The sequence below is a fragment of the Nesoenas mayeri genome (genome assembly GCF_963082525.1).
Source record: "Nesoenas mayeri genome assembly, chromosome: 22".
NCBI classification, from domain to species: domain Eukaryota; kingdom Metazoa; phylum Chordata; class Aves; order Columbiformes; family Columbidae; genus Nesoenas; species Nesoenas mayeri.
Window position 1 is genome coordinate 5,036,176 of NC_137572.1, and position 63,268 is coordinate 5,099,443.

At 48.5% G+C, this 63,268-nt stretch overlaps 1 protein-coding gene across 1 annotated transcript; it reads left to right on the top strand.

Annotated features, from left to right (window-relative positions):
• Window positions 1-25,023: 25,023 nt before the first annotated feature.
• Window positions 25,024-60,134, top strand: ETS1 (ETS proto-oncogene 1, transcription factor). Its single transcript, XM_080357922.1, has 8 exons — window positions 25,024-25,234; window positions 43,222-43,341; window positions 43,914-44,114; window positions 47,242-47,319; window positions 47,811-48,059; window positions 51,009-51,269; window positions 58,581-58,699; window positions 59,481-60,134. The coding sequence occupies exons 1-8, from the start codon at window positions 25,165-25,167 to the stop codon at window positions 59,694-59,696; spliced, it is 1,314 nt and encodes a 437-aa protein (XP_080214048.1). The 5' UTR covers window positions 25,024-25,164; the 3' UTR covers window positions 59,697-60,134.
• The last annotated feature ends 3,134 nt before the right edge of the window (window positions 60,135-63,268 follow it).

Here is a 63,268-nt window from a genome sequence, read left to right on the forward strand (position 1 = left end):
CGTAAGGGGACGTGGCTTTAGTGGCTTGCAGCTATTGTGGCTGGTTTTTTGGCACCAGAGGCACATGATAAGGGGTTTTAGGGTATGATACCAGGCTGGATCCTGCCCAGGCACCAGAAAGCCCAGCACACCGTGGGATATTCATGGAAGCAGGAAAGGCAGAGGTGCCCAGGGGACCTTTTAGGGATGAAACAGCGATTTCTGCCTTCAGGCACCTCCAGGCAGAGGCAGCAGCTGAGCTGATGTTGGGGGATCAGGGCTGGGAAAAAACCTCACCCTGCCTTTGCTCTGCCTGCCTGGTTTTCAGTCTCCGTGCAAGAATAAAGCTCCACTTCACAGGCAATTTTGGGGGCCCGAGTAACACTTGCAAAGCACGTTGGAGCACTCAGATCGCTTTACAGGATGCAAAAGCAGCACCCAAAGGCACCGGCGGGGGGAAAGGCTGGCAGGAGGCTGCCCCCATGCCCACCTCCAGCCAATATTATGATTATTTTTGTTTCCCAACGGTGTGACAGCTGCCAGAGGTGTTTTTTTCCTGGCTGGCGAGTGTGGAACTGGCCTTTCCTACCGCCCTGGATGCGGGGCTGACCACTCCCCCTCCCTTTGAATAGGCAGCCCTGCAGCAAACACTATGGTATTTCCATCCTCTCTGACTCCGGCGCGGAGGATAACACCAGGTAGTTGGAAAAGAGATCGGAGACAAGTGTGGGAAGCCGTGGAGGACATAAGCTTTGCCCCTGGTCTTGCAGCTAAGTAGTAAGTGGTGATGGGGAGAGAGTTGCTTTAAACTCTTCTTGGTGGGTTGTAGGTACCTGTGTTCATTTGCAGGACATCTACGATTTGTTTTGTTGGCGATTTACTTTTGCTCTCTCCATTTCCAGTTTCAGTAAGAAACTGATTTGTATGTTTGCTAACAATACTGCAGGATCTTATAAATGTCTGAGCTGATGCTTCCCTTTAAAAGTCCTATTCCTTTTTTAATATAGAGTATATAAAGTTTATATGTATGTTCAGGAAAACATTATTGCTACCCTTATCTAGGTAGAAGGCTGCACCTTGGCATTATTACAGTGGATTAAATTCGCAGCTCCTTTTACGTTTTCAATTGTATTTTTGTTTGAATGGGGGTTGGTTTGTTCGGGGATAAGCTGACCAGAGCTGATTCCTGTCTTTTTTGGGGGTGCTTATAAGGGGTTTGCTGCTTCACCTCTGCAGGTTTTTAAGAGCAATGCCATCCCACAAAGGGCAGAAAGTGCCACAGGTGCCAGCATTTGTTTTCAGGAGGAACTGGAACCCGAATGTGACAGCTGCAGAGATGTGCTGCCTTGGGAAGAGCACAATCCTGCACCCCTCAGCCAGCCCAAAAAGCGCCAGTGGGGTTTACGAGCCCCCGAGGAGCAGAGCCAAGGCCTTTCCCCTTCCCATTAGTCTTGAAATCATCGCTTTGCATGTGGCCACTCATTTGGTATTACAGTTACCATCGACTTCCCATCCTGGGCTGTCAACTGACACCTTTGGGGGCTGTGGGCTGGATCCAGAGCTGTTTCCTGCTCACAGGCTGTTCCTGCTGCCTCTAATTCAGCCGTTTTTTTAACCTCACCCCTGCCTGTCACATAAACAATTTTCTGGCAAGCCAGATTTTTTGGGTTGCCCTGATATTTTCACCCCAGGCAGCAGGGAATGGTACCACGCACCCAGTGGCTGGGATTTTTGGGGGTCATACAGGGAATCTGGAGCAAAACACAAATTTATAGCTGAGTTGTCAATCCCTGACTAAAATCCCTTTGCCATGTGGCAGATCAGGTTCTCTGAGACGGGGAACACACGCTCCTTGCAGGGCCAGATCCTTCCCTGGTGCACGGGACCCCCCGCTGAACTCAACAGGTTCTTTTCCCCTTTTGCTTTGCCCCAGCTGAGGATCTGGCCGGTGACGTTGTGCTCTAAGTCTGTTCTTTCATGGAGGGAAATTTGAGAGTGAAATAACAGATTAACTAATTAACCCCCCATCCACACATTCACATCTTCCTGCAATTGCAAGTAGGTGGCAGGATCCAAAAGAGATTTAATGGCAACATCCTACCTAAACCCTCTCCTTGTGCTGTCAGCTGGCTATTGATTTGGTGCTGCTGTTGATGGTGACATTATTTTAGTTTAATTACTAAATAGCTGACTAATAGAGGAATGAGCCAGGTAAAGGAGAAATCTAAAGCACAAAGCAGCTTACTGCCAAGCACAGAGAACAAAGCGCGTGTGTATATGAGACTGGTCCAAACCTGAAGTGTCCCGGCGCTATCTGGTGACCACTGGTGACACTGTTGTCCGTCCCAGCTCGAGTCTGTCCAGCCAAATGGGGTGGCTCTTGAGGTACCATCAGATCTCCTGCAGATCTGACACCCGCTGAGAAAAGACAAAGCACAGCGTTAAAGCAGAAAGTGATGTGCTGACAGGCATCTCCCCCCTCCATCCTGTTATCCTCATCGTTCCCAAAAACGCTGCGGACAGCCTCATTACAGCGTCACTAATCCGGCTGCAATCAGCACCGGGGAGTTAAGATAGTGGCTCAGGGGCTCCCATCCTTGGCCTCTCACCCTCACTTTCTGCCTGTAACCTCAGCCAAATCATTTAATCTCTTAGAGTATTTATTAAAGGTGCAGAAAGGCGATTGTGCTATTGTTCTATTTACTGTAGCATCAGTATTTACTGCCTTGCCTGGCTTTCCTTTGGTAAATCAGGTATTATCTTCGAGAGCATTTTAAAATCATAACAAATGTTGGATTCTCTGATATGAAACAGACCAGGAGGTGGCCGATCTGTTAAAACCCAGAGCTTGCGAATAGGCAGCAAGGGAAACATGCTCATTTTTATTGCTTGCATCCCTACATTAGGGATGCTCCTTTTATTTTAAGCTGGTGCCAAGGTTTGACAAATCGCATGAGGTTTTCAACATGCCAACAGATCAACAAACGCTCTTTCCCCTGAGAACGGAATTGGCAGGCGGCCTGGAAAGTGCCAGGATTTCAAGGGTTAAAGCCTTGCGGAAGAATGTCATTTCCACGAGCTATTTTCCCTGCCCCCTCAAAGATGATAAATTATTACTTGATGCAAAAATAAAATGGCCATCGCTGAGCGGCTTTGGGTCAGCGAGCTGCCAGTGCAGCAGCCCATGGAGCACGGTCATGTGGAAGGTGCTGCTTCTCATCTTCAAAGTCTTCATTCACATTCTTTAAATCAGAAATATCTTGGTATTTCCTCATCCTCTAAATAACATAATACTAAAACACTATATAAAAATATTGTCAAGGGTCCTCGTATATCAATAGACAATTACTTCATTTTAATACACATTTTTAACTCTTTCCCAACTTCAGCACGGGTGTGTGTATTCATGGTGAGGACAAATAGCTTTTCACTTTTTAAACTAAGCTTGGTAATTCATAAAAACCAAATCTCTCGTAAAAGAGGAGGGATGGATGTTGAAATGAAATTAAAATTGTAATTTAGTTGAGCAATGGCCCAAGAGTCCAACAGCTTTGGCTGGTACTTGATCAAGTCCCAAAATAAATGCTGTTTCTCCCACACATGTTTTCGCAATAAGACAGAAATAATAAGAGCAAACAATAAGTCTGAAGTCAAGCTGTTAAGTCATTAAGGATTTTACCAAATGGCTCCGATTCCCCTCTATTTATTAACAGCTCTCAGCAAGCCATGGATCTTGATTATCTTGGGGTAAATCTACAGTGATTTCCTTAATATCAGCCAAGTTACCTGCCACGCAGAGTGCGATCATTGAATTTAGCTCCTGAGCGGTCATTAAAGCTGTCTACCGGCGTCCGAGGGGAGGAGAGGAGCTCGTTAGGCTCTTATTAGAGGAAGCTAAAGAGAAGAAAAATATCGCTCAGACATCAGGGAAACTTGCTGACAGTGAGAGATGTTTTGGGCTGTGAAGTAGTTTCCTCTGGGAAGTGGTGGAAGTTCTGTTAAAATTAGCCTGGACGAAACACATCAGAGCTCCCTTTCTGCTGTCATCTTGCCTTTGCTTGCCTTTTAATTTTTATTTTTTTTCCAAAGCACAATAATTTTATGCACAGAAGCTGCTCATCTGCCCTTTTCTAGCAGAGCTTGTCTCCCAGGTCCCTTTTGCAGCCTAAAACCTGCGTCTCTCTGTCGTTTAACCGTTGTCACCCACAAAATCTGCATCAGGCAGATTTAATTTGCATTGAATGTGGACTTGCCCCGAACCGACAGCGATGGGGGTGCAAACAGTTGCTGAGGTTGCGCTGTATTTTTGACACCCACTTATGCTTTTTAATAGTACAGCTTGCAGGGGAAAAGCAACCAAAAAGCAAACTGTCCTTGCTATAAATCTTGCTGTCTAGAGATGATAATTCCTCGTTTCCAGTCTGGGGCTCAGGATGGGGTGGGGGTGGTGCTGCTTTCCAGCTCTGACAGTCTTCTTAATATTCCTTCATTTGCATGAAGCCTTGTCCTGGGTGTCAGGATGGGTTTAGTTGTTCTCCTCTGACTGAAGCACATGCCGCTTTGAGCATCAACGGGTGGTACTTTGCTGGAAGGTTCAGTTGGCAGCAGCATCCTGAGAAAGATGCAAACAACATTCAGCGAGGCACGAAAGCCGCTCTCGAGAGCCGGTGTTGGCTTAGGTGTCTCGATCAAAGGGAAAAAACCAAACAAAACAAAACCCAAACCCCAACTGCCTGTCACACAAGCTGCAAAGCAGGAAAAAAAAAGAGCTGCTGTTTCAACTGCTGGTTTAACGCTGTAACTCCTCACTCTCGGACACGTGTGTGTCATTGAAACAGGTGAATCAGCCTGGAGGTTTCTCTGTCTCTGTTTTGCAGCATCTGTCTTCCTTTGGTGCAGTTTGGCAGCTTTAGTCCTTACTCTAGAGCGAGGGGGAAGTCAGTTCATGTTTAGGAGAGACATTTTAAGTCAGGATCAGGGAACTGGGACTGAACGCTTTGCCCTTCATGAGCTGAGTTGCAGAAACAGGCTCCATGCAGCTTCTTTGTCTGCAAAGAGATTTAAGCCGAAGTGTGTTTTAACACTCAGTTAGAGCAGGCTGGGAGGGTATGCACAGGTGCTGAGATTAGTTTAGTCTTCTCAGCTGCAGCAACTTGCAATATGTGTGTTTTTGGGTTGCTCTAAGCACAAAGAGAATCTGGCTCATTGTACTTCCACCACATAGGTCGTTTTCAGTTTTGTGAATTAAAAAGAGAAGTTTAAAAGAAAAAAAAAATAGTACTGGTGTTAGAGCAAGAGTTAGTAATAACAAGCAGGAAATGATGATGATAATTTAATACATATACACATACACACGCAGGTGTTTCACGTTTGGCCATTAGTCACAGCGCTGGGAGATGGTATCTGGAGGCCTTTTTTTTTGCTGAAGTGCTGAGTGAGGTGCAGCTGAAGCAGGATCTGCCCTTTGTTTGGATGGTTTGCGGCTGGACCTTGGCTCTGGGAGCAGGGAAGGAGCTGGGGGGAGGCTGGGACTAGGTTCTGGTTCCTCTGGCAGCTATTCTTGGGTGCAGAGCAGAAAGAGGAGGCTGAAGATAACGTGATGACTTGGACAAGTGTTTGCATCTGCAGTGGGTGGCACAGGAGCTCTGCAGAAATCAAAAGCGGGGGTTTGCAGAGGAACTGGAGCTGTTGTGTTCTCAGAGAGGTTAAAGCAGCGGCAGCTTGTGCATCTCTCAGGCTGTGCCATGGATCAGTGAGATTAAAACAGCCATTCCCCTTTGGCTCTGAGTTGTAACCATCCCCATCCCAGGCTACTCCCTCTTTACTCTTTCCTCCCAGCACCTCGAAGTCACATTCCCCAAAACACAGAAAGCGCATTGGCCCTGCATTTTTCCACTGGGCATTTAAGGAGAGAGGGAGAAACATCTCCAGATTTGAAAATGGATTGCAGCTCCTTCACCTCGGCTACGCAAATGGGCTGATCTGTGATTGAAAACCAAATAGTCAGAACTATAAGTCTCAGCAATGCAAGGAGAGCTTTAGCAAAGGGGCATGAATACAGAAGATGTCTCTTGAAATGAACGAAGTTCTTTGTGAAAGAGTTTGTTTTTGACGAAGCTTTTACAGGAAAGGTGTTGATCTCAACAAACTGGCTTCCTTTATTTTCTTCTTTTTTTTTAAAAAAAGAAAAAAGTTGGCAACAATTTCCCACTGGTTCTACAGCAAAGGAAATATGATCTCATCTTTCCCCAGAGTAGCTCCATCAGCTTCCAGGTGATAATTCATTCACCATTGTCAGGCTCTCAGCAGTTTACACTAATGGCTCTGCATGTCCGCGTTGTTGATACAACACATCTAATCACAATATCTGCTATTAATACAGATATTTTTCCTCTTAACTTTTCCAGCTTAAACTCATTAAGATGACAGCCTGGTCCTAGCTTTCTATGCTAGTGAGAAAGCACACGCTTAGCTGATAATGTCATTTTTTATGCCTTCTGCAGCTGGGCATCTCATGTCCATCTCCATTTCCACAGGCACCTCTGAGATGATGAGTTACTATGTGGACGCAACCATCAGCAGCGCAGCCCCTTATCCTTTAGCTCGCCCCGGAGTGATGGTAAGAAAGGAGTTTGGGTTATTTTTCTCTCTCTTTGGTTGCTGTGACTTTCCAGCCCATTCATTGACACAGCTGAGTGTCAACCGCTAAATTATTCCAAAGCTTCATGTAGTTCAGAGCAACATCCGAACGCTGTGTGTTTACCCGAAGCTTTTCTGAACCTCTTGAGCTCGTAAACCTCGACTGGAAATAAGATCGTGGCATCGGATTTCCTGCCCTTGTGTTGGGAGGAGGATTGTCGGAGTCGCCATTGTCCCAGTGGCTCCACTATCCGACCTTCACCTGCTGGGGGTGGACGCCGTGGGACCAGCACAAACTTAGACCAGGCTTTGGAAAAGCTTCACTCAGTTAGGCTGGAGTTTTTGGAGAACTTCGCCCAAAGACATGCTGGCCAGTGTCAAAGATCCTAAGTGAGGGCAGGTGAAAGCTGTAACTCCGAGCTGAGACACCAGGCTGCACAGAAGACCTGCTAGAAAGCAAAATTTGCACCAAATTAGGAAGAAAAGGCCACCCTGACACGTGAAATATTTCTAACACAGCTTGAGATTTTACTTTTAAATGGCTCCACGTGTGCATTTGTCCTCTAAATACGGATTGGAAATGAAGCAAAACTAGTTTGCTGCAGGGAAATAATAATAGTAATTTATTTGTATGTATATGTTGTAATCCTCTTATATATACATATATATGCACTATATATCTTATACGGTATGTATGTATACACACACATGAATATAAGGAAAATATGTATATAAGCTATATACACATATATCCACTATACTTACATATTAATAAATATATATGTATAAAAGAAAATGAAAATCATATCCTAGATTTAGTTCCATATATCTATATAAGCTTGTATATATAATACATATATTTTCTATGTGAAGTATAAATAGAACTTTATACACAATAAAACCAAATATTTGTATTACATAAAGACAGTGATAAACTAGTATTGCATATGTGTGGCTATATACATGCATGTATATATATATTATGTGCAAGCATGTAATAATGCAGTATATTACATAATATATATGTGATAATACTTAAGTTTATATAAATATTGAGACGTGCATATACTTAGTGTGTGTATGCTACATGTGTATACATGTGTATGTGTACACACACATATGTCTGTGGAGACACAAATGAAACTAACAAATCTAAACACAAATAACACAAAGATAAATATAAACGTAGTATTTCCAAATAATACCAATCTAAGTAGCAATATTTACATGAATACGCAGATTGGCCTCAGCACGGGGCTGGGGGCCCACATAGTGCCAGGGTGCCCCTCAGCTCCTCACATTTTTGGTGGGAACGTGGGGCCTCCTGCCTCACGCTGCCAAAAACCAACTATTTTGGCTGAAATGGGTCCCATTTCATGGTGGGTTTTCCCCCCACACCAGCCCTGAGGAGACCCCCCTCCTACCCATTATCTTGCGCCCCACAAACCTTCATTTTTTCCCCTCACCTTTTGTTTAAAAAAGGGCTTTTAAAGCCTGATTGTGACACCCCTCAGCCGGCTGAGTTTGGGCGGCATAATTTCTCCTGAGCAAATCCCGCTGTTTTGGAGACTTGTGTCTGAATTTGGGTGTGGAAAGCTGTGCCGCCCCCTTGTGTGGGGCAGCCATTTTGGGTCCCACTCCCCTGACGCTTCTCCCTCTCCCAGAAACAAGGTGCCGCCGGCCCCTGCGAGGATCCCTGGGTGACCTGCGGCTTTCAGGCCACCTGCTGCCAGCCGAGGACCTGCTGTCCGCTCTGGGATGAACCCGCCACGCAAGAGGTGCCCACGGGGCTGGAGCACTACGGCACGGGTAGGGCGCCATTTTGAGGTGGGGGGATGCGAACTGGGATGGTGCCTTTCCCGCCTCCTCCCACTCAGGTGAAAAGATGAGCCACAAAGCCTCGCCACAGAGTGAGAAAGCAGATAAAAAACCTTAAAGCTGCTTTGTTTAACTATTCTCGTCCTTAGTGTGATGCTGAAGGATGCAAGATACCTTCTTCCCCAGCTTAGAGAACCCCTTTCCTCTTTCAGGGGGTCATTTTGACATCCTGCATGTACCCCCTTTTCATTTAGTGTCTGTAGCCCCGGTTACTGCTCCCTGGGGTCTGGACAGTTATGGAGATCTATGGAAGATGCCACGGGTGAGGTGGATCTACTAAAGTGCTGGTTGCATCTTCAGCATTTCTCATAGTGTTTGCAGGATTGATGCCCTTGCTGGTGGCTTTGGAAAGGCCACGGAGTTTTAACTCCTCTGTGGTAGTAATTTTGGGTCTCTTGCTCTTGTATATTTGCTGCTTGGGAGGGTGACGCACATTTTTCAGATAACCACAGCTGGAGATGTGCGGCCACGGTTGCAATGAGCTGCACAGCTCAAGCGACCCGCCAGCTTGGACTGAACGACTGTCTCCTCTGACACATTCATAATTTGAAGAGTCATTTACAAAATCATCGGTGACTAATTCTTGCCCCGCGCGTTGTTCAAGCCGCAAATCTTCAAGCTGAGCTCACGGTTTGGACTGCTCCTTGTAGAAGCAACTGGCAGATGTCAGACGGGCAGTCAGTCCTTCTGCAAAAAAGCTGTCGTGGAGGATTCAGGTATAAGCGAAAGATCTCAAGTTGCATGAATGTGACCTTTGCAAAGGGCCAATATGAAGTTTATGTTTCAGTTAAGTCCCATATAAGCCTATCGTGAAGCACTTAAATCCCATGTAAGCTTTTGCATGGCATGTGCTGGTCTTCTGTGACTTGTTCCCGGCTCGTTAGTTATGCACATTGGCCCCTTGGGAGGGGAAAAGCCCTGATGTTTAGAGACTTTTTGCAGCTAAAGAGTTCAGCAGAACTAGAGACTGTTGCAGTAAAATGTACAGTTCGAAATCTCTCCTTGGCAAATATTCAGGCATTTCTTTTCTTTTTTTTCTCCTTTGGTGAGCACTTGTGAGGATGCAGAGCGCTGGAGCAAAACCCCGCTGCCTATTCCCAGCCGTTCCTATTTCAGCTATTTGCTCAACTCCTGTGGGTGACCTCTCTCAGTGTGATGTCAACTCTGCTCTGATGAAATCTGCCCTTGCAGCATTTGGATTTACTCAAACATTTTGCAAATCTGTGCCTGGAAAGTTTGCTTTGTGTGGCTTTTGGGTTTTTTCCCCCCCTACCCTCTCCCCTTTTCTATGAAAGTGCTCTCTCCAGGGACCAACATATCTTCAGTGCAGATCTCCATTACCCCATGTGAAATTTCTTGCTGCAGAGGCTGGAGCTTGGTTCAAACCTCAGTGAAAACAGGTTTCCACAGGTTTTGATCAAACTTTTGGTGCATTGGGTCGGTAGGACAGGCCTCTCATTCTTTTGCAACACCCCGAAGTTACTTTTCAGTTCTTCCTGTTGCAATGCAAAGTACTCTTTCTCTGATTTTTTATTGTTTTTTTTTTTTAATGCTGTTGTTTCTTCAGTCTAGAGCGGTTTCTAATTTTAAATGAGAGGAAACTCTCATTTGTATATACCCCTAGGAACAGTCTTTCATTTCTCCTTTGTGTTTCGGCTGCACACTAAAACCATTTGTCATCTGCTCTTCTGGTGTACTAGAGGCTATTTTGGTTTTCATGGTCTTGATGTTGGCAAAAGAAACAAGTCAGCAAGGAAAATGCAAGTGTGAATATATCCTCTTGCAATAGAAAGCCACAACATTTCTAAAAGTTTTAGAGCTGCTTGCGTTTGGAGAAGATATTTTGCCTTTGAAGCGTGGGCGAGTTTATTTGCACTGTGCTCGAAGTATGATAAGATTATTCAGCAACATGGATAAAGCAAAGCCTGATGTGGATTTAGGGTGTTGATAAAGACAAGAAGGGCCGGTGCTTTTCTGTTTAAAAAGCAAAAATTTGGACATGGTGTAGAGCCAGTTTTACTTGTTAACTTGCTCCTACAATCTGCAGCGCATATGTTGGATGCTGAAAGCCACACTTAGCTCTGTGTATCTAATTCCTAAGGTAATAATATCCTAATATTACCTCCTTGTAATACTTTTTGGCTGAGACAAGCTTAGGCACAAAACTGGAGGGGAGGAAAAGATTTGGTACTGGTATTATCATTTTAGCACGGACTCAGTCCTGACCGCGCTGCCTTTTTGGGCCAAGGCCACTTTGACAACCCCTTCCACTCCAAAGTGGTTTGTTTCCCTTTGCGATAGGGGAGATAACGCTGTTGTGAGTGTAAGGTGAGGGATGATGAAGTTCTTCTGAAGAAGTTTCTACCACTGAATTAGCACTTTTGGACTGAAGATGCTCTCAGGAGTGTTTTGGGGGAGTGATCCTGCTTTCGCAGAGAAATTGGGATTGGGTTTGGGATTTGCAAGGCAGGAAATTAAATGAGAGGAGAAATGAGAGCTGCAGGTCTGGCTCTTCTTTCCTAAAGCAGTTCTACTGATTTCGATCAGGTTTCTTGCACCCAGACCCTGTCACAAATAAAAGGCATCACCTTAGGCTCATCCGGAGCACCCATGGGGCAGAGCCCAGCCTTTCCCTGATGCTGTCTGACCACGTTACCTTGGTGCCACCTCTCAGCCCAGAATATTTTGGGTTCATTCACTTTGAGGGTGGAATATCCCTAATGCAGCAAACCTGCATCCAACCCCCCCAGTGCTTCGGGTCCCTGCAGCCTGTGCCATAGCAGTGTTTTACTTGTTTTGGCAACAAAATAAAGCCCTTGTAGCTGGAACAACACATTGCAGGGTGCAGCCAAAACAGGGATGCTCTGCCTTTGCTACGTCTGGCTGTGATCCTCCTCCAAGCCCAGCTCTCAGCTCAGCCTGGACCGATCCCCTGGGGACCACCTGCATCCCTGGCCAACTCTCCCTTTTTCCCCACGTTGTCCCCCCCATCGCCGGTGGAGATTCCTGGAGGAAAGCGCTTTCTGTGAGCAGTTCTTGGGCTGTCTTCCAGCCTCATGCTCGGAGGAAAGGGGCTTGGGGAGGAGTAGAAAAGGGGAGAAGGTGAACGCTGACCAGGCTCAGCCTGATGGCTTCTCCAGCTGCAGCATATTTTCTGAGCGAAGCTTTTTTTTTTTTTTATGTCCTTTTATCCTATTTTTAACCGCGGCCTCTTTCCTTTTCTCAGCCTCCTCCAACACTTCCCCCCTCCCCTGCGCTGCTGCTGCCTCCCCCGCACGCTCTGCTCTCCGCAGAGATGAATGGGTGTCTTTGCGCAGGGCACACACATCTGCTTGTGGCTGCCAGACCTCGCGGGACTGCTCAGGCTGCTCTCCTTGCCCGGCCACTCGGTCCTTTCCCTCCTCCAAAAATGGGTGATGGGCAAGGGAGGACATGGAGGAAGGTGAAGGGGGAGAAAAAAAGGGCTGAACCACCACAGAGTGGGATGAACAAGAGCCAAAGCAATGGCTGTGGATTTATTTCAATGCTCAGCAAAAGCTGTGCACAAAATCCTGCCTCTGCCCAACTTGCTGCTGCTGTTCCCCCCAGATTTGCAGCTCTCCCCGGCCATTCGGGGGGTGAATGAGCCCTTTCTGCTGGGCTCTGGTGTCATTCTCTGGCATTCTTTGGGTGTTCTGTTGGCTCTATCTGGACTCACTCTCTGATTTGTGAGGGTCCTGGTTGTTTTGCAGGTAAGGAAAAGGCGCAGGTGACGCTTCTGATGCTCCCTCTGCATCCCCGCTGTGACCTGCTGCAAGGCAGCACTCAGTGAGGTTTATTTGCACTGAAGCAAGAGAATGACAAAAATCCAGGCTTTTGCTTTTCCATTTTTTTCCTGCCTAACTGTGGAAAAATCCCCGTCTCGCCTCTCAAAGGCAAAACCCAAGGGAGCTCCCTGCACGTTGGGCCATCACCAGAGAAGGAGTGCGGAGCTCTTTTCCCACTTGAGCTGCAAGCCGGTGTCAGCTGGGGACCAGCAGCCGTTCAGCGAGGAATTGTGCTCTCAACAGGCTGTTGGTGCCCTGGGTGAAAGCTGGAAGGTTGTTGCTTGTTTTTTGGGTGATGCCCGCAAATTCGCTGAGGCCCTCAAGTGTAACAGGGCGATGGAAGCTCAGCAAGATGCAAAACTCAAGTTAGCAAAGTGCATGAGAACCACAGCAAAAAAGAGCAGCTTCGGTGTTCCATGGGCAGGGAATAACTTGGTGTAGAGTTAAGGAGGAAAGGGACCAAACAACAAGTTCTCTCGGGTTTCTCTAATGCCTTGAGGAAAATATTTTGGGATGGTCTTGGCGTATTTTCTCTCTGGAAGGACAGGGCTGGCGGGGTGATGCCAGCAGAGCCACGTGCAGGGCAGGCAGACGGGGACATGAGGAGCTCAGGGGGGCTGGGACCCCCAAAACAGCCTGTTTCCTTCAGCTCCTGGCAGCACGAAGCACCTCTCTCTCCCTCCAGATGTTCTCTGTGTTTATAGCTGCTGAAGCAACTCTCTCATTAATACGTTTCTCTCTCCCTTTCTCTCTCTCTCTCACATTGAAGCCAGAAGTCTCAGCTCAGAGGTTGCAGCTGGGAAGGAGCTGGGGGTGAGGGGTGGGAGAGAGAAGGGAGGTGTATGCAAACCTCCCATCCCATTCAACTCCCCCTCTCCGCTTTCCTCCCCCCGAATCCTCCCAAAATACACATGCCCTGAAAAAAGAAAAACACTAGCAGATTTTTTATTTCAGAAAGTAAACACTTAGGCCATGGGGGTCTGGAGGTTATGGGAAAAGAGGAAACCATTGGGCTAATCAGGCCGGGACACACTTCCCCTGCTGAAATAAAACAGAAATCATTGCATTACAGGGCGCCGGCGCGATTAACCCTGGTACTGCCAACGCGGCTGAGGCAGCGCGGAGCTGCCCACGCGTTCTCCCCATCCCTGGTGCTCAGCCAGGGCGAAGCGGCGCTGCCCGAGGGGAGCCAGCACTCTGCCGCAGCCCTTTGGGAACCAGCCCTTGGGAATGTTTTACTAGGAAATGAAATCTCTCTTTTTTTCCTTTTTATTTTCCTTTGGTTTATGAGCCATCCTATATAATTTAATAGTTATTCTTGCCTTAGAACACTGCCTGATGCTTGCAAACCTCCACAGAGGAAATCTCGCTTTGCTTGAATCGGTGAGATCAGGGGAATGGTTTTCAGAAAGCTCTTTTTTAATCCTTGCTCGATTTTCATTAAGTGTACACATTATTAGAATACTGATTATTTTGTTGCAAACCCTTTGGGGAAGCATCCCACTGTTTTTACTCTTTTGTTTGTAGAGTACCCACCATATGGGTAAGATGGGGGACCTGTGATACTCCTGCAGTACAAAGAATAACTCTAGTCTGGGTTTAAGTGACCTAACGGGCCCCTTGTACCATCTTTACCCTCTCTAAGCCTGGCCTAGGAATTCCCCTGACTCCTTTCACAGTCTGAGTCGCATACCACCAGGTCTCACACATTTTGAGGCCGCCGTGTTTCAGAAAGGCTGGATCTCTAAGCATGAATGTTTTACACCTTAAATTAATATTAAAGATTGTCTGCAAGCCTAGGTCTGTTTGACCAGAGCTCCTCGCCGTGATTGCTGATTCCCTTTACGTCCTGTCAGGTTGAGATTTGCAGAGAAGCCCAAATGGGTTTTGCACCTGGGTCCTTGCTGCATCCAAGCTGCCTTGGAAACCCCAAATTTTAGCATGATGGACAGTCTGTGATGGAGCTCACGGCACCCTAAGCCAATGCCCTCCCGCAAGCCAGGTCAGAGGGAACAGAGCTGAAAGGAAAAGCCTTCGAAAAGCACTTTGTCACCAAGGGAAAGTGATCTTCCCATTGACAGTTTTACCTCATCTGTTACCTTGTAAGTGCCAGCGGTGAAAGGTGCCGTCACCGGTTCCTTGAGCCATCAGCCTGGCTCTTGCAACATCCCCAGATAGCGCAGGCCAGCGGAGCTGCAGACCTGCCCGTGTCCCACGCTGCTATCTCAAGAATGCATTTGAACAGGAGCTGTTACTGCAGCCGCTGGAGGTCGAGGCTTCAGATGGAAATCGAGCTCTCTGGAGATAGTCCCACAGGGCAAATTTCAGTATTTTTGGAGTCGGTGTTCAGCTCAGATAAGCCCTTGAGAGCTCAGATACTTTATCTGAACCTTATCTGAGCTATTTGCATCACTTCAGTCTGCAAAACCAGTGCTGTCAGATATTTGGGGAGGGGGGCAAGTTGTATTAGGATGGTCTGTTTCTTCTGGGGTTTTTTAATTGTTATTTCTAACGCAGACACCTCCAGGAGGATTGCACTGACGGGAGATACAGATCTGTGCTCTCACTCTGCTCTCTTACCATCTCTCCATTCCTGCTTTGCAAAAATCAATTGTTTGACTGAAAGGACCCTGTAGTGCTTGGTCTATATAACACAACATCCTTTTTCCCAGCCCATGGGGTGGTTTAATTCATCCGAGCTCTAGACCCTGGTTGTTCTTCTTCAGCATCCGTGGTCTTTTTATGGAGAAAGGGTTCTCAGGGATAGGAACAGCAGATTTAGGAGATCTGGCTGGGATTATGGGGTTTTACAGCTGGGATTTGGAAGACCTTGGCTACATCATTTGACCGAAAGTCCTTAGGCATCTAAACCCCACCGATTACCATTGGAGTGAGCTGCCTAAACCTTTCAAAATGCTGCCTGTGAGCCACTGCGTAGCAGTTTCTCACGTTGGAGATGCAGATTATTAATTCTTTGCACATTTCACTGCAATGCTTAATTCATTGAGGTCAGGCGAGTGGCTGGAAGTCCCTGGAGAACAAACGGTACTGTACAAGTGTTTGATACTGTACAAAATAAATAGAATAGACATCTTAAATGACACCGAGCCCTTGAAGCTGCTGAACACGTGCTGAAGTTTACACAGCCCACCGGATGGCCCTTCCCCTATGTGGTTTTGTATCAATAGGCTTTGGAAAAGAGTTTTGCAGCAGGTCAATTGTTGGCTGTTTCACAAGAGCTGAAATTGGGTTTTTCTCTCTCTGCAGATCTTTTGGTGTTTTTTTCTCCCCCCACAATGCTGCAAGGGCAGGTTAGGACTGAAAACCAGGATCTAGCCTACAGGAAAACAGGGTTGGCTTCAACCGGCTCAGTGGGAATGCTGCCATAGATTTTAGCGGTGGAGAGGGTGGGCACGCACACCAAAAAGCAATATAATAAAGTTCATGACAGGGCTTCCCTTCCTGGAAAGGGAAACAAGGCTGCTGACATGGCATATGCCGCACGGGGCGGCAAAAACACGCTCAGATATTTGCGCTTCCCATGGCGCAAATAGGATGGAGCCAAAGAAGCTGCTCCACCAAAGCAGGGATTTGATTTTGAAGAAGAGCCGGCCCAAACTGCTTCTCCCTAACTCATCAAAAACTGCTTCTCAGGAGTCAGAAATGCCTTTCTTCCCTGGTTTGTGTGATTCACTCTCCACATCCTAAGTTTTGGGGCAGACTGATGTCAGCATTGAGGTAGAATAGGAATAAAAAAAAAGGAGGAGATGCCCCAGGGGAGCCTGTTCATGGAAAATTTCTAATTTGGGCAGTTCCAGGCATCTCTCAGAAGAGCCTGTGCTTGGGAGACTTCAACCCAGTTTTTCAGGCTCAAGAGGCATGAATAATTCTGGAAGGTAGTGATGGAAATAAAACTGGCATCTCAGTCCCGCCCTGGACCACCTTGGGGTATCTGTGAATTGTCTCCAGAGATGATCAGACCTCTTTCTTCCCTTGCTTTGCATCCAGTTACTGCCTAAACCCAGGAGACCAGATGCTTCCTTTGTCTGGCAGCTTCGGTTGTGTTTCTATCCAGGCAAACAGCTACTACATGAAAGTAATAGTGGTTTCCCTTGCGTTACAGTAATCAAAATGACAGGATAACGAGGCAACCCAGTAGCATGTTTTGCCTTCCACTTGTGCTGACTTCCAGGCTGGGTGTCAGCTCAGTCCCCTATCTAGATGAAATACAGCTTTTTGACTTTTCCTCGCTGCCAAAAGTGACAGATTGCTCTGCAGAAATCATCAATATTTTGTCAAAACGAAATCCAAACACTTCCGGCCAAAACTCAGCGTTTTCTGCTGTTGACGCAAAAACAAATCTCCGTGGGAAATGCCAACATGGAAAGAAAGTGGAGAATTAGGTTGGATTGTTCTGTGCAATGCTTCTCCTGGCTCTCTGTGTGAGATACATGTCTGAGGGGCTGCAAGGCAGGGGTGTTTGAACCCAGAAGCTTCATCTGGACCAGGCATGTGTTTATTTAGACCAGATTAGTGTAAACAGACGCGCTTTGTTGACACGCACAAGGAGCTCGTTCTGTGCAGTTTGTGCCACTAAATCTGCGTGCACAGTGAGTACCAACACTCACTTGGACGTGATGCTTCATCCAAGCTACATCTTCAAGCCAAGATAACTTATTTTTAAGGTTTCATCCATCTGCTTTTGCATGTCACCCTGTCTTCCTTCCCTTTGCATTCGGCAATGTTTGGCGTAGCAGATACTTCCATAACCATCCATCTTCCAAAATTCCTCCCCAGGGACCTGGCAGTGTTGTAGCAGAAGCCAACAGTGGCACTGGACCACGGTGGGAGGACTTTTTTCCTCCACACCCACCTGAAACGAGATGGTTTTATCAGGGCTCTCCCACGCCTGCCAAGTGCATCTCGACGCTCCCCTCCCCGTCGCTGCCGCTCCTCACTTCATTAGCGCCAGAGATGTTTATAAATGGAAGAGATAATATTTTTCGTTTCCAGTTTGGGTTTCCAGGGCAGCCACTTTCTAAAGCACTTAGGAAGTTTAGAGAAGATGAGGTTATATAAACGGTTTTTTCCCCCCTGGGCTCTTATTAATCAAGTGGCTTGTGGAGCCATTCCCATAGCTTTGGGACCCAGGGCACTAGCTGGGCGAGGGGAGGCAGGCAGTCGCTACAAAACATCCTTTTCTTGGCTTTTGCCCTTTTATTTGTAGGTTAGCGATGAATGAAGCAGTCAGACGCCTGTTGGGGTTTGGAAGCAGATGGAGGGCTGAGCAGCATGTTCCTAGATTACACTAAAACTATGATTTGGGCTTATATTTTGTTCCAACCCTTTGTAGGCCTTCAAATGAGTCACCTAGCATCTTTTCATACTGATTTACTGTTAATATGTCGCTGTAAAATTTGTTTATTTGATGCAAAACATTTGCATTGCCTGAGCATGGGCTTTGTATGATTTCGATGGCAACAGGCAATGAGTTGGTCGTTGTGCTTTTGCAGTAAAACCCTGTGGCCATGCATAAACACATACTAATTAATATATTTACTGGCAAGCCCTGCTGCATTTCCAAAGCTTTTTCCCAGCCAGGCTCCAAGAGCAGCTGCTCCCCAGGATGGTTGTGAGCAGCTCAGGGGTTTGGAAAACACAAGAAAGCTTCATGTCAGCATCCCCATCTTCCCACCAGAATGAAACGCAGCTCTGTCTCCTCCTCCATGTCCTTTCTCCCACTGTTTTCCCACCACAAGAGCTGAAGGAACAGGGGCTATTCTCCTTTTCTTAGGTGGCTGGAGCTCCATCTGTAGCAGCAGGTCCAGATGTTTCAAGCCCAAAGCTGAAGGTCCAGAGGAAATCAGCTCATTAGTCTCTTGACCCACCTTCTCAGCTTTCCAGCCACACTCTCTCGGTGTGAAAATCATGATTTAAATAGACAAGGGTGGAAAATAATGATTTAAAGGGGATACTCGCAACTATTGCTGACTGTAGGCTTGGCAGAAGGAAACTGTATTTCTTCCGGGTCTTGGGAGTGTGTGAGAAAAGGTGTTGAACATCTGGAGCGATTTAGCAGCTTTGTGGGGGTGCAAACGTAGCTCAGCCCAAAGATCTGGGATGGGTCGATGGAGGGAAAAGCCGCTCGTGGCGTTTGGCTCAAGCAGATGCAGGTTGGGCATTGCAGAAGAGCCGTGTTGACCCTCTCAAGGGACAGATGATGGGTTGTGGTGGCCCCTGAAGCACAGGAGCCTCCTCAAAGAGATAAACTAGTGGGACAAAAAGGGAGTTTCTTAACACATTGCTTCTAGTCGACTTGTTTTGTTTTCCGTTTTGAAATTTATTCCCATTGTCAGAGTGTGAAAATAGAAAGTTTCAGCTCAGGTTGAATGACACACCAGTTTTCTTGTTTATTCTCTTTTCGCTGTTTTAGCCCAATGAGAAGTGTGTGAAAAAAAGCAAACAAACAAACCCAAACCGGTTTGTATCAACACAGAACACATTTAGAAAAAAATATTTACGTCTGCTTTTTTCCTCCAACCACCAGCAAAGCACACCAAAAAAATCGTCAATAAATCCGCTGTTTTCACAGCTTTTGCTGCAGGCAGCAGGGCAGTGCATAGCGAAACAAAGCACTTTGTGTGCTGAACCCCCCAAAACCTCCATTCGACAGCTTTCCGAAGGTAATTAAAAACCCGAAATAAGTGGTGACGCTGATGATAGCTGTCCGTGGGTGACCACCCTTCCACTGGAGTCCAGACAACCAGCTGTCTCTTCCCCATTGACACCAGCAAGGATTTAGGACCGAAGTGACCTAATCAGGAGACCCTCATGGGGAGAGAGGCGTGTTATTTAATTAGCTTTACAATGGACCGACTGGGAGGCACGTGGTGGCTCTAATGGAAGGAGATAGATGTCCTTTTAGCTGGGCTAATTGTTGGGAAATAGCAGAGGCTTTGTTCAGCCCCAGCATGTGGCCTGTGATCTCTCAGAGCCCAGGGGCTGCCCGGGTTTATAATTTTAGACAGATCTATTCAAGCCCGCTCCGGAGCGAAGGGCCGAACAAGACGGGTATTGTTGCTGAGCCAGGAGCACCGTCCAAGAAAACCACCCCGAGAAACCCAAACACGTGTAGAGCGGGATATTTCCCCGCCGCTTATTCACTACAGGGCCAGGTTGCCAAGCCAAGACAATTGCGAGCGAGGAGGTTTCCAGGGATTTTCCTCTTTGAAACACAGACGCGAGTGAATCCTTCATCCCAGGAGCAATACGAGGTGTCTTCATCAGCACTATCTGGACCAGGCAGCTTTTTGGGTTTTAATTGCTACTGGTGGGGGTCTCATCTTGCAATTCCCTTGCTCTGGGCATGGTGTACGTGGGGTAGTTGTGCCCGTTGCTGAATTATCTCCATCAACTGGCTGGTTGCATCATCATCTCGTGATCGTTGGGTTGTGGATTTGTATACTAGAGATGAGTCCTTGCTCTTTCTTGAAGCTGTGGGTCTTTTTTTTTTGCTGATGGTGGGTTTTTTTGAAAGAACAGATAGTTTTAGTAAATAGTTTAGCTGTCCAGAAGATATGCTTTATTAGTAACAATCCTATTTGCTAAGGGGATCTCAAGGAGCATCAGAAATCGGTTCAATGAACTCTGTCACCAGAGATCAGTGAATGCCAAGGGTGAAGTTGCGAGCAGAGATGTGTTGCTTAAATCCGAGCTGGCTGTATTTGCTTCTGCTATGAAGGAGGCTGCCCAAGGGATCTGCCCAAAGATGAGAGGTCCTACAGGTGAGGTTCAATGTGTATCACCTGCGCATGCTTGGAGTCATTGCAAATATCAAGAATTTAAGAGAAAAAAATCCCCATGGTATGTTTACGAAGAACTTGAGGAGGAGAGGGACAATGTGCTCAGAGCAAACAGTGCTGCAGAACAGCTTACGAGCATTTTCCACCCAGCTAGTTCTTCCAGCAGGGTAACGAGTGAGTGACAGCACCCCCTGTCAACGAAATTCAAGGCACAATTACATCGCTTGAGCCCAGATTAGCTAATCAAGTTATGAATCAGCATGGGACCTCTGGGAAACCAATAGCAGAAGGCACTCGAAGATGCTCAAGCAGCTTGCGAGGCTGTTGATGGAGGTACCCGCGGCGTGCGGCCGGAGCCGTCGCTCCCTCGCAGCTCTGCAGAGATGTGTGTGCGCCGGGGTCCTGATGCTGGCCACAAAGATGCTTTTGTGAGCCATGTCTGCTGGGAAGTTAATGAGAGCAGGAGTCAGGGAGGCTCGGAGGCGGCTTCCTCTGCTGGTGCCTGGAGGGCAATCAGAGGCTGGTATTGTGGCAGCGATGTCTCAGGGCTAAGATGGGTCTGAACTCTGGATCTCCACAGCATGAACAGAAACTCGCTTTTAATACGGAGGATGGGGACTTTCCGTGACTCCAGCAGCGGGGGGACCCCGCAGCCATCTGGGTCATGGAGGAGTTGACACTTTCATGACGGTCATCACCTCCTGGCCACAAATTTTGGATCTGAGGGTGTCCTGCATTCCCCAGGAACAGCCCGGGGGGCACACGCCATTGGTGCTGACTAACCAGCTCTTTTTCCACGCCCGCTGCTTAGCCAAAAAGGGGAGGCTGTAGCCACCAGGACTAATCCAGCCCCCTTTTACCAGCGTGAAACAACTTGCTCCAATCCTTCCCAGCTACTACAGCACTTGAAAGAATTTCTTGTATCATTTTAAATTCCAGGAAAGGTATCTCCCTGGGGAAGGGTCAGGGGAGCTGCTTGCTCTTTCCTCTCATTGCAGCGGCCACCTCCACACCCGGAGCCACCTCCCTGCTCTTTCCTTTCTTAGAGCGGTGGCTGCTGCTCTTTCCAACAATGTTCTCCTTACGATAAATCCTTTCATGTCTCCGTTTCTCCTTGGAATTGCACAACACTTTGTTTTTCCTTTTTCTTTTCCCTTCCCCTTTACTCCTGATTTTTGTCTCATGCCCTCTGGGTATTGTTTACTCGACAAAACATCAAACCAAAGCCCTGACCACTCGCGGTCATTAAAAATCCCATGGCAGTTTTGGGGAAGGCTCCAATTTGGCTAATTATGTTCTGCCATAAATATCCCCCTGCAGTTTTAATTGGATATAGTGTTCTTCATTTCCTGTCCCAAACAGTTGGGTGGTGTTGCTCCGTGTTATTACGTAGCCATTGCATTTCACTCCAGAGGTGGCTGCGCTTTGGTAGCAGCGGTGCAAGGAAAAGCTCCTTTTCCAGACTACTGGTAACACCTAATCCTGAGAATGGGTAAATCCGAGGGACAGAAGCTGTCCCAGTTCCGTAACATAAATGACGGCAAAGGTTTTGGTCTTGTCATAACCTTTCCCCGATGCTAAATGAATAACTGTTATTCTTCTTTCAAACCATGGTTAGGCAGCGTCACTGGGAACAATGTGGTATTACTGCCTGTCCTTTCTTTGTTCCAAACTGTTGAAAAACAGTCGGGCTGCATTGTGGAGAGAGGGCAGATGGCTATCGCACATCAGCGGCAAAATCTTTTGGCTATATTAATGGCAGGAGGGCTGTTCTCCGCAATTCAGCATCCCTCCCTAAACAGGAGAGAGCCTGAATAGATATTAACATTGAATAACGACAGAATGGAAAAGGAAAGTGAGACTTGGATGTGGAAAAGATTTTTCTAAAGCCTATAAGCATCAAATAGGAACCAGTTGCTGAGGCGAAGTCATGTTTGGCAGGTCTTGGACTCCAAATGGTCACATCCCAGCTGAAGCAACTAATCAATGGATTCCTTCCATGTCGTCTGCGAACACTGAGCCATTGAGCGGCTCAGCTGGAGCTCTGAGCCAGGGCTTTCATGTTGCAGGCTCTGAAGTGAACACAAATTAAGGCAGCCGCTAGGATGGAGTCGAGTTCGAAGGAGAGATGCAGCTGCCCGGGGAGGAAATCTCTACTTCTTCCCTGTTCTTTTCCCCCTCATTGGGGTTTTCCCACCCCAGTGCTGCTTTTGAAAGTGCTTCTAGTTTCCCCGCACGTCGAGGCCGCTGTACATCGCATGAGCAAAACGAAGCAGGGCATGGAGCGGAGGAGCTCAAAGGTTTGCCGCAGCTGTGCCGCACCAAGCTGCGGCTCAGTGTCACCAGCTTTGCAGGATTGGGGCTGAGCTGGATGCCAAGAGCGTGTGTATCTTTCCTAATAAAAACCACACAAGCTGTGAGAAAGATTTTTATTAGAGCCTCTGGGCTGGTCCAGAAGAGAAGGAGCCCCATTACAGGTGCTCTGGAGTTTGGCCAGTCCTTAAAACCGTAACACTCGCAGGAGAGGCCAAGCCAAATGCATCGCCCATGGGAGCAAGGCTAAAGCACAGACCCCTCGTGCCACTTTTTAATCCCACTGGCAGCTCCATCCAGGACCACCTGTGCCCAGGAGAGCTTTCTCCTATGTGGTGTCGACAGCCCATCCCCGTCAGCTTCGTGCCTGACTCGGGCTGGGGATTGTGGTTTGCTTGGAGCAGGGTGGATTATTGAGCGCTGCAGATTGGGGAGGGGAACACTCAGGTCATTTCAATCCGGTTGGGACCCCAGGTGCTTTCTGACAGCTTCATCGCCGTGGCCAAGAGCTCACAGCCAGCTGTGCAAACCGGTCCCTGCACACACTCTCCCACACTCGCCCCAGGATCGCAGCCACAGCAAAGTGTAGGAAGGGAAAGGATTGTCAGGCTGCGGTAATCGCATCGAGTTTCTCCTCCCAAGCTCGCTCTGGAAGGGACCGTACAGAAAGGCAGCTGTTTCTCCTGAATCCCCTTTTGATTTTCAACTGGAAACATTCTGCTAAATCTCCTCTCTCTAGTTTCTTCCTTCAATCATTGCTGTCCATCCTGTATGGGGAAGAGGGGAAAGAAATGCAAAACGAAAGGCAGGTGCAAGCACATTATCCCTTACAGAGAGAGGCAACGGGGACCAAGTTATATCCCTACAGCCCTTCTCTTTTCACTTTTGGATTCCCAGGTTCATTTCTATGGCAGAATTCAAATCAAGGACCCACCACCTGAGGTTTCAAACCTTGTGCCTTGCCTGAGCACGGCTCAGTTTCTCCAAAGCCCACTGGAAGGAGCTCAGATATTGGTCACACAGTGAATCACTGCCCCTGCTCCTCTGCTGCAGGAATAGGTTGCTCCTAACTGAACTTGCAAGCAAATCAGAAAGGCTATTGCCTGTAAAACTGGAAGTGCGACCAACTTGTCAATAAGTGAGATGCCTGAAAGATGAACTTTTGGCTGGACGTAGCTGCCTGCTGGCTTTGCTAGTTCTCAGACATCCTGCTGGCTGCGTCTTGAGCTATTGCCTTGGTAAAGCTGGTTGCTCATGCGAGTCAGAATCAGGCTCTCGATTTCTGGCCCCTGCACCTCACAGCTTCTTTGAGTTACATGAACTTTTCTCCTATAAATACGCCTTAGGCGACCGAGAAAGGCACCGCTGAAGAAGCTAGAAATAATCCCGAGCTGTTATGTTTGCATCTGCAACTCATCTTTCAGTGCGTTTGAAGGTTTCAGTGGAGTTTGTGAGCAGGACCCTGCTCACCCTATGGCTTAGCAGGCAGCCTTGAAGCCTCACCCCCCAGTAAAGCCGGCATGTTAATTTGAGCCCATCTTTAATCAGAGCGGCTCAGTCTCTGCCAGCGTGTCAGAGACTGTTAAGACTTTCAGAGTGAGAGAACCACAAGAACTCGTTGCTAATTACTTTTTTTTTAAAACACTTGTACCGGTAAATTGACATCTGTGAGTCATAATCTCCCTTCTGCTCTGCCGTTTGTGGTCTGCAGTTTGCGCTACCCAAATATAATAAAACATATTTCATGTGAGAACTGATATTCTGTTAACTTCATGCCATGCTGGCATGAGGCTCATCTCGCACCTTCAAGATGCTTTTTATCCAGTCGGTTCCCAGACATCTTTTGGCTTCCTGCCTGTACAAAGCACAACCATGCGTGGCTGTCACCCATTGTGTGACACGACTGTGACTGTACCTGCATATCTGGACGCGCTTGCGGGTGAGAGCTGATCAGGACAGTCTGAGCGGGCAGCAGCGCTGGTGATGGGCGTGTGAAGGTGCGGATGCGAGTGCGAAAGGGGTGATGCGAGTGTGAAAGGTGGTTCATGTTGAGACAGGCAGGGTGAAGGAAACCGGCCTGGTTTTAAGAAACACAGATTTTCAGCGGATCGCTGCGGCTCCAGCTGCACGCAGCCAGCAGCATTTTCTTGTGCTAAAACTGCAAATCCCTTTTCCCTTTCTTGTTGTGGGGCTGGGCTGCAAGCGGAGGTTGTGGAGCTGGCACAGCGGGACCCAACTTTGTCCTGGATGCGCTGAGACTCCCTCCGCTAACTCCATCCCCCCCGTACCCCTCATTACCCTCCATCCCCCCGCATTTCTCGCTTCTCCCGCACCCCGGGGCAGCGTCGGCTCCGCTCCCCGCGGCGCCGGGTGCCGGGGCCGCCTCCGGGGCGGGGGCAGGCGGGTCCCTCCCCCGGCGCTGTCACCGCTCGGGGCCGGCCCAGTGTCCCCTCCCCTCGGCGGCTCAGCCCGGGCCGGGGCGGCGGCGGCAGCGGGGGACGGGCGAAGCGGAGCGGAGTGGCGAGGGAGCGCGGAAGGGGCGGCGGAGGAGCGGAGCGGGAGAGAAGGGCGAGGGAAGGAAGGGGAGAGGAGGAGGAAGAGGACAAGAAGGAAGAAGAGGAGGAGGGAGGGACCAGGCACTCGGCCGCCGCTGCCCCGGCCGCCCCGCTCCGCGCTCGCCGGGGCTCAGCAGCCGCCGCCGCCCCCTCCGGTCCCGGCGCGACGCCCCCACGGGCGCTGCCCCAGCCATGAAGGCGGCGGTGGACCTCACCATCATCAAGACGGAAAAGGTGGACATCGAGCTCTTCCCGTCCCCCGGTAAGCCCCTCGCCCTCCCCTTCCCCGTCCACCTCCCTCGCCAGGGAGCCCTGGGGATCCCGCCTCCCCCTTTTTCGCAGTGCACCCCCGAGTTGCAGCTGAGCTCTGCCCCGCAGCACCGCCGGGGAACCGGCTTCCCGAGCAGCTTGAAGACTTTCCACCTCCCCCCCCATATCCCACTTTGCCTTAAAAAAAACCAACAAAAACACAACCAAAAAAACCGCCGCCCTTCCAGCCTCCTTTTCTTATGCTCAGGCATCCTTGCGGGGATGTAGGCAAACGCCTCCTGGGTGGCAGGAGAGATGCACTCGGAGGGGTCTTTGAGAGAACCCGCAGCCTTTTCCCGAGTGGGTGACCCACAAGCTGTACGTTCCCCCCGTTCCTCGCTGGAAATGCCTCGTGTGGTCCAAGCACTCCTGGTATTTGGGAAACAAAACTCCAGCGGTGGCTCCTCTGGATTTACCACGTTTAAACCAGCTGCTCTGATTTCTTTTTCCTCCTCGCTGGAGAAATGAGTGTAGGAAGAGTGCAGGAGCTCTCAGGAGATAGCAACACGTTACTGCATCGAGACGTGTGGGGTTTTTTTTGTTGTTGCAGCGATAAGTTTGGCTGCTGCTGGCTGTGGTTAACGCTAATAGTTGAGCCTTTACCATAATAAGGGCTGTTATTCACATACTGATGTCGTCTGACTGCCTGCTGACCCTGGCCGCTCAACTGACTCCTGCCTTGCTCAGGCGAGGAAGAGGATGGTGCTTGGAGAGCCTGCAGGGGAAAAAAAACCAAACCCAGACACACAAAACTAAATACAAAACCCCAACCAAACAAAAAACCCAACATTTCTCTTTCTGGGAACAAGGGAGGGTGAAATGAGTCCTGTTGCTTCATCCCTTCCCGCTGTAATTTGCTGGATTTTGTGCAGCACTGGCGTGCTGAAGAAAATCGAATTAGAGTTATGTGTCGCTTTGCCAGTTAGCAAGTTCCTAGGAAATGCAGAAAAGGGGGCTTGAGTCCTGCCAGGCATGGGAAATAGGATGACAGCTGGAGTGCAAGGGAGGCTGGCACTCGGGTTTAAACCAGACGCTTGTGTAGGATCAGCTTGTGTGCAGAGAGCTCCGGTAGGTCAGCACAAGCCTGGGGCATCTGCCACCGATGGGCTGCACAGTGTCCCATGTGGGGAGAGTGACTTTTGCATGGTCCATCTTCCCACTTCAGCTGCACGCAGAGGGGACGCGGTCTCTGGTTATATCTATTTTAGTGGTCTCTGACAGCTGGGCTGAGCTTGGCTTTCAGGTGTGGGCTCAGGAGGACCAGGTTTTAAAACACAGTAAGGATGCTGAGGGTGATTTTCCAAAGCACCCACTGTTAAATCAGAGGCTGGAGGTGAGGGCCTGTTTGTTCCTATGTCCTAAAGCTTTGGTTAAAAGAACATTTACCAGAGACTCATTCCTGTGCTTGTGACACTTTGCTTGCAGGGGAAGAAAATAGGGTAGGCAGAACCACTTGGCCCATTGAGGCAGGGCTGGTGGGCTTTGTTTTTCAGTTCAGGCCCAAGTTTCTGTTTAAATTTACACTTCAGGCATGTTACAGGTGTTTGAGCATTGGATCAATGTCGTTGCCTTGTGCCTAAAGCGAGGACTCGGTGTTTTGCGCTGCCTTAAGTTCATTTTCTTCTCCCCGCTAAAGCTCTGTTGCAGTTTATGCCAGCAACTCGTTTGCAGAGCTGACCCAAAGTCTGAACTTTGGCAGGAAGAGCGCTGAAAAATTAAAAAACAAACCCAAAAAGGTAAAAAAGAGCTGTCTCCCTATCAACTTCAGCTGCAGTCGCTTCTGTTTTGGTGGCTGTGCTAACGCTGCGAGCCAAAAAGGTCAATGTTGTCAATTAGCTGGCTTAACCTCATTTCCCCTCCAACTTTTTTAGAGAAGGCTGAAGCATTCTTGCTCCTCGCATTGATGTTGAGAGGAGTATGGATGCTGGTAGCTCATGTTTCTGGGATACCATGCGTAGAGGATGTAACTTTTCTCTATTCCTGTCTATTTTGGGCTGTATCTGAGGATTTAACTGCTCCGTGGTGGCTCATTCAGCTGTTGGTTGCAGATTTGCTTTGCACGGTATCCACAGGGTTAACCTGAACACAAGGAGAGCGGTTGCAGGCATAGGTTTTCAATTGTGCAAGATGTTTTTATGTGCCAGGTGCTTGATGCCCCGTAAAAAACTGCAGAGATGCTTTGGTTCCGCAGTTCCCCTGAAATCAAACCCCACTCCAACCCACACGTGCAGGCGGCCTCTGCAGGGAGGAGTTCGATGGGATTTGTAGTGTGTCCAAAGGGTTTAAAAATAACCTGCAAAGGATGTGAAGTCGCACAAGGCGTCCAAAGCCAAATTCCACCCCCCGCTGTTGCTGTGTGAGCGAGTTGAGTAGGTCAGGAGCCAAAACACCGGGGTGATGGGTTTCTCATTTAATAGACAAGTTGTATGTGTGCAGGTTTCGTTATAAGGATCTGATAGAGTAGATGGTAACATCACCTCGATTGCAGATATGTGGCTGATCCACTAAGGGGTTGGTAGAACTTGGTTTATCAGCCTTTTTTTTTTTTCAGTCAGTAAAACTCCAAACTGTGCAAAAATCAACCCCAATGGGAACGTAACTTTGCGATTGGTAAACGCTGCCCTCTGCAAATCGATTTATTTCCTCCGGTTCTGCAAAACTTCTTTTACTCTCTGTGGTCAAAGTTAAAAGTGGGTCTACAACCCTTGCTGGGAGCTGGCAGCGTGTAATTAGGACTCAGGTGATAACGATATTTCTAATGAAGCTGGTGACTTGCTGAAGGGCAAGGTGGTGATGCTGGGCATCCCAGGTGAGGCGGGATGCTGCCCCCCCTCCCGCTTCCTTTTTCTGGTGCTTGATTTGTTGCTGCCTGGCATAAAGAGAGGATTTTTGTGCACGTTCAGCGTAGAAATCCTGACACCCGAGGGACAGATGGACCCCGCGTGTTCTGTGCTTCCCATGCGGACCCTGAGGCCAGCTGTGAGACAGGCACGTCGCTTCCATCGGCCTCTGCGTGGGCGGCATCCCAGGGGGGGATTTTGATCTGGCAAGAGCCTTTCCCTCCGTGCAGGGCTTGGGTCAGGGCTGAAGCAAGAGGTTTTTAAAACTGCAATGCAGGCAAATAAGGGAGTTTGCGTTTAAAGCGAGTTTTCTGCAAATGCACACCCTCCTCTGCGATGGCTCGCTGCGCTGAGGTGGCAAAGTGCTTTACGAGTCTGGAAGCATCTTCATTACAGTTTTAGGATGGGATCCTTCATCCTTTATCCTTTCCCATCTTGTTTCCAGCTATACCTTTGCTCCTGGGTCTTTATATATGTGCACAGAATAGAGTCAGAGCAAGATCAGCCCGCTCAAGGGAGCCAGTTTGCTGAGCTGGTTGGAGATAAGTGCACAAAGACTTGGAACATCTCCTCTTCCGAAAAGGAAAGTTTGATCCGTTATCCTTGCACCTCTCTCACCCTCCAGGTTGGTCCCTGCAGCTGTTGCACCTGCTGCGTGACTCAGTTTCCCTGCCGCTGTTAACACACCAGTTTTGTTGGTGCTTTGCGTGGTCACATTTTGCAGGCGGGATGAAAGCAGCAGCGCAACAGCAGCATTTCCCTCTCTGCTTCCAGATGTTCCTTCCTCTGCATCATTTGTACTGGAAGAACATTTACTTATGCTCACCGGGACAGGCTGTGCACACACACACAGTGTTTGCCTGGAAGCCCAGCAAAGCCTGGGCAAAGGAGACAAGCACTGAAAAGTGATTTTAGGGATGCAGAGAATCCACATCCAGCATCTTTCTGACGGCTTTTGCAAAAGGTGAGAGCTGGGCTGTGGATTGCTCTGTGTGGGCATGAATCACCAGCCAACAAGGGCGAGACTTAATAAATCTGAGGGCTTTGGGCTCTGGGCTCCTGTGGCATTTTCGATGCTGATTGCCTGTGGAGGAGGTGAGAATTTGAACTGAAAAAGAGCAATTACCTTTCTATGCGCTCCCAAAATGCCCATTAGTGTGGTATCCAGCGAGGATGGGGGAATGAGAGTTCCCCAGGAGGGAGGGGTCTGTTGCCTCCCCCCCCTTCCATTTTAGTGTCAACTTCTGTCTGCTTTGGGGACAAAGCTGTGAAAAAAGGTGAAAAGAGGGCAACTCCATAGACCTCTCCTTCAGGGATACACCAGCCGAAACACATCCCAGACTTACACCAGGGAGCAGAATGAGATTTCCAAGAACAAAAGAAGCAAAGTCCCCATTCCTTCCACTTTTTCCTCACAAACTCCCCCAAAAGCATGTAACAAGTGTGTAATTACAGCGTTGTGACACGAAGGGGCCGCTAATTTGCCGTGTAATCACGACGTGCCACGCTTGGATAGGCCTTCTAAAATAAGGGATAACACAGTCTCATGGTGGAATGTTGTGCCTGAGCTCTCAAAAGCAGTGGTTGCATCCTCCTGGATGGGCCCTATGGGGTGGCTGAGGTTTGGGGACAGCTGGGACAGGGTTTAGAGTGCAAAGCTTGTGCTGTGGTTGGCCTTTGGGATGATAGTTTGATGCTGGAGGCAAAATAGAAGATGGCTCAGTGTTCTTCACCAGCTGCTGTTTTGGTGAGACCAGACACTCAGGTGTGAGTAAGACCAGACTTGTGTCTGAAGAAGGTTTAGGGGGGGTGTAAATTTGCAGATCTGTCATCCCAAATGGCTCGTTTGGGTTGTAGTACCAGTATCAGGTGGGGTTTTGAGGAAGAAAGACAAGCAAAGAAAGTGTTTTCCTTTTTGCGCTCTCGGCTGGTCCTTGCGCGGGCACAAGGCGAGCAAATAAAGTGACTTAAGGGAGCAAATGTCATTGCTGTCCCCAAATGGATCCAAAAGATGGAGCTGCTGCCGTCTTCCAGGCTTACAAATAAGACCTTTCCTCGGTAGGATGGTACCAAGGAATTGATGTGAAAATGCAAGAGGTGATATGTCTTGAGCATTAAAACACCAAGGGCTGATGACTCTTTGCACTGTGAATTTGGGGATCCCGTGGAAATAAGTGTCGTCCCCATGGGTGCAGGATTGTGCCTCGTAGGTCGAGACCAGACTCCCTAGGTTTGAAGCTTGTCCAAATCAGCAGAACTCCACCAAAGCCGGGGCTAAATGCTCTGATCCAGCATAAAACCTCATCACTGCAGAAGCCAGTGGGACAAATCTGTAGCTGATATAAACTGTACAGCTGTCTCACAGCCAAAAATTGGGCCTGCATCCCCCTTTTTTTTTGTTTTAAATCCACGACATAGTTATGCATCTCAGCCTTTTTGTTCCTCTTCCGTGACTAAGCTGCTCGCTGCCTGCTTCTTTTTTTTTTGCCTTCATTGTGTAGTTTATAATCTTCCAACTAGATACAGAAAACAAAACTGTTTGCAGTGCTGGCCAAGAAGGCTCTGGTTTCCCTGGCATGGAGCCATGCTTACATCTCCAGTCAAAATACTGCTGGTCAAACAATAAATATTTATTGATTCTCCTACAAGCTCCTACATTTTTCCCAGGTGCAGTGGAATTTGGTTGGGGGGAGCACTTGATTGTGAGATGGCTCCAGAGATAACGTGGTCTTGGATGCATAGGTGAGCCTGGCGAAGCTGGGTTTAGTCCTGCACGTCCAGCCGATAAAGCTGCTCTTATCCCCGGGTTTGTGGATTTGTGCCTGTGACTGCTGCAGGTTTTGGTGTAATTATGTGAGAATGTGCCAATCCACCAGTCGCTTTACATGCCGGAATATCTCCTTGGATCCAGGAGGATGCACAGTTTGGTGTCAGGTTCAGAGAGTTGGTTTCGGTTTGTAATTTGGTTAAAAGGCTCAGCCTGCGTATCTGGAATCGGGGAGCACGGAACATTAAGAGGGTGCAAATGTTTGCATGCAAAGCCTGAGCTTCTGCAGGGCCGCGTGTGTCCAGGCGAAGGCAAAACTCTTGGCGCTTGCGTTTAAAAGTGCTCTAAGTTCTGTTCCCTCTTCTGATGTGACGGAAGGATTGTTAAGCCTTGGATGGGGTGGCAAACACCGAGTTCTCCACGTTGCTCTCTTCTTCCTCTTCCCCAGCTACACGTTCAGAGCTTGTTAATGAACAAAATGCCTTTTTTTTTTCGTTTTAACACATGGAGGGGATTTTAAATTGGCTCCACATGGATTATGTACGTTGTCGCACTTTCCCGGAGGGTGATGGCATGAGTAGGAATGCGGGGTTGATGAAAGAAGCCAGACACTGAGTCAAACGCGGAGCGGCTCCCCTCCCCGTGCCCCCCCATCTCATTTCAAATATTTGACATGATTCCAAGGCATTCTTCAGATGGCTGGTGGGGAGCGTTGAGGCCAGTGGGACTTCTTTTAAAAATGCAACGTGCTTTTGGGGCCTCTGACCCCAAAAGGTGTTGAAGAAAGGCTTGGTGAGAGCAGTTTTTTGGGGAAACTGAGGCACGGTGCCCCCGTGATGCTGCAGCAGGGAGGTGGGAGCATCCCCAGCATCCCCAGCCCACTGACGGTTGTGTGTCCTCTTGATGGCTGGAATTTCCACTGGGATGAGACAAAACTGCTGACTAAGGAAAACCTGCCACTGATGTAACCAGTAGAGCCCCCAAACTGGAACCGGACACTGGGAAGCACTTTGGGGTTTGTTTTCTGTTGCTTTTAAAACCCCCACTGTCCATCACAATAATCAAAATGTGGCTTTTTGACCCACATGACAGTGTTTTGTTTTGTAGGTGCCTGCATGTGTTTGTGCAAAACCACTTCATTTTGGTCAGTGTTCTGGAAGCAGCAAAAGTTTCTGTTATTTAGTTTTGAGAAAATGTTTACCAAAACCTGAACCATCAGAAGATGCAACTTGCAAAAGCTGAGTCCTCCTGGCTTTTTCCATTGCAAAATTAAAATAAGATGTAGTGGAACACGTGAAATTTGGGTCATTTTATTCTTCTTTTTTTTTACACGTTGTTGTTCGAGGCTGTTTTAAAATGCAATGTGAAGCGCTTTCTCTTTTAAAATGCTCAAGGTGTGTTACCCAACTTGCTTCGTGTCTCCAGGCCCACGTCATGAGGTCAGTAAATGAAATTTCTCCCCGTTTGCAGGCAGAAATGGGGAAAAACTGATTTATTGAATTCCCAGCATCAGCTGCAGGCAGCAGATGAGCTGGGCAGGTTGGTACCAGCATCGGGGCTCCCCATCCCGCGCCCTGACCCCGCAACGATTCCTGGCCCCATCCTTTCAATGGGATGCATAGAAATTTGGGCTTCAGGCTGTCCCCGCTTCTGGGTGCTGGGAAAGTTTCATTTTGCAGCGTTGGCAGCAGGGTTTTTGGAGCTGTCACGGTAGCCGTGGCCCCGGTGGGCTGGTTTAGTCACTGGGGGCTGGTTTTAAGCAGCTCCAGATTTGAAGCTGGCTCTAAAGTTTGCAACTTGAAAGGCTCCGGTTGTTGCGCCTGTTTTGCCTGCGAGCTGGATGATGTTGCTGAGCCCTGAGCTGCTGAGGCCATATGGATTCTATAGAGTGACCTGGCTGCCCGTCGGTCCTGTTTAAGGAGGGAATGGGGCTTAGTCCTGGGCTAGCCTAGCCTAGCCCTTGCTGCTAGCCCACGCGCTTTAGCATCATTTAGAGCTGCCTCATCCTTGGCTTCCCCAGTTTGCTGGCTGCCGATCCCAAGCACCCATTGAAAGCTGAAGTTAGACCTAAAAAAAATTGAAGATAAATTTAAAAAATAGAAGGAAGAAAGAGGGAAGAAAGCTCAAGAAAAAAAGCCAAGGGGAGGGACAGTGCGCCTTTAAACAGCTGTGTGTAACTGCGCTGCCTAATCCGGTGACTAATTCGGTGCGTTGCAAAGCGCGGCTGCCAAACCAGCCTGCGTCCCCAGCCCAAGGCTCGAGGAGTCATCGTGTCCCCTCCCTCCCTTCATCCCGGGCGCCGTTTCCCCCCCTTCCCTCCACCGCTCCCCATGGCAATTTATTTACTCATCTGGAGGGCACAGCCCCGGCGGTCTCTTGACTCAGCAGTCCCGGGCTGATGGGAGCCGCGGGAGCAAATTCCAGGCAAAGAAATAATCTCATGACTTGTCTCGGAAAAGATTGCTCCCAAAAGATCCCCTTGGGGTCACGGAGCGCTCGGCAGAGCCCGGACCAGGCTCCCCCCATGTCCCCACCACGAGACTTGGACTTTTCTCTCTTGGAAAACCTAGGATGGATTTGGAGATGGGAACCCTAGAGCCGGTGTTCCCCGTGCCCCGGGCATAGGAGTGTGTGGAGCTGGAGCTGCCTTGCCAGGGCAGGGAGCCCAGAGTGTGGGGTTGTGTTGGTTTTTGGGTCGTTCCTCCTTTTTTCTTCCCCCATTTCCCAGGGAGGGGTTTAAACCTTCCCTTCACCCCTAGGCAATTTCAGTCCTTGGGTTAGTGCTTTTGCTCAGACCTTCAGCAGGGCTGGCACCGGGGATGACTTACAAATCATATTTATGCTATTTTTTTTTGCCTGTTGGCTTTTTGTCATCCTACGTGTCTCTCTCTTTTTTTCCCCCACCTCCTCCCAACCCAGAGTCACTCGAGCCCCGTCCTCTTCTGAAGGCGCTTTGGGAGGTCTGGTCCCATGCCCAGTGCTGGGAATGGGGTGGGATCAGACCAGGTTGGGAAACACGGATCTTTGCAAACCTGCTTTTTTCTGTGGGTGGGCAACGGGGAGGCTCGTACCCCTCCAAGCCACCCATCCAGGGCTCTGCCAAAGCTTCCCCGAGCTTATTACGGCTGCCGGAGGATTCCCGGAGCTCCTGGCAAGGGCTCCCGGCTCCCGAGTCGCCAAACGACACCCCCTCCTCCATTTACGTCTCCTCCTAATAGCCTCTTGGCCCGAGCAGCCGAATTCAATCAACCCTTTCACCATCTGCTCCCAGGCACTTCTGCCGGGGCCGGCTCGGGGCCAGCGAGGCTGTAATTCCTTAATAGCTTCCGGATGCTGCGCTCGGGGTGGATGTGAGGGCTGCGGGCGTCTCAGCCTTTCTCTCCCCCCCATCCAACCTTCGCTTGTGATTTCCAAGCTCGAGTTTCTCCTCTGGGCAAATCAAAGCACCTCTTGATTTATCCCTTCGCTCTCCTGTGACATAATCCCCGTCCTGGACGGCCCTTGGCTCTGGGATGGGGATGACTGAAGCTGATGGGGCAGCCCAGCTCAGCTTTGGCTGCTTTTCCCAGCTCACTCCCACCTTCCTCATCTTCCCAGGGCTTAATTTGGCTTAATCTCTTCGTGGTGAGAAGTTTCCTAGAAGTAGGAGCTGGAAAACAAGACCTTCCCAGGGCGGCTGGGAAAACCATTGCTCTAGTGCACGGTGGCACTTGGTAATCAGGGAGTTGTGTGGTATAGCCCAAAAAGGGCAAAGCCTGAAATAAATAATACCCAGAGAACTGTTCCTAGGATTACTCTGGTTTTAATTTGAGGTGCAAGGGACTGGTATGTGTATTAGTGAGGCACAGAGGGAGGAAAAGATGCCTTCAGGTAGGAGGGCTCAGGGTAGTTGCAAGTGGCAGTAAATCCAGTGATGCAAAGGAGTAAATCCATATCTAGCGCAGGGGAATTAGAGGTATGTGGATCGTTACGCTACCTGCCATCTCTTGGCAGCCGCTAGCAGAGTCAACTATTTGCTCTAAAGGGTTATAAATAATTTTCTTGATTAAAATGATTGATTATCCTCGGTCTGATATTATTTAGTCAGAGCAAACAGTGCTGAGATTTACCAGCCGCGCTCTGACCTCCCAACCCTGATCTGTTTGCAAAAAAGCCTGGGCAATAATTTGTTTGATTTCGAAGCTAAATACCCTAATCTCTCCTCTTCTCCTTCGCTAACTGCAGAGACAGCTTGGCCTGATAAGGGAGGACAGACCTAGTGGCAGAAAGGGACGATGTGAGATGGGGACCTGGTGGCCACCAGGTGAGGACAGGGTAAAGCTCTAGGGCTCCTTTTTCTCCTCCGCATGTACTCGCTGGGAAGAGCCGAGACACACCTTGATGTACAGAAAAAGATGCTCTCAAAAGCTGAACATTAGAAGAAATGCTTTTTCTGGGTAAGGCAGCAGCGGCAATCGCTCTGCGATCCTCGGGGGGTGCGATCCGCTGCAACTTGCCTCCTGGCGTTGAGCAATCGGCTGCGGTTCCTCGCCAGCTTGGCTGGCGTCGCCCCAGGGGGAAGGGTTGGCCGGGGAGGCTGCGGAGGTTGGGGTGGGACGGGCGGCAGGAATCTGCAGCTGCGGAGCGGTGTGGCAAGATTCGCCCCCTTAACCTGCCGCCCCAGGGCAGCGTGCGTGCTTGGGGAGGTGACCCGTGGCTGCCGAGCCTCCCTTCTTCGTCATCGGCTTCTGCATCGTTGGCTCGGTGCTCTCTGCATCACGTGGAGGTGTTCTGGGCTTGGGGAGCGCCATAGGAATATCCACGGGGACCGTCTGCTTGCGACTGGTGGGCACTTTAATTGTGTGGGTACCACCAGCAGGGCCAGCCCTTCCAGCTTTGACAAGTGTTTTTGGTTTATGAACGAGGGAGCTGGTGAGGGGAGGAGAGTGGCTTTGACGTGGAGGGAGCTCCAACATCATCTGAGCTTGATGGCACTTCAGGCTGTGTCCTGCCGTGTGGTACCCTCGTGTCCGGTTGAGTCAGCCCGAGGCGAGGGCTAAAGCTCAGACACGGATATCAGTTTATGCAGAACTTGCGCTGAAAAATCAAGTGGAGGTTGGGGAATTCCTTGGGACGGCTGGATCGGAGGTGTTTGGCGTGTCTAATTCCTTCCTGGGGCAAGGAAAATTAAAACCCTTTGTTAGGACCAGTGGAGGGGTTGGGATCTCTTTGTGGAGTGACGACAGAGCCCAACGTGTCTCCAGGTTCCTTGGCTGCGAGGGGACAGCCTGTGCCAAGAGACCTCAGCCTTCCCTTTTCACACACTTCCCATCCTGACAGCGTTTTCCTTGTGCAGTGTTCTGCCAACTAACCTCGACCCAGCCTTACAAAATCTCTCCCTTTTCTGGGAGGTTGTCACGCGTGGTTTGGCAGCCTTGTCCTTCCTCAGAGCAAGGAGGTGTTGGAGATGAATCCCCATTAAGTGTCTCTTCTTATCCCTAGATGATGAAGGAGAGGGAAATTATTATTTGGAAGAGAGAGAATGAGGGCTTGTTTATGTAGAAAGATGCTCAATGTGAAGTGCTCAGGTGTGATTACAGTTTTACTTTTGCACCCGAGGATAAATCGAGGTCAGGGTACTGTGATGCATCCTTCTCTAGGGACAGATCCTCCAGTCACATCGCTTCTTCATCGAAGATGCCAAAAATGGCATCATCAGCCCGAGATTTGGAGTGAGAACAGCAGAAATCCTGGTTTTAACCCGCCTGCAAAGCCACGGATGCTCTCGAGGACGGTGGGAAGCGAGTGGGTGTGGAGAACCTGGAGCGCTCCGGGTTGCTGGAGCCCAGCGTGGCTTTGCTTTGGGAGGGCTCAGCCCGCGGTTTTGTGTTTTCGCGGCTCTGGAAACCTCCGGCGCGGTGAAGCTGGCACGACTGGCCTTGCAGGGCGCCCAGCGAGGAATTTCAAGAGGCTTCTGGTCCCAGGCATGAGCCATTCCAATACCTCGGGCAACCTTCCAAGAAGCAAATGAATATCTAGTTGTTTGTTCGGTGGGGATCGCTGGGGTTTTTGTAGGTTTTTTTTTTTCCTTTTTTCTCATTGCTGTTGAGCAATTTGAGCTTTGCTGCTGCGTCTCGAGGTGTGAGGAGCTGGGTTTTAGCTGCTTGTTTGCAGAGGAGCATCTCTCGGGCGTGACCTGGACTTGCTATTTACACTTGACCTTCTTTTAGTCGGGGCTAGGTGTCCATTACAGGCTTTGCTGAGCCCACCCCATGCCTGTGTGCCTGTGCACGGGGATTAGAGCTCTTTAGCAGCACGGTTAGCGGGGATTAAAGAGAATTATCGCAGGCGAAGCGTGTCTCACAGGTTTGTTGGTGTCCTCCCAGCCCTCCTGAGGAAGGATGGAAGGTAAAACAAGCCTGAAAGTGAGATGCTAATCCTGTCTTGAGAGGGGACAACCCAGCTTGTGTGATGCTCAACTGGGAAAGCAGGAGGGTGATGGGCGATAAGGGTTTACCGGCTGCAAAAAGAGGCTTCGACTTCCCAACCAAGAGCCGTTCGGGCACGTGGAGGTTGTTCCTTGCTGCAGCTCCTGGTACAGAGTGCTGACCTATGAGTTCAGCTTCCGCGCGAGTTTTACATGGGTTTAGTTAAACCCGGACTCTGTCGTCAAGCCAGCGCGTTCAGAAAGGGTCTGCGTGAGTTTTTAATTGTGATGGTGTTGCTTCTAAAGCTGTTTTTGAAACAGCTTCTATGGGGAGGACTTGTATCAAGGTAACATTGATGCTGGAGCTAAACCCTTCTGGACTCGTTGCTTCGTCTTGGTGGAAAAATCTTTTTGCTGACTTGGCTGCTTTGCGCGGTTTTGATGAATGTTGTTAAACCGTGGCCACGTTCCCCAACCTCAGAGGTGGCCACATCTCCCCGGTGCTTCTTTTTATCCGTCTGTGCTTCTTCCAGCAGCTGAGATGGGGGGACAGAGTAAAACCCTCCACCGAGGGAAGCCCCACTTCGAATTGCTGCGCGAAGACGAACTGTACGTCCCGTCCCTGCTAACGCTGGGGGAACTTTCCCGTAATCGCAGCCAGCGTTGACTCAAGCCCTGTGGTTTTGCTTAGCTTGGGTCCAGGGGTTTCTCTCGCGCTTTTTTTCCCTTCCTCACCCCCGCAAAAGGCGGGGAGGACGGAGCGAGCTGCCCGCCGGGCTGCTGCCTCCCTGCGAACTCCTGGGACTGCAGGGGATGCCGCTTTCCCAGGATCTCCATCCAACACCCACATTATAAAGCCAGGAGAGGGAGCAGAAAGGAGCCTGAAGGAAAGCAGCAGGCAGGCGTGGAGGACAAATCTTGTGAGTTTTGTACCATCTCAATTGTAAGTGAAGCATCCTTTTAGCAGCCAGCACTGCTGCCTGGTTCCTCACCAGCTTCAGGATACCCAGGGTCGAAATAAACCCAATTTTCCTCATGGATCCCTCTGAGCATCCTCTTCTAGCAAGCTTGCACTCATGCAAAGGTGTCTCTGTTCTACAGCCAGATGAAATAACTTACCCCAAAAACCCAGCAGAGCATCTTGACATCTCACCTTCCCCCTTCCTCCCTCCCTGTGATGCTCTAAGTACCCGGAGTCCAAACTTTGGAAGAAACACTTTAATCTGCAGTTAGGGAAGACAGTTTTTGGGCCCTTTCTTTAGGGGAAAAGCTCACCCCCATGACACACCGCATCTCCATAAGAAAGCTGCTAACCATCGCAAGAAAGCTGGCTTTGTTGTGCTTTCTGCAGCGCTAAGCAGTGTGGGCTTTCGGTTTCCTCTCTTGTTTTTCTCTTGAAGCCCAGCTTTCATCTCCGAGTATTTATTTTTCACTGCTTGAAGGACAAAAAAAATAGACTTATTTTTCTTCTTCTTTTTTTTAAAAAAAGGAAATATATTTGTTTAAAATTAAAATAGCAAATGTCTGTGCCTTTTATGCCTTGTGCTGCTGGAAGGGGAATCAAATCTCCGCTCCGCACTCCTCGGCATCCCCAGCAAATGCCTCTCGCTGTGCTCACCCCTTCTCCCCATCCATCCTGGCTTCCCAGTTTTCTCTCTGTTCCCTTTTTCCCAGCTTTCTGTCCCACTTTCCCTTTCCCCCGCCCCGAATTTCGCTGCCCTTTTTGTCCAAGGAGCCCTAATTGGAACAGGCCGGCTCCTCTCCTGTTTCCTGCGTGGGAGTGAGAGGCAACGCTTGTGAAAACAGTTCAAAAGTGCAGACAAATTTTTTGCCTAATCCTGCCTAAAGAACAGGGGGCTCTGCTGGGGTTATTTGCCCCCCGGGGTGTCGCTGCTCCATAGCGAGGGGCACCTGGGAAAGGCAAAACTGCCCCGGGGTGGGGAGCGGAGGTGCCTGATGGTGGAAACCTGAGATGGGGAGATGGTTCCTCCACGGTGCTTGTTGGGGAGCGTGGGAAGGGTCTCAGCTCCCAACCGCCCCTCTCCCCACGCCTCCTCTGATCCTGAGAAAGGTTTCTCAGCTGCTGAACCCTGCCAGCTGGGGGACATTAGGGAATCTGCTGTGTTTTAGCTTCCCCCATCACTATTGCTGCTCTGGTTTTGGTCCTCGTGAATGCTGGGATAGAGCAGGAATGAGCTTGGGAAGCATTGGGCTTGGTGTGGGATGAAGATGGGGAGTCTTGGGGCTTGGTGGTCATGGGAAAGATGGTAGGAGAGCAAACCCATGTCCTTCCTTGCAGACTCTCTGTGAAATTCCTGCTCTGTTGCACATGCAGCAGTGAGGGGATGTCCCATGGACACCTCGAGGTGGGACGGCACTGCTGGGGACTCGGAGGACGATCTCAGGACTGAAGTCTCTTGGTGGAGACAGGCACAAATTCCTGCAGCTCCTGGATGCACAGTCCCAGAGAGATGATTCTTCTTGACTCTCTGCAAAAAAACTTTGAAACCAATGTGCATCTTCTCCCAAACTTGTCCCTGTGCCTCTTTCAGGGCCTGAAATCCTCATGGTATCAGGGTGCTGCGGAGTTAGTCTCGAGTCTGGGGAGGATGAGGAGGCTGGGCAGGGCTTTTAGCTGAGACAACAGTGCGTTGGGTTCCTGCCCTTGGTGGGCAGGAGGAGGCAGCCGGGTCAGTCCATCCGTATATCTACAGCTACTGGGGAGAACAGGGACCAGCCAAGAACACACTGGGGCTTTTCATGGGAAAAAGCGAATGGCCAAGGGAACTTTAAAGAGGCATTGACCCCAAGTGGGAACTCAGCTGAAAAATGACTTTTCTCCTATCATCCTGCTCAGAGTATCTTTGGGTTTATTTTTGCCTTTACTGCCATTTATTTTGCTTGTGCAATCAGATGCTAATGCTTCGGCGTGCAGCGGACTCGCGTTTTAAGGTCAAGATCCCCAAAGTTTGTAAATCATCGTCCTTTAAAAAGATCAGACACGTAGAAATGGTTTATACATGTGGAGCCTGGTGAGAGCGGAGCGGGAATTCGGCTGGGAGATGAACTCGGTGATCTTGGCCTCTTGGTCCCTTTGCCGGCTGCTTTTCCCCCAGGCTCCGTGTCTTTTGGTGCAACACCTAGCGGGATGGCGGGTTTTAGACATAAAACCCCTGGCAATGGCAAGGGTGGGATTATCCTCTTGTTTCTCTGAAGTTTTCAGAAGGACCCAGATCCCTCAGATGAATAGATGTCCCTCTCTGCCTTCCCATTATGCAACACAAATTAAACTTATCTCTGCTCTACAGATGCTAGTGATGTCTGTGACATCATTTTCCAGCATGACTCCTGTTAGGTATTTAAAAATCAAGTCATAAAAACCACACAGAGAAGTAAGGCTGGGATGCAAAGCCGTGGTCACCTGGCCCTTGCTGCTGTGCTTGCTTTTTGGATTAAACCCCTGAAAGTTTTAAACCGAGCTTGGGTGTAACACCTGGCTTTGGCGCTGCCTCATGCTTCTTCCTATACGTTTATTTGTAGCATGCGTGTGTCCTTTGTGGACAGCAGGAGGTACGCAAAAGGAGACGTTTTATTTTCACAAGATTTGATTAAAATCTTAGAAAGAGGTTTCAGATGGCAGTGAAAGCTGAAACCTGGGGAGCTGAGCCTCGGTTGCTTTTATGACCAAAATCCTTCATCCCAGACTTGCACCCAGAAAAGTTGTATTGGGTGAAGCCCATCACATTCCCCAGACGCTCAGGGATTAACATAGGAAACTATATTTACATAAATTCACTATCTCAAAACCAGCAGAAGCAGAGTTTAGATTGAAAACTGCCTGTTCCCCCCGTCTCTTTCGGGTCACACGGCCAAGGCTTGTCCACAAACACGTAGGCAGAGCTTTGCAAACACGTTTAGCTCGACATGCATGGGTTTTTCTGTAGATGTGGGACACTGCTGACTAAAATAAAGCCTTTGCAAGCGTTAGCAGGCTTGAGGCTTTCTGGATGTTTTGTCTTCTGAAGAAATTTTAGCTGGTAGCTACGGTCTAACAGGAATTAAAAGTAGATGCTGTTTCAAAGGTAAATCCGCTGAGTATGATTATTTTGAAGGAGAAGCCTTGAAATGCACATTTTGATTTGTTTTGGTGTTCACATAGAAACCCTTCCCTGGCACTTTGCTTTTAATTTTTTAATTTAATTTGAGAATACACTGTTTGCTTCTCCGATGACCTCTCCCCGGGATTCGCTTTTAAGTCTTCCCTGTTTTGACGTGTTGTTTGCGCAGAGCTCGGCGTTCACCTTACTGAACCGAAAACCTGTCCCACCACTACTGCAAAATTGCTTCTCTGGGTATGTGCAAAACCCAACCCCGCGAATCCTGGGGGAGAAAACAGAGGGGATCGCCGAGATCTGACTCATCTCTCCTGCCGTTTAACCCGGCGGCCGAGGGGAGCGCATTCCTGGGTGGTCCCTGGAACCACAGAGAGCGAAGCATTAAAATGTAACATGAGGATGAAGGGAAAGGGGGCACCGAACCACTTTCTCCCTCTGTTATCTCAGAGCAGCAGATGGGGAACGGAGATAACGGGGCTGCCCGCTCCTTTTGCCAAATCCAGGAAATAATGAAGTGTAATTTGCCAAAGAGCCTTTGAATGGATTATTTGCTTTCCAAGGTCCCAATACTTGCACTGTGGCAGGGAATCCTTCATTTATTTGATGGGGATTTGGGGAGGAATTGGCTCCCGAGAGGCTCGGTGTTGGGGATTTTGCTAGTCCTACCTGAGCGAAGAGTCACGCAAAGTGTTTTTCGGGTATAATTATTAAATCAGAACTTAAATTAACTTCAATGATAGTAAGCCGAGGTGGGTAGGGTTGCCACAAACCAGAGAATTTCTTTAATTTTGATGTCTCCATCCAAACATTCACAAAAACACCCAACAACACGTTGTCGTTTTTCCGCTGAGAGGAGTTTTCATTGAAAGATTTCCAATAGGCTACAGTGCAAAACCAGCCCCCGGATCGAAGATTTGCATATGAGGCCGATGAAGTTTAGTCATTTGAGACTGGTTGTGTGATGCTTTCCTTCCCCCTGCAAGATGTTTTTCAGGAATGCTGAAAACACATGAAAAAGAGCCAAACCTATATCCAGTTTCCTTTTTTAAACGGTTGCTTTTGTTTATGGAACTCATTGGCTACAAATATCTGTCTCCTTCCAAATAAATTAGAAAAACAAAAAAAGAAAGGGAGAGCTTTGCTTCTCCTCAGGACTTAGTCCAAGGCCTGGCTTTAGGCTGGGCCTGGCGCTGTCCCATGGGGGCGGCTGTGCATTGTTTGGTGACTCACCCCAAATCGCGTCGCTCCCTGCACATGATGTAACTCTGTGCTAATGTGGGATTTTCCAGCTCTTTGTTTTCCCTCCCTCCTCTGATGGGTTTTTGTGCCGCTTCTGTCAACTTCTTTTTTATTCTTTCCAGTATTCTTTAAAATGAGCTTTTTCCTTTTTGCTTTTCTTTGGGCCGGGATGCCCGGAGATGGAGTCTAATTCAGAGGTGCTTTTCTCCCTGTTTTCTTGTTCACTTTGCTGTAGGACTCTTTAAAGTCGATGTCTGGAATGCTTTTTGATATCACCATCAAACTTCCAGTCGCACATTCACGTTTTTTAATGATGGAGACCATGTGCGCCATGTAAGCTCGCTTACCAGACATGGCTTGTCTATGCCCTTTAAGCACAGACTTGCTAGATGCAGACTTATTTTTCTTGTAATTAACAGCACTTGCAGGGCAGAGATTTGTAGGTCTGAGTGTGAAAATTTCAGCAGTAAAAAAGTGAAAATGGTTACTCTGTTTGTCGGACAATTCGATGACTTCTGTCGTCTTGCCCAGCCCCGCGTCCTTACGGCCATTTTTCTCTCCTCCTTCTTTCAGATATGGAATGTGCGGATGTGCCTTTATTAACCCCCAGCAGCAAAGAAATGATGTCTCAGGCATTGAAAGCCACCTTCAGCGGCTTTGCCAAAGAGCAGCAGCGACTGGGAATCCCCAAAGGTAAGACGTGGCTTCCCAAGGAGAAGAAACCGTGTCCTCCCGTGAGGATGCTCTTCTCCACATCTGCCACCTCTTTTGGGTCTCTTTGGGTTATATTACCTTGTTTCTTGGCAAATTCAGCTGGAAAACTCTGGATTTACAGGCAAAACCTTTCAGTACCCCTTGCAAATTGTCTGACATATTGTGTCTGTCTGTCCTGCTAAATTCCTCTCCTGGAGCTTTGGGGAGCTGCTCCTTTTGGAGCCGTCTCCACGACTTCTGTTTGCAAATCATCTCCACTCTATAGGGGAGCAGCAGGGATGCTTTGCAGGAGGCTGATGATGGAGAGAAACCAAGCAAAATGAAGAAAAGGGTGGAAGAAAGGCTCAGAGGGCTGGTGGAATTTTTAAAAGTCCCAAACAAATCAAAACCTTGTTCCTTGGGAGAAATTTGTCTGCAAAGGTGACTGATCAGTCTCTGTGGGATGAAGTCGTGCAAGGGCCATGCTGTAGCGCTGCTTTTGTCCTGTTTTCCTGGGGAAACGTCTCGTGGTTGCGCATTCATGGATCTCTTCTCCACCCCTTTTGGTGCAGATCCCCAGCAGTGGACGGAGACGCACGTGCGGGACTGGGTGATGTGGGCGGTGAACGAATTCAGCCTGAAAGGAGTGGATTTCCAGAAGTTTTGCATGAACGGAGCCGCCCTCTGTGCCCTGGGCAAGGAATGCTTCCTAGAGCTAGCGCCTGACTTTGTGGGAGATATCCTGTGGGAACACCTGGAAATTCTGCAGAAAGGTGAGTCCCAGAGTCTCCAGGGTGAGTGGTTTTCCAAAGAACCTTGGCCATCAGCCTCACTATGCAATGAGCTGTTCACATTGGGCTTTAATCCCAAGAAAAGCAGTTTTCAAAGCCCAGTTTTCCAGTGGGATTTCAAACAGGCATCCCAAACAATTGTGGGCAATGCGAATCCCGGCACTTCTTGCAAAGGAAAGGGTAGTTGTGCAGGAATCTGCAGCGGGCAGGGCTGCTCTGCCTGCCTGGAAACGGCGATAGGATTTTCCAAAGCATTCTTCCTTGGCTTGTTCAGATCCCGTCGTGAATTTTACTGCTTCCTCCGGTAGAAGCGGGTACAGCAACTCCACCAAAATCCCACCCTGATTTCCCAGTTGTGCTTGGAACGGGCTTTTCTTTGTTTCACATCCCGAAAGGTGCGATGGTATTTTGTTGAGAGTGGCTCTGTCACAGAAGACGCTATCTCTGCCAGTCCCTGCATGCCAGCATTCAAGGCATTAATTTTTATTGATTTGGGACACACATATTGATTTTGGGTGTTGATTTTTATAGCGTCTGGATGCTCAACAACCAGGATGGTTTCTAAAGAGCTTAACACCTTTAATTAAGCCACAAGGAGCAGCAAGAAATCAGGACTTTAGCTCGTTTTTGCTGTTTGCATTCCTGGAATATCCCTCGCACTGTCATACGGAGCCTGCGTGCTTGTGCTGGTGGCAGGAAGGGGAGGGGAGCAAAATTATGCCTTCCAGGAAACCTTTGACAAATGGATGCTAATTGCCGATTACTAATTTTACTGCTACCTGTGGTTTACAAAAGGTAAACACGGCGCTTCCCAGGGTCTGTGCGTGACGGGCTGTTTTTCTGCTCTTTGCCTCTATATCTGTTCTGTTCTTCTCGTTTTGCATAATTTTTATTGAGTGCTTAGATCAACAGCAAGCGGTTTAACCAAACAAAGCAAAACGTTGCGGTCAGTCCGATTTCTCCTCGCCATGAACTGTTACTTGTAACTCAGCTCTACCTTCCCGCAATATTTCACCACTTATTTGGGCTGTGACCCACTGGAGGGGGGTGGGATTTGCTGCAGGTGTCAGAGGCATCAGAGCTGGGTTTACATCTCCTTCCTGCAGATTCTCCAAGGCATGGAGATGAAATCAATGCCGTAGTTGCATGGTAAAGTAAGGATTGTGTTTTATAGCATTGACGCACGCAGGGGTTCAGATGCTGCAGTCAGGAGGGTAAAAAGGTCTGAGACAGAGACTTTTTACAAAGAAGCTGGAAATTTTGGTGCATCTTGCAGGATGAAAAGGAATAAAGCTGAATTTCTTTGTCCCAACACTGGGAACAAAGGAAGCTCTGTTCTGTATTCAGTTTTACTGGTGACTTTGTCGCTTCTTGCATAAGCTGAGCCTGAGCTTGTGTGGTAGGTTCTTAGCACATTTCCCAGAAGGGCAATGTCTGTGAAGTGTTTGGAGAGTAACTAAGAAGAGCTTCCAAGAAATAACCAGCCTCACCCCAAGGACGTATTTCTTTACCTTGTAAGTCGTGGGACTCATCTACTTTGCAGCTGGCGATGTGAAACCTGAAGAGATCAAGGTTGGACCTCAAGCTTTATGGTTGGACTCAATGATCTTGAGGTTCTCCTCCAACCAAAATGATTCTGTGATTCAAAGGTTTCCCCAGCTTGCCAGTCCCCATCTCTTCCATCTTCCCCAGCCACACACAGTCATCCCTTGGGGCTGTTGATGCTGGTTAACCCCAAAATGTTTGGCGTTACCTATTGCAGTGTGACTGTCAGCATCGGGTCACACCGGGACGGGCGCTGACCTCGCTGTCCCTTCACCATGTGTCCCTTGTGAGCACTTTCTGAGTGTGACGGGGTTTAAAAACGGCAGCAGATGGGCAACTTTTCCCTGCATGGATTTGACTATTTTCAAGCATATTTTTCCCAAATTTCTTCTTAAAATAACCTCTCCGGTTACCAGCAGCCAGCAGTGCCCTCCGCTTGACTGTAAGCGTAGCTGAAAGTTGCTCTGTGGTCACCCACCCTGTCCCTTGGCAGGGGAGAGAAAACGAGCGTTTCTCATTAGGTCTCTGTTTGCACAAAACCTCCTTTTGTTAGAGAATATTTTCCACCCTTCAGTCCCCAGGAGAGAGGGCCAAAATTAGGCTCCTTCGCAAGCAAACGTGCCTTATCTTCAGTTCGCTTCTCTTGGGTCTTGGCAGGAATAAATAAAACCCAGAGCTGTCTGTGTGTTTTTGTTTCATTCTTTTTTTTTTAATTTTGGCTTGCAAAGAAAATAAAGTCTCCCATGCCAGCATCTCTGCCCACACGCTGAGCTGGAATGAGTGAGGTGTGAATGGAAAAACTGGTCAGGGGAGGAGCAATGTGGCTTTTACACGGGAAAGCAAATTCAGCGCCAAGCCCAGGAGTAGCAAAGCGCTCGCAAAAAGCGATGGAAAGTGGAGAATTAACACTGTGATGTGATATGTGTTATTTCTCAGGGAATTACGCCTATAGAAAGGGTAAAAGTTTGTGTGCTGCCTATATGTATTCTGTATCAGGAGGTGGGTGATGGACAGTGCGACAAAGCTTGCAACAGATGTAAGGGAAACGGTGCTGCATAAAATGAGAATTAGCATTAGTCTGAGGTTCGTAGGGGCTGGTTTGGGTGTGTATTACCCACTTGCACACTGGTCTAAAAGTCGCGTTTTTTAAGGAAAACAACTATCCTTTTATGGTGGTCTTTTTTCACGAGCTCATACATGTAAGCGTGATTAGCAATCCTCAAGACAATGAAAGACGACAAAAACTGAGGCAAGCGAGGAAATGATGCGATTAGTATCTCAGAACCACCTGGAGCCTCTGATTGAGAAAGTTGTTGCTGTTTTGTTTTGTTTTGTTGAAATCTGGCCGTGCCTGCAGCAGGAATTCCCAAAGGAACCCAAATGCATCAAGCGCTTGTTTCGGTGCGATTTCAGCTCCTCACTCATTTCTGTTCCTTTGGACGTCCCAGTTTAACCCAGAGAGGAGCATTTTAGGAACTTGAGACCTCTCTTTGTGTTACACCAAGTCTTGCGAAGCACGATATGCCAAGGGTCATGTGACATTTCCTTCCTTTTCTCTTTGCAGAAGAGGTAAAACCGTACCCAGCAAACGGAGCGAATACCACGTATCCAGAATCTCGCTATACTTCAGATTACTTCATTAGTAAGTCTTAATTATTAGTATCATTCTGGTGCGTGCACCGTGCAGTTGCCTCTCTGCCGTGGCGGAGTGTGCAGAGTGTGTAATTTTGTCCTTTTTTTGGCAAAAAAACCCAATAACTCACCTGAATTGGGACTCCAGGCTCTGGCCGCAGGTTGTGGAAGCAACTCATCTGTTACAATGATGTTTCTCCTTTGCTGAGACTCTGCTCTTCATGGTTTTCCAGCTTTTTCCCACTAGCAGCTTACTCGAAGGAGTTTGGCATAATGTGCATTGATGACAGTTGAAGATACCTTATTTTTTTAAATCACTGCAATTATAAGACACCACCTCTCCGTAGTTTTTAGAAATTGGCGCGCAATCGTGGCAAGCATTTTATATCCACAGACAGTCTCCTCTTGCTCTGCAGACCCCTAATCTCATGCTCAGCACTCTTGATTTCTTCGAGCTGTGTATTTTTGGGTTCCTTTCTGACATTCGCATTCCGCTGGCAGGTTATGGCATCGAGCACGCGCAGTGCGTGCCCCCCTCTGAGTTCTCCGAGCCCAGCTTCATCACCGAGTCCTACCAGACCCTCCATCCCATCAGCTCGGAAGAGCTCCTGTCCCTCAAGTACGAGACCGACTATCCCTCGGTCCTCCTGCGTGACCCGGTCCAGACGGATTCCCTGCAGACAGACTACTTCACCATCAAGCAAGAGGTCGTAACGCCGGATAACATGTGCATGGGACGTGCCAGTCGAGGTAAAATTGGGCATCTCCCAGGGTTTGTTTGGGTTCTTCCACCTCTTCCTCTATCAAAATAAGTGCTGCTTTCCTTGCTTTCCGTAGGAGATGTATTTTGGGGGGACCAAAGCCATCAGGGCACCGTGTGATGCCATATATCTCATGAGGTTGAACTCCCTGATGGCTTTGAGCCCTCCCTGCCTTTCTTTCCAGGGAAAACATGAAGAAGAGGTTTATTTTCTCCACTCTACTGTCTGTTTTTACAATGTCTGCAAAAACGTAGCATTTTGATGTCAAACCTGAGTCAAGCTGAAATAGACTTTATGGTTCTTCTGAAGGACAGACTGCTGTGTGCTTGTATAAATCTAATTTTCCTAGAATACCAGGCAAAATCCCCCAAATTCTTTACAAGTTCTCATCAGGAACTATTGTCCAAGGCTGTGAAGGATTTTATACATGATGATCTAAAGTATTTTTCCATTCTCTCCGTTGATTTTGAGCTGATAATCTGTTCTGCTGAACCCAAGCCTTGCGCTTTATTAGGAGATGCAGATGTCATAAGTCATGACCCCGCAAATCCTTCTGCTACAACCCCACATCTCCAAAGAGTTAAAGAGATGCGATTCCTATTTGAGATGATGGGCTTTAAACACCTAAACACTTCTGAGGATCTGATCTCAAATGCCTTTTCAATTAATATTATTAAATTTGGAACACGTGGGGCCCAGATGCCCCGCTACTTTGTAATTACATTAATATGTGAGAGGTGACTTGGGCAATACGGAGAACCAAAAGAGCAGCAGCATTAGAATTTTAGGGAAGCTACTCTTTCTGGGGTTGTTTTGTCTCTTTTATCAGTGTCTTTCCCTTTTCTTGACCTTTTCTTGACCATGGATGATTTCACCATAATTCTCACTGAAATGCAACGATCCAGGCATGCTTTTGCAATTGTACCTTCAGCCTGTTCTCTCTGCAAGCCTCAAAAAGCTCCAGGGGAGGGAAGAAAGAGCCCTTAGCTCAGACCAAGGGCCCCTGGTGTTAGCAAACACTTTAAAATACCGATTGCAACCAAAAAAACGCAACAAGGTATGGCTGTGCTTACACTAGCGCCACATTTCATCCATATAGAAGGTCCTTTGGGTGGCATTAATCTTCTTAAAATGGTATAAAGAAGCCTTAATATAAAGCAGAGTCCAGCTAATTTATATTTACATACGTCTTTACCTTCCGCTGTATTAGGCTGTCGCAAAGTCAAGCGCTTCGGCAGTGGGAAATTCAGGATGAAGGTTTTGCAGACAGTCGCCTTCCATTGTTCTTGGTGTGGGCTTTAGGAGTTAATTTTGGGCTTTAGGAGTTAATTTTGAGGTCCCATGGGGGTTATTTCACTCTGTCTTACCGGTGAGGACATCTGGTTTTAAAGTGGAGCTGCCAAACTCTTCATGAGTTTCTCCTAAGGAAGCGCAAGGTGTGATTTTCCCAAAGGCTTCGGTTTAGGTCAAATTTAGGGGAATTTTCAATGAAATGACCAAAATCACATCTCTGACACCACAGCTGTTCATCTGGTGGATTTTTAATTCCATTTCTAAACGAGCTTGTGCTGCAGGACTTCTCAGGGAAGTGGTTATGCCAATTAATGACCGTGCACAAAGCGGTGTTAATTTTCAGGAAGTGCTCGAAGTGTATTCTGTGAGATTCTCAAAAAAGAAACAAAGAGTTTGAAGCGTGGATATTACCAGCAGAAACAAGCCAATGGATCCAAATTTCACATGATTCTGGGCCAGCAATCATGGTAGTTGAATCTTTTTGCAGCAAGTGCTCTTCAAACTACAACACAACAAATATTGTTGGGGGAACGTGCCAACGTCCTTTCACGTTCTGCTTCCCCTGTGATTTACTATCTGGGCCCAAGCTGCGGGTATTTCTGCCAATGGAAATTTCTCCAGGAGTTCTTGCACAATCCCAGCAGCTGTTTTTAGCCTGGTTTGGGAAATTAGTGAACTTAAATGATCCTGTTACGTTCTTAGTTTGTCAGTAAAGATGTTGAGCAATCGATGGTGTACGGGAGATCAGAGAGAGCAATTTCAGTTTGTTCTTTGGATCCTTTTTTTAGCTCCCTGGTTTAAGTACAGAGGGTATAGTTCTGCCCTCTCTAGAGGGTGTAAATCAGCTTAACGCTGCTGAGGATCCGACCTCTCATGTTCTGGTTTTTACTAAAACTACCCCAGAGAGTAGCCTTGATACAACCCAGCTGTGCTCACCTTACCAGAACTGGAAAGAAAAAATAAATAAATAAATATATATATATATATATATATATGTATATATAGCTGTTTGAGCTCTCAGCCTTTTGCTCTCCTCCTCCATCAAATCTGCTGCTGTTCAGGGATTTGGGGGTGGAAGCTGGTTTGTAACATACGGCAGTAAGAGGCTGCTGGGTAGTTTTGCAGGAAACATCAAAAGCAAGGAAGCTGGGTGTCCAGTGCCCTGGAAAATGCCTGAGCACAATTTATATAAGGCTGGAAGACATAACAGGGGACTTATTAGAGACCCGTATCTTTCAGCAGCAAGAGATCCTGGCATCTGGACTAAGCCTTGAATATCTGTCAAAAATGCGATTATTCCTCTGCCACTGGCTTTTTGAAACAGAGGACAGTTTCCAGTGAGCCCCAGGCATCAGGCTTGGGTACAAAGTCAGGATTTTGGTTGTTTTTCCTGAGTCTCTCTGCTTTGCTGCTTGAGCATCTCCAGGGCTTGGATAGCTCTGCCCTCAATTATGAATAGAAGCATTCTAGTTTCAGGCTGTATTTTTGAAGGTTTTGGAGGTGAGATGTAGTGGGACAGCATCATTTGCCTGTCACCTTCTGTCTGCGCAGCGGGCAGGTGAAGCATCCTTCTCCTGGCCATGGCAAGCCAGAGCATCCTCATGCTGCCCACTCACATCTTATATTTTCTTCCTTTTTTCGCCAGGTAAACTGGGCGGCCAGGACTCGTTCGAGAGCATCGAGAGCTACGACAGCTGCGACCGGCTGACGCAGTCCTGGAGCAGCCAGTCCTCCTTCCAGAGCCTGCAGCGCGTCCCCTCCTACGACAGCTTCGACTCGGAGGACTACCCCGCCGCCCTGCCCAACCACAAACCCAAGGGCACCTTCAAGGACTATGTTCGAGATCGGGCCGATATGAACAAGGACAAGCCCGTCATTCCTGCTGCCGCCCTTGCTGGCTACACAGGTAGGGTCACACTCCTCAAAAACCACCTCTTTGCTGAGTGTAGAACCTTGGGTAGAGCCTCCGAGGTCTCTGGGTTGCTCAGTATCTTCATTGCTGGCTCGGTGGTCTGTGAATTAGAGGTTTTGGGGGCATGTGGGCACATCTGAGGTTACATATCCTTCAAGTGTGTGCACCCCAAACCTCTTGGAGGATGTAGGACCTGGCTGAGTACAAGGCCTTGTGTTTTAATCTATCTGCTGCTCGGCTGTGATAGGAAATGGGGTCTGGTTTGTATTGCTGAGAACACAAGGTGGTAGAGAGCCCTCGATTCCCCCTCTGACGCTTTTACACTTGCTCGTAGTTTCCTGCCTCGGGCAGCAGCGGCCACATTTTTGGCATCGCCGTGCGTGATGTGAAATGATCTTCTCCCCTTTTTTGGTCTTGGTTTTGCTCTTTACCTCGGTGTGGGGCAGAGGTGGGATGGTGCCAAAGCAAACCCAAACATTTTCCGTTCCCTGCACTCGGGAGAGATGAGAAAGCGATAGGCTGTGGAAACTCCGGCTTTTCATGTGACAGCCCTCCAGCAATTTGGCATCTCCCTGGAGAGAAACCTGGTGGGATGGGCCTTCCAGCTAAAACTGAGATAATCCCTCCCAGTCCTTCTGTGCTGTGTCTGTTCCCTGTAGGACAAGCTGGATTTGCAGGGTAGCCTCCTTTTCCCTCGTACAAACTGATCTCTCCTGTCCCAGCTGGTAGCAGCTGTGACCTGGAGGAGCCAAGCGGTGGAAATAAAGTTTGTGCAGATAAAGATCATCAAAAGCTTCAGAGCAGATCCTGGGGTGCGACAGTCCCTGAAATCTCCTCCCACGCACGGCTTGTCTCGGGGCCGATATCGAGTGTTTTTTGCAAGAGGGGGAGAGGTGCAGAGGGGAGGAGAAGGTGGAGAGATAATTTTAGGAGCTCTGTGTAAAAAAGGAAGTGGTTTGTTGCTATAGCTTTAGTTAGAAAGAAAGCTCAGCCCTGCCTGCTGAATGAGCCTCTTTCGACCAAGTCTATGCAAAATAAAGTGTGTTCTGCTATTCCTGAATGGTTTTCGGCCAGGGGATGCGGCGAGGAGAGATGTGAGCGGTAGGAGGGGCACCGTCCTCCGCCGTGCCACGGAAGTCGATGGTCCTAAAACAGAGCAGCGAGCGCAACTTGCAAATTTGATGTCTGTTTTCTCCTGATCACACCTTTCACTGCAGCTCGTGGAAGTGTTTTGAGTGCCCAGTGCCCGGACAAGAGCGTTGGTTGCGTTTTAACAGCTGGGGAAACTGAGACACAGAGGCGCTGGCATAACTAGGAGCTTTATTTTTCCAAGCTGGGTGTTTCCCGCCACATTTGCTGTAGCTGATGGAAAAGAGCAGCATTCCCAGCTCCCTCCCAAGCCGGTGGCTGGACCCCGTGTTTTGCCAAGGAGTATTAGCACCCCAAAGCATGTCCCTGGACTGCTGCCACCAAGAAGGGGAGACTTTGGTTAATGCAATGCCAGAGCACGCTTCCAAATGCATAACATTTTCCCTTGCCTCATTTCAAACCCGTTTTTGAGCCGGGAAGATAATCCCTTGGCCCGGGACTTTCACTGTGATCAATAACTGGGAGCGCCTGATATTTTTTTTGCATCACTTAAATGGGGAGAAGGTTTCCAGAATCAGCATTTGCTTGGAAATCCTTGGGCTGCAGCGCTGCTTGCTCGCTCTAGGGCCTGCAAAGTGATAAATAATTCATTCCTCAAACGCCCACAAGCTTGCATTTACCATTGAGAAAGACTGAGTCAGGGATGTGGCTCTAGAGGTGTCCTCTGTCACTTTTTCAAGCCTACTGATCTGGTTTGTGTTTGTGTATTTCTGCAAAAAACTAGAAATCCCGGCTGGCCACTGCAAGAAATGCTGGAACCAGCTGAGCAAGGGGTGTTGGGGGCTCTTGGGCACAACTCGGAGGTCCTTTCTTTTTAGTTATTTTGCCTTTGCTTTATGTTACGTTGACTTTACTCGGGGGAGCAAGTGCTGTCTGGCAGCTGGAGCAGAGGAACGTGAAGTCTGGGCTGCGTTTGCAGCTCAAGTGAGGAGGTGGAGCCTCCAAACGAGCAGAGCAGGTGACGAACCCAGGGTCCCAAAGCTCTGGGACCCCTTTGTCACACAGGTGATGCCTCCAACACCCACCACCAGCCCATGGAGCACCCAATAGCATCATGTCCACCTTTTAGGGCTGGAAGGGTGAAGCCTGAGACATCACATCCTCCATCTCAAAGGCTCTTTGAGTTTTCTTGAAGAACCTGACAATATTGTTCAGGTTTTGTCAGCAAAAGGCCCGTTTTGGAGGTGGCCCAGTGCTTTATCTCTGATGGTATCTGCCTCGGGAGCCGCGTGCTTTGGCGAGAAGGTGCATTTTGGCGGAAGCTCTGCTTGCGTTTGATGTGTTTCTTCACCCAGCTCGCGAGCAGCTTTTCAAAGCCGCCTTATCTGCCCCCACATCTTGACCTAATTTAACAAGTTGCCATGGTTGCTCAGATAGAAGTTGATGCAATTTTCTTATCTTTTTTTTTCTTTTTTGAAGGAGAAATGTAACTGCTCAGGAGTTGGCAAACTTTGGTTTCCATAGCTGCAGGGAGGACTGTCTCTGGACACCTCTGCTTTTGGGGCCAGATCTTGCAAAACCTGGCCCGCTTGAGTCTTATGTTAAGCTAGGTTTTTTTTTTTTAATTTATTTTTTTGACATGACCTAGGAAATGGAGGCAGAATGCATCTATTAAAATAAGGCAAGCGGCGTATCAGGATGCATCTTCTCTGCAAGCAGATGTGCTAAACCTCATGTTGTCTTAGCTGAGCTCGGCTTAAGCTCCCTCATTCACGCAGCAGCGGGTGGGCGGCTCGTGCTAGATGCACGCTCCATACCTCAGCCTAACTGGGCTAAAACAAGCTCAGCTTTGCCTGTGGCTGTGCCGTCGCTGCATCCCAACTCTGCTGGGTACCACAAGCCACCCGCATCCTTCAGGAGACCTGGCATCACGTGAATAAACGCGGCCGCTCTGTAGCAGAGAAGCACGCAGAGGGCAAGTGTGGCTCTAACCGCAATGCTCTTTGGCCTTTTTGCCCTATATTTAGTTTTTCCACCACTCTGACCTACTTGAGCTGCTGCCCTCTTGGGGACGCAGGTTCCAGCGGCGCTTCCGACACTCCCTCTGTCCCTGCGTTTGGTGAGAACCGCTCAGGGCTAGAAGCGTTTTTGGCTTTTCTTGAGCGCCCCAAAGCACCTTGCGTGGGTTTATAACCAAGATGCGATGCTTGTTCGCTTCGTGGCACGCAGGACATCGGCGTCGGGGCTTTCCACCTCGTGGTGTTCTCCACAGAGCTGAACAGACAGAGCAGAGCGATTCCCCTTGTATTTGAGAGACCTCAATCACTCCTCTGCAAGGCTGCATTTGCAGTTTTAATGCTGACCTGCTTAGGATGTTGCTGATGCCTTTCCAGACAGTAACAGCACCTATATAGTTAATTCCCCACCCTGAGCATCTCTCTTAGGGACAAATTGATGCTACCTTCATTATCACACTGCCCTTCAAGCGGACAGAAAGTAGAGCAGGGAGTAGCTGAGTCTCGCAGATCTTATCTCACCCCAACACCCAGGAGCACTTTGTTTTGCCCTGACCTTCACTATCAGAATCCACAGTGCCATGTTGATAGGGCCCAAATTTGCCTGCTAAACCCATCTGCACCGTCCAAATCACCTGCCGTGCAGAGCCCAGAGCCTTTGACAAGCCTCCGTTTCTGAGCGATGCTTATCTGCGAGACAGAAGTGAAAGCACGCAGCTGCTGTTTTGCAAGAAAGCCAGGTCGGTACCAAAGAAAGTGTGGCTCTGTCAACAGGGCTTGTGTGCTGCCGCTTCTCACTGCCTCTGCTGCTGGCCTGAAGCTTCCACCAGTGATTTCCCTGGGTGTGCTCTGATCCTCAGCATCCAAAAATTCACCGTTCCCAGCCCCTCGACATCCAGACTCTGCGCAGTGGCTTTTCTAGAAACACGAGCATCCTTCCTTTCTTCCCCCGGTGCAGAGCCTGCATGGGCTCAGCAGCTTTTTTTCTCTTCCATAAGGTGGGGAACTCGAGGGTGGAGCTCGGGGCTGGTTCGGTGGCTCCGGTTCCACCTGCCAGACATGTGCAAATGACCCCATGCAACGCTGCCCAACCGTGACGGCAGCTCAGCAGCTGCAGCAGCTTCTCAGCAGCCCGGGGACAATGGCAAAGCAGCTGTGGCTTCAGTCCTGGAGCTCCTGGCCTGCAGGACCATGTTCAGGAGCAGATGTGAAGCTCACAAATCCCCTTATCCTTTGCCAGATGCCTGGGGAGTGAGACCAGCCCTCCCATCACGTTCTTCCTCAAGGAGAAGTATCAGGAAAGCCAAGCTGTCCCAGCGGCTCTGTGAGTCTGGCCAAAAGCCCGTGGCACTTTTGGAAGGTGCTTTCTGGGTCCTTCCTCACTTTCTTTGTGCCTTGGAGATGCTTCCATCCAAGCTGCACCACTGCCCTCCCACCATCGCAAAGCCAGGACTTTGTGGTGGCGTGACAACCTTTGTCAGTCTGGGCAAGAGCTGAGGAGGAGGTGGTTGGGCTTGGTCTAGTGAGGAAGGCTTGGTCTAACAAGGAAGGCTTGGTCTAACAAGAAAGTGATGAGGACGAGCTTTGCCGTCCCCAACCCCAAGGCAGCAGGGGGGGATTGGGGACCTCCAGTACCATGGTGCCATCAAAGGGGATGCAGGGAGGGCGGGCACACGAGCGAGGCGAGGGCTGTTTGGGAGGTGTTGCTGTGCCCAGTTGTTTGGTTGGGTTGGAACCACAAACCACAGACTGAAAAGCATAGGTGCGCTGCTTTTTTCTTTTTCTCAGTAGGGTTTTTTTTTTTCCTCTTGTTGTTTGAAAGAAGGAAAACAAAACAGAGGCCGTTGAGAGGGGTGGGGGTGCGAAACTGTTATTGAGAGATAATGCATTTCGGGACAATGCTCGTCTGCCCCAGCCGGGTGGTGCCACCATCACCGCCCCAGTGAAAGCGGCTGTTGGGCAGGTTTTGGTTTCAAAATATGGGCTTTTCTCTGAGAAGACCCTAGATGTGTGTGGCAGGAGCACAAGGGGTGGCTTGTGTCCTTCCACCCCACGTTTGGGGCAGCATCTGAAAAGAAAGAGCTGCAAGAACACCCCAGTGATAGTTGGTTTTGGAGACGGTTGTTTATGGAGACGGTTGGTTTTGGGGTGCCCAGCCTTGGGGCAGTTGGTGTGGCCGTGCATGCTTGTACCGTGAAGTGATGGGGACCAGATGTCATGATGGGGATTTTCCAGCCCCAGCTGAGGACCAGTAAAAGGGTTGAAGCCGAAAGGATGGAAAATGGGCGCTGGTCCCAGCTCTTGCGTGCGTGGAGGTTTGGGGTGCAGAGATGAGCCCAGCAGCTCCATGCTTGCCCTGGTGGCTTTGGGGACGTGACATGGGGAGGGTGACTCCTCAGCATGAGCATCACCCTGAAATCCTTGTAGGCATCAAGAAAAATAACTCCCTGCTGGTCTGCAGAACAGGCAAAAGCAGCTCATTTCTGAAGATAACTCTAATTATGGCTTTACTAACCCACCAGCTGACGCACGGGCCTCACCTTCCCGCCCTGCGACCTCCCCAACATTGTTTTCGGGGACGCATGTGCCAGGGTTTGGTCCCTGCCACCTCACGCATCACCCGCCTTCGCTGACATTTCAGAGCATCTGCAGGGCCTCCGTGCCTTCCCCTCCGGCTGGGCTGTGTTTATAGGAGCTCAGACATGCCCGCCAACACGGCAGTAAACACATTCTTGCCATAATTGCTTGTCCAAGGCAGAGGAATTCAGGGTTTTTACGTGCGTCCTGCAAGCAGCTCGGAATAGACCTTGGGAATCCCTGTTCCAAGGGTGACGGCGCTTTCTTCAAAAACCCAAAATACCCAGCAAATCGGCAGCGGCAGGAGCGCTACCTCGCTTGCTGGAGAGAGAAATGACTGGGTTTCCCGACACCTCCCCATGCCAGCTGGCTCTAAGCTTGGCTCAGGGTTGAACCTGAGCTTTGAAAGGCTCCTGCAGAGCCTGGGTGGCCCCGGGGGATTTTGAGGGCAGTTTCTTACCCAAGAACCCAGGTGATGGGTTTCCATCCATCTTATTTTGGGGAATTGTTAAAAAATTAAGACCAATATCCTTGTTCTTGGGTTGGCCGGGAGCAAAATCACTGCTTGCTGCTATAAATAGGGCTAAGCCTTGAGATTTGGTGGCATTTCAGGCCATGGTTTTGGCTTTGCATCATCTGAATTTCCTCCCTCTTTTTGGCGTGGATAACCCGGCTCCATCTCTACCGGAGAACACAGTCATGGACTCAACATTTGGCAAGGATGAGGGGCTGGAGCTTTTCCCCATGGAGCATTGTCTTCCCATTTACAAGCAAAGAGATGCTGTGAGCATCTCTAAATAAATACTTTAGTTTTTTCAGTGCTTGACGCTTGTGCTCATTGCTGTCAGCAGGTGGGTTTACCCCGCGCAATTCTTATGCGTGATAAATCATTTCCTTTAACCTCTAGCTGCGTTTATTATGATTATTGTCAGCCTCATTAGTAGTGATATATCCTAAGCTGCGTTTAAAACACGGCAAAACCTCTCCTGCAACACGTCGCCCAGAGCCAAGGGCAACATTTGGGGCGCGGCCGCATTTGGAAGTTGCTCATCGAAGAGGTTTTGGCTTGAGGGCTTCTCCTCTACCTTCGATTGGGACACAAGCGCCGAGAAGAGAGAAGTATTTCGAAATCACCCCACGGAGACGGTGAATCCAGCAGCAACATGCCCTGGAAAGAGGCCAAAGAATTTTCATACCTGGGTGTCCCCCCCCGGCCTTATCTCGATAAGCAGCGACGGAGCGAAGAGCCGAGGTCAGGAAGCGGAGGCTGCCGGGGTTCACACCATGGCCAGGAGCTTTTTGGCACGGCGGACACGCCGATGCTTGTGCGCCAAGACAACGACTCCTCGTCGTTCGGATGCCAGAAAAATAATCCTATTTATGTAACTCAAAGCGAAACCTTGCAGTGCATGAATACCCAGCTCTTGCTGCAAATGGGGAGATATTTTACCTGCAGGATTTGACTCGCAAGCTGCCGCTTCGGCCCACGTCTTGCCCTGTGGCTGCTGATGGTTTTATTTAACAGTAGAAGGTTTTATTTTCTTTCAGTATGTGGATTGTTTTTCTCCCTAGGGGCTGTGCTTTCCCTGACATTAATATCTTATGTTTCTTTTTGTCATTGTAGGCAGTGGACCCATCCAGCTGTGGCAATTCCTGCTGGAACTGCTCACCGACAAGTCCTGCCAGTCCTTCATCAGCTGGACGGGCGACGGCTGGGAATTCAAACTTTCCGACCCAGACGAGGTAAGAGAGCCCTGGGATTGAACACACAGACCAGATCCCTCTGAAATGGGGATAAACCCTCCCCTCCGCTCTTCATGGCTGAGGTTTGGGCAGGCATGTTGTTCTGCTCTTGGGAATGTGTAGGGGAAAATAAGGAATTAGAGCCTAGCTAAAAGCTTATTAAAAATGGGGCTGCGTTAATACTTAGAAAGTGTTAATTTGTGGCCAAAGGTGGTGAAAAGTAGCTGAAAAATCACAGAAAGCGGCCAAAGCTCTTAAAATAAGCTCTGTACAGGTGAGAGGGGGGACTTGCCCCTGATTTTGGGGGACACATGGGACGTTCGTTCCCTTCCTTGACTTCTCTATCCTCATAGAGCCCTCTGCAATGTTCTGCCATTGCATGGAGGTTCCTTTTTCCAAATTTTAATCCTAGAATCCTTTAGGTTGGTAAAGACCTTTAAAATCATCAACTGCCAAAATGGGAAGTTTCCCAAAGCAATTAGGGAAAGTCAGTTTGCGCTATTCTTCTCCTTTAATATTTAATATTTGAGGCGGCCTGGAAGGACTTTTTTGGGTTGGTTCGTTTTAAGGTTGAGATTCTAAAATGCAGATGGAAAAAAAACCCAAAAATTAAAAATAAACCTTCAAAATTCTGCTTTGAAAACGTAGCAGGCTATAAAATATTCAAACTAAAAGCGAAATTATTCAGGTAGCTTATTGCAATTTTGCCTCCCGCCTTTGCCCTTCACATCCCCACCACCTTCATCCCCCTGCATTCTCCTCATCCTCACCCCTCTCCCAGGTCGCCCGGCGATGGGGCAAGCGGAAAAACAAGCCCAAGATGAACTACGAGAAGCTGAGCCGCGGCTTGCGCTACTATTACGACAAGAACATCATCCACAAGACGGCGGGGAAACGCTACGTCTACCGCTTCGTGTGCGACCTGCAGAGCCTGCTGGGCTACGCGCCCGAGGAGCTCCACGCCATGCTGGACGTCAAGCCCGACGCCGACGAGTAAACCACCAAAAATCACTTCCCAGAGTCATTTGGACTTTTTCCTGTTGGTCTTTTTTGAAATTTGTTGCCGTTGTTTTTCATCGTGCGTGATTTGTTTTGAATTTTCAAAGAGCGACTTTGGATTTGTTGCTTTGCGGAGGTTGGGAGAGAGGGCGGTGGAAGAGGCAAACTTTTGGTTGAAACCTAAAGAGTTTGGTTCGGAGGAAGGATGAGCCTTTATCTTTCCTGAAAGCTCCAAGATGGGCTTTTTGGGGGGTGAAATTCTGAGTTTTAAGAAAGCCAGAAAAATGTAGCTCACTTTAAAAGAACCCACAACCCAACCCTCCCCATCCCTTGGTGTCTAGAAGAAATATCAAACAGATCCCTTCGGTTTGGGGTTCTTTTGGCAATTTAGCAAATTACCGTATTCCCGAGGATTTTAAACTTATTTTTTGGGATGAGGAGGGAAAACCAAAGTGGGTGAATATTCCTGCTCCGGGGAGGGGCAATAAAGGAAAAGAACAACACAAGAACCGCTTGTTGTTCTTGTTACGTTGCCTTTCTGTCAGTTGTCTTGTTTTCTACAATGACAGAATTTTTGCTAAGGAGGGATCAAGACTCTTTTTTTAAAAAAAAAAGTTGAAGTTTTATTTTATTAAATTTTGTGCCAGTATTTTTTTGTTTAAATAGTCTTAAGCTCTAAGATGGTCTCAGTATTGCAATATTGTGTGTGTTTGTTTCTGTTATGCCAGCAGAGAGTTTTATCATAGTGAGGGGAAAAAGGAGAGAAAAAGATAAAAGATATGAAATGACTTTATGTAGACCCCACTGGAGAAATGGAGCACGAGACTCCAAATTCTACGTGAAGGAAGATTGAATTCCAAATTACCTGATAGAGCCGCTCTTGCTGCCGGTCCCACCTACTTCACTGCTAAAGCTGCTTGGAATGTCTGCTTTTTTGGGTGTTGTTTTCAAAAGAGCTGCGTTTTGTGCACAAAACCAATCAAGATTTGCTGGGAAAACGCCTTTTTTGCATCTTCCCAATCGCTATTTTTTTGCACCAAGAAATGGTGCTTTCAGGTCATTCGAGTTGGGTTTTATTTGGAGAGGAAAGAGGAGAAATTCCCGTGTTTTCAGTGGGGTGAATGGGAAATTTCCAAGTCAATTGGGGGGGAAGAAAAATCAGGAAAAAATTGAAAAACCCAATGAAAATGTGTTTTCCTTCCTGCTTTGACCAGCTCCATCTTTAGTGTTCTATGTCTTCACTGACCTGGGCACACACGGAAAGGAAATCATCCTTGCAAATGGGTTTGTGCTCCCTTTTTTAAGCCTGATCCTGCAAACCTTGCCAGGGCGTGAGGAACATGAAGCCCACGGTGCCGGATGGGCTGAGGTTGAGGATCAGATGTGAGTATTTCCCCATCCAGACACGACCCCGATGGCCGAAATGGGGTATTTCACCCCAAGAGCTGCGGGCGTTTTGTTTTTAACGACAGTATTACGTGTTCGAACCAAAAATACCTTTTGTTTTGTGTCGTTCATTGTGTCTTTTAGGTAGTTGTGTTCGTCACAAAGGTGATTTTGGGGGGCGAGATGGGGAGATGCTCACCAGGCGATCCCTGCTTGGTAAAATTCAATATATCGAGTTGGCAGGACAAGGTTTTTGTGCAAAAAGCTGAAATATTGGGGAGCGTAGCCCCAATGAGCAGGAATGGGGGGATCTCCCCCATGGCAAAGTGATGCTGGACTCTCCTCCACATCCCCCAGAGCTGGGGCGATGCAGCATCTCTTGGTCATTTTGGGGCAAATCAGCCTCAAAATTGCTGCGTGCTTAAAAAAAACGTGATGGTGGAAGGAAAATGGGTGAGAGAAGAGGGAGCTCTGGCCAAGAGGGTGGTGGTTTAAATAAGGAGGTGATTAGTGATGAGAGGAAAAAGGTGGGATGGAGGAAAAGGGGGTGAGAGGAAGGAGGGAAAAGATGCTGCCGGCTGGGGAATAAAACTCCAGCTGGTCTCAGGCAGCTTGGCCGAGCTGGAGAATGGAAAATACAGATATTGTAGATGAGGCACGGGGCAGAGCTCTAATCCGAAGGGTCCTGCTTTGCTGGGATGCTCCGCCACAGTTCAAGCGCCTTTTTTCCAGCAAAAAACAGGGATAAAATACCCCCGGGACAGCAGGAACCTCAGGTTTGGGTACCAACGCCATCCATCGCTGGCCGAAATCCCTTCTCCGCTCCATCCCGCCTGTTTTTTCCAGGTTTCCAAGCCAAACCTGTGCGTCCCCTGGGATTTTGGGAAGATGGTTTAAAGGTTAAAAAGGGCAAATAATGGAGAATAATTTTGTTCTGAAGCTGGAGCTTCTCCATTGTTTCTGCGGTCATTTACCATCTGACGAAAAGGGCAGTTCAGTCCTGGGGACATCGAATTCATGATATTCTATTTTCCCTTCTATATTTTATTCCCAATCTAGAGGCCATCCTGTGCTGTTTATACACTGGAAATGTGCAGATTTGTTTAGATTTCTTCTTTTCTTTCTTTCTACTTTTTAACGACATGTTTTCTATGGCGAGGGATGTGCTGGAACCCAAACCCTCCCACCTCCTCGTTCTCAAAATCACGGAAATTTGGTGTATAGGGTGACCAGAACCCATGGACACTCGTGTAAGTGCAAATATAAATCCCATTTATTTCCAAACTACCACCATCCGCGATCATTCTGGTGGAAAACCAACCCAACAGGGCAAGAAATCAAAGATACTATAAAATCTAACCTCACGTCTTCCCAAACCAAACCCTCCAAGAATAAAGGTCCCTATAAGCACTGATAAATTCAGATTTTGTGGGAAATCTCTCAATCTTCTGCTTTTTGCTTTTCTGGAGGGGTTTTCTGTGAGATTTTAGGGCTCGGTTGCTTAATTCCTCATTAAGGTCGCAAAATTTGGGTGCCTTGGCGTGCTCTGCTCTCTGGTAGGGTCTATATAACATCTACATTCCAAAGAGGTTTAAAGAAATGATAAATCTATGTATACATATATGTTATAATGGAATATCTCCAGGAATTAACTGCCTCAGTTAAAAACAAATAGTGTTTTGTTTTGTTCTGTTTTTACACATGGGATTTTTTTTTTAAGCTGATAAGCATAGAAGAAAAACAAAAAAAAAAGAGATTGTTATATTGTGCTGTTCGACTATTTTCCAACGTGTATTTTCGTATAATTTATATTTTTTAAAAGTGGGGGAAAAAAAAAAAAAAACATTTTAAAAGCGAGATTAATTAAAGGAAAAACAAAGGAAAAAGCAGGTGCTTTTTACAAATAAACCTGAGCTGAGGTAGCTTAGAGATGTAGCGACGTGTGTGTGTGTCCGTGTGCTGTGGGTCGTCTCGTTTCGTTTTTATAAAGATACAAAAAGAACAAAGTCCCTCCTGCATTGAATTCTTAAAGAAGGAGGGGATTGGGTTTTGTTTTAATTGCTGATGCTGGCACATCATTTTGCTGGAGAGTTTTTTATATACTGTAGCCTTATTTCATATCGTATTTTAAACCCTGTGAAATTAAAAGAGGAATAATTCATAACCTCGCGTGTCGCTGTGCTC

Excerpts from the sequence above, each read along its gene's own strand:
- ETS1 (XM_080357922.1), top strand. The coding sequence starts at position 25,165 with ATGAAGGCGGCGGTGGACCTCACCATCATCAAGACGGAAAAGGTGGAC. Across the intron at positions 47,320-47,810 it reads TACTTCAGATTACTTCATTA|GTTATGGCATCGAGCACGCG; the intron begins GTAAGTCTTAAT and ends TTCCGCTGGCAG. Across the intron at positions 51,270-58,580 it reads CGCCCTTGCTGGCTACACAG|GCAGTGGACCCATCCAGCTG; the intron begins GTAGGGTCACAC and ends TTGTCATTGTAG.